The sequence below is a fragment of the Adiantum capillus-veneris genome, chromosome 23 (assembly GCF_014529385.1).
Source record: "Adiantum capillus-veneris isolate H3 chromosome 23, ASM1452938v2, whole genome shotgun sequence".
Lineage (NCBI taxonomy): Eukaryota > Viridiplantae > Streptophyta > Polypodiopsida > Polypodiales > Pteridaceae > Adiantum > Adiantum capillus-veneris.
Window position 1 is genome coordinate 73,068,118 of NC_140953.1, and position 72,089 is coordinate 73,140,206.

The window sequence follows — 72,089 nt, forward strand, 5'->3', positions numbered from 1 at the left end:
GAGAGCAAGAGATAAAACTTCTCTTTGTGATGGAGGCTCCCTTGCCATGGGCTCTTCACAAGGACCCGGATCCTTTCTCCCTCCACATCTACTAGCCCTCTTTGAGGGGTCTTCATCCCCATTTTCTCTTCTGCGTTTTTCTTCAACAAGTGCCTTGTTTTCTCGACACTTTGCAATGTAGGCATGCACTGAAAAGGCATCTACAAATTCATTCTACCCAGTCTCAAGACGGATACAGTCTCCTGCTTCATGTAAGACTTCTTTAGTCAACTTTCCCTTCATAGCTAACTCCATCGCAGGTGGCCAGACATCTTCACCATCTTCACTCACGTCTTCAATAGATTTTGACCCTTTGAGCATGACTTGACTAGCCTTTAAGACAAATGCTACTGGTTTAACCTCAACCAGCTTTTTCATCCCTCCTTTGCCAAAGTTGGTCGCCAAGGGCTTCCCTGTTTCACTAAGATGTATCTTCCCTTCTTTGAAGAAGACAAGATCTTTACCCAAGGCATCTTTGAAGCTTTCACAGTCCCTTCTTGAATGGTCTGGGCTGTCACACCATATGCACCTATTTACAAATCCCTCTCTGTTTTGAGGTCTTTGACTTCATGCATGTCCAGATGTTTGCCCCTTTTCTTCAAGCCTTGCTAGCTTTAATTTCAGCTAGCGTATGTCCTTCACAAGTTCTTCAAGCATAGATCCATCATCCTTAGAAGCTACAATAACAGGTTTTGACTGCTTCTTAGTAATAATAGAAACTAGAGCACCATTGTTCATCACCATCTTGTCTCTTTTGCATTGTCTTTTTGCCATTAGGGAGACTGCATCTTGTACATCATTCCACCTTGTCTTCAAACCTTGCTCTGTATCTTTGTCTTCCAAGAGAAGCTCTAACTTTTCTTCGATTTCTTTGCCCGCTGCTTGTAGGAAAAGTTCTACCTTCTCTCTATCCAAGGAAGCTTGTTCAGTTTGTGATAGTTGAGCATAGCATCGCTCAAACTCTCTGAGAAGCTCTGTAGCAGAAATCTCTTCTTTAGGCTTTCCAACCCAACCTAAGAAAGTTCTTTTGGTCACCCTCTCAGAGTCCTCCATAAAGTAGTCTTCTTTTAGAGCAAGCTTGAATTCCTCCCAGTTTCTTCCATGAGCATTTTGAATTGCCCTAATACGGTCTCTGATCTCTGGGACACAAACTAGCTCAAAACTTCGAACCATGTCTTCCTCACACACTCGGTTCAACTCCATTTCCTTCATCCAATCTTGTAGATACTTTGTGATTTCCTTGACATCAAACTAATCAATTCTCTTCACAATGGATTGTAGTGCTTTTGTGGTTGAAATCTGGCTTATTTTCGCTGCTTGTTGTTGCTGCATGTACATGGCAAATGCTTGAAACATCTGCATGATTGCGGGATCAAAGTGCATCCCATGTGTCTCTTGATTTTCATCCATGGCTAACAAAGTGTCTAGATCAATTCACAAACTCCCACCCCAACAACTTCGCATAGGGTTCACCAGAAATGTCGGAAAGTGTGCGGTCTAGCTGGGAAGGTGCAAATCCTCTGTCTGTGAGAATTCGTGATGAGAGTCACAAACACTTTGTGAAAAGATTTTGTGGAGAATCACCAACTCTCTTTCTAAGGGTGACTGAAAGTCTAAGAGCATTCCTAACAGCAAAGTCAAACCCTTTTTCCTATCGTGCTTGAAAATTGCTTGTTTTTGTAGTTGAGATTATGATGAGAGGATTACCAAACCACATTAAATTTCATTTAAAAACACTAAAGTTTCAGCCATGAAATCTTGATGCTCATACAAGCACAAATCTCAATCAAAACCCAAACCTCTTTCATGGTATCATGTAGCCTCACCCGCAATTACATAGTCGTAACATCAAACAATCGAAAGGAATACACGAGCTTCCACCTTCATGGTGACCATTTTATGAATTTGCAGAGATTAGGTGCTACAAAGGCCGAGGATCCTTCTCCTCCTTTGGCAATTGTGCTGGCTTGCAATTACTTGTTTGTTGGAGGGGTCTAGCTTATCCTTTTCCTTGAATTCCATGTGCAACCATTTCACAAGCTACATTTGTTTACACATGTTGAAAAGTGTGTGAATTGTAGGGTCTTGTCAGTTGTCAAAGGATACCATGATCTGTTCGATTGTCAAACCACTTTATGCATCTTCAATTTGTAAGAAGGCAGCTTTGGAACTAGGTGGGTCCATACGCCGACTACAAATGTGTGAAGGAATACTACATGAAGTCATTGATTAGACGAGTGAAGGTAAGTGGTGCAACATGGTCAAGATGATGTTGAACATCATTCTCATGCATTTGATGAAGATATCAAACATAGCATCCCCCTACACATTTGCAATGAATGCATGAGATCTTTGTCTCTGCCATCACTAGAAAAACACAACCATAGTAATCAAAGCCATACTTAAAACACAATACACGTTGTATGGAAAACACCTCTATAACACCATCAAGAAGGACATGAGAAAAGATAGAAATAGGGAGATTGGGAGTGAGTGACAAACATGCAGACTTGAGAGTGAGAAACATGCAGACAAATCAAAAGAGAGAGAGAGAGAGAGAGAGAGAGAGAGAGAGAGAGAGAGAGAGAGAGAGAGAGAGAGAGAGAGAGAGAGAGAGAGAGAGATGTACGAATGTGTGCAGTCCACCACTTGAAAGGGTTGATGATAGCTATGGAGGATGCTTGCAAGCAGGAGCCATGGCATGAGGACGTGAAGCTACATAGAAGGAGCAAGAAGAAGAAAATGAGTTATTGATTGCATAGGCACTAGAAGTATTGGAAGAACTGATGAGGGATATTGTAGGGGATATTGTATATGCACTAGGAATAATGGGAGAATTTTTTCGGGATACCCTTTTTTCTTCTTCCTGCAATGAATTGATGATATCATCCAAGGAGGGCAACGAATCTTTCTCTTTTCAAACAGTGACAATCTGATGGAATCCATCAGACAAACTTTTTAACAAAATGGTTATGAGATCTTCTTTTGGCACTGGGGCTTCGACATGGACAAGTTGAGCTTTAATACTCTTTTATCTGTTAGCTAAAGATGTAATGTTTTCGTCGCCACACATAGCGAGAGAGTACAACTCCATCTTTAGGCTCATCATTGAATACTTAGCTTTAGCACCAAAAACCTTCTCTAGCTCTATCCATGTAGCACTAGAAGATTGCACGTCATCCAAATAATGAATAAAGTCATCTTTGAGAGATGTTAGAATAATACCTAATGCTTGCTCATCTTTGCGTTGTTGCTCGGCAGACAACGCTCTCGTAACTGAAGCCAATATGCCTCCTTAGTTGGTTGATAGGGGCTTCACGACACTCCATAAGTTTTTCTGCATAAGATAACCTTTTACCTTTATTTGCCAAGTATGGAAGCCCGTTCCATTGAATTATCCACCTTTGATGCCATGCTCGATATGCTTTGCAAATTGAAGAGGGGTGTTTTAATCTTTGCAGACAAAAGCTTGTAGTAGCTTCCTTTTGATATGCTAGCAAACTTTACCCAATGATAGCTTGTCATTAAGCCTTGCCTGTTACAATAATTTTTGTCTCTGATGCAACCACCTAGCATGGCATTTTGATATGCTGTGTGTGTGGCGTTTTGGCGAGTATCTACGCAACATGTTGAGACGCAGTGAGAAGATCAACCAAATCGGCAGCGTTTCAAAATGCGAACGCAAGGAGGTTGTGCTTGCCGACCACCTCATGCATGGCGTTTCAAGATGCTCAGTGCATAGTGCTTTCTTCACTTGTTGTCAATAGGCACTACGTCTTAGATGTTGTCTTTTGCCTACAATGGAGCTCACCTAGGTCTACGCCTTGCCCGCTTGGGAGCCACTTGAGAGAGAGCATCTTAAAACACCTACGCCCGGGCTCTGCTCACTGCACAACAACTCCCTACCTTTTAGAATGCCATGTTTGGGGAGCCACGAGCATGGAGCTCTGACACCACATGAAAGGGTTGATGATGGCTATGGAGGATGCTTGCGAGCAGGAGTTATGGCATGAGGGCGTGCAACTACAGGGAAGGAACGGGAAGAAGAAAACACGAGAGAGAGAGAGAGAGAGAGAGAGAGAGAGAGAGAGAGAGAGAGAGAGAGAGAGAGAGAGAGAGAGAGAGAGAGAGAGAGAGATCCGACAAGCTCCAAAAGCAAGTTAAAAAAATAATGCTATTGCTAGATTAATCACAAAACACCTTTACATATAAAGAAGCCTTGCCATGCAAACTTGTTAAAAGAAGTGGAGTTCACATGTATGCTCTAAGAGCTATTTCCCACGGGCAAATGGGCTTGAAACCCAACACCCATGTGAGACGGCTGCTCTAACACAGGCCTAGCCACTACCATAGAAGTGATTGATAGGTTCCCCATGGCACTTCTCAAATGTGAGGGCGAGTGTCTAACACAAGACGATAGCTGATTGGTTTTACAAAACTATTCTAGCATTGGGATGTGAATCAATCACAATAGCCAAGATGACCTAAAGACAACACACGTGTGTTTACAACTAATATTCCATGCAGTGACGAGATGTAGAGAAAAGATAATCTTTTTAACTCTACACTCGCATTCCGCCGTTATAGATATGAGATAATACACCTAATATCCCACATAGTGACTCGAAATGCAGAGAGAAGATAAACTTCAACTCTACACTTTGATACCATTGTTTGAGATACTAGATGCTTAAGCCATGTGTCATATCTATAGGCTCTCTATAAGTTATAGATTGGCATGTTGTGCAGACTATAGTGAGATTCTATGTTCCATAAACACTCCTTGGAGCTCCCTATGCCCTCCTCGGAGTGTGACCCTGGGGTCCAACACAACCACGAGACATGAGTTTTTCACTCACCCTCATAAACCCTCCTTGGCGAGTGACCATGGGGTCTAACACAACCACAAGAAAGGGTACTAAGTCCTCTACCGTTCCTAGAAGGTGACCAATAATCTAATACAACGACAAAACACCCTACGCACCTGCAAACTAACATGAAGGGCGAGGCAAGCCTTTGCTCAACACATGCTAGCACAAAACCAAAAGATATGTTAGAAAAAACAATTTGGAGGGTTGAGTAATCAGCTAGAAGGAGGAATAGAAGCAGAATGTTGGGGTATAAAGCCCAATGTGGTCGCCCAGGTAAGTGGGCGGGCCGCCAGGTATGTACACATATTCTTTTGTAAAAACCTAATAAGAACTCACTATGCTCTACACATTACAGTAGAGAGAGTTCACCATATCGTCGTGCTCTTCTTCTCGCACTCTCTCTCGCGTCACACTTCCGCTCGTACTCCTTCAACTGGTATCAGAGCTCAGATCGAGGCTCGGGGCAGCACTGCAAGAGGCTAGAGTCACCAGCTCAGATTGGAGTGAAATTCGATAGGCGAAGACACGGCCCCAAATCTCATGGGCAAAGCCCGAAGGCCTTGGTGTTGTCAGAATTTCATTCTGAGGTCATCTCGGCCACCGTTCGGCTTCAACAAAGGTCAGCGCAGGCCATTTTCGACTACGTGGTCTCGACGGGTGCGGATCCGACTCTGCAAATTTGGGGTTTTCAGCCTACGACTGCAGGTGCTGAGGATATCGACACTCCCAGAGTGTTGATTTGTGGCTGTCTACACATCGAAGGACGGCTCACAGTTCTTGGAGGCGTGTCACATACGACACAGGCGCATCTACACATAGACTGTAGGCGACATCCACTAGTTCATCAGGTAGCTTGTGTTTGCTGCTTGATATTCCAGATTTCATCATGACATTGCAGGTACTTCCACATGGGATGTATTGTCAGAGATGATGTATGTCTGTTGAGGGTTTGCTGGCTGTGAGTCACGCAGCAAACAACCGCCGCAGCGGTTACAGCATACAGTGGGAAATTTGTGGATGTATGACTTTGTGGGAAGTCTATGTACTGTCAGATTTACTGCAGCCTTTGTTGAGGGTCGAGTGAGGTTTTATTGAGCTGGGGGATTCTCGAATGTTGAGATCCTTTCGGTGATACAGGTCTTGGAGCGATCCCTCGAGCACCCTTAGATAGGCAGCTAGGATGTATTGACTATGAGTTAGACAATTGGGATTGCATCTTTGCTTTACTATCGTTGAGGCATTGTCGCAGTCTATGCTTACAGGACAGTGAGAGGACAGTGAGAGACAGTACAGATGCAGGACAGGTTTACCCGCAGCTTACAGTGTTAGAGAGACAGTGTTTTTTGAGCTGTTTTTAGTACACCACAGCCATTTTACAAAGGAGACTCTGCCAAAATTTCTGCAGAATCTGAAGCTTTCTTGGTTCATTTGACAGGTTGATATTGGTTCAGAGGTCAGTTTACAGGGGAAACTCTGCCGAATTTTTCTCAGAAAAGTAAACTACTGTGAAGCGTAGCTATGGCTGGATCACAGGACGCTGCTCTTTACAATATCAAGAAGCTGGATGGAACCAATTTCCCATTGTGGAAGAAGCAGATTTGCCACGTGTTGGTACAAAAGAAGCAGATAAAACCTATAAAGCTCAAGGGGATAAAACCAGAAGATATGGACGAAGATGAATGGAGCGAAATGGATGAATTGGCACTTTCTACCATTATGCTGACTTTGGCAGAAAGCGTTTACTTCAATGTAGCAGACGAGATGTCGGCTTATCAAGCATGGTTAAAGCTGAGTGATCTTTATGAGAAGCAGAGTGCAGCTTCACAGGTATACTGGCTTAAGAAGCTTGTTGACTTGAAGATGAAAGAAGGGACACCTATGTCCAATCATCTGAATGAATTCAACACAATCTATAGTCAGTTGTCAGCTCAAGGTGTCAAGTTTGATGAACCTGTTAGAGCTATGTTCCTGTTGATCACATTGCCGGAAAGTTGGGACACTTTTCGCACAGCTTTGAGTAATTCTGCACCTCCAGATGGTTTGAACATAGAAGGTGTAGAAGGAAGTCTGCTTACTGAAGAAACCAATAGAAAGACAATGGACAAAGGCAAAGGAACAACCTTAGTTGTCAGGGGAAGAACCAAAGAAAAGTACAAAGGTGGAAAGAGGAATCAGTCTCGTAGCAAGTCCCGCAGTGCTAAAGGCAAGAGTGACATAGAATGCTACCATTGTGGCAAGAAGGGTCACATGAAAAGAGACTGCAGAGAATGGAAAGCAGAAAAAGTCAAAGAGAAAGCTGAAGACCATGGTGAGAAGAACAAGTCCTCAGTGAAGATTCAAGAAATAAATGTGACAAACATTGTTGCAGAGGATGACAGTCTAGTGTCAGCAGACATCTACTTCTTGAAGAATACAATGGACTCAGCTCTTCTTACAGCATCTGATGGAAATGCACTGAGTGACTGGATTATAGACTCAGGGGCATCACTTCATGTGTCTCCAAACAAGGAGTGGTTTACTTCTTATGTGACCACTAAAGATCATGTTCGGCTAGGCAATGGGCAGACATGTGAGATCTTAGGTGTTGGAGATGTTCAATTGAAGTTTCAGAATGGCTCTTCTTTCACACTGAAGAATGTGAGACATGTTCCCGCAATTACAAAGAGCTTGATCAGCACAGGTTTACTTGATGATGCTAGCTACGTCACCACTTTTGGACAGAACATGTGGAAGATATCCAAGGGTTCTATGACAGTAGCACATGGAGTAAAGTCTGGAGGACTTTACATGATTTATGTATCAAATGTCTCTAAAAATGTAATCAATGTAACCGAGCAGCCGAACGTTTCTTTGTGGCATAGCCGGTTAGGACATATGTCCAAGAAGGGAATGGAAATCTTGTATCGTTCTGGTTATTTGCATGGCTTTTCATTTAATGATTTTGAATTCTGTGAACATTGTCTGTATGGTAAGCAAACACAGCAGCCACATAAGCATAGAAGCAGTAGAAGAGATACACAGTTGGCACTTGTTCATAGTGATTTGTGTGGACCTATGCCTAACCTATCTCTAGGGGGAGCTTCTTACTTTATGACATTTATAGATGATTACTCGAGGAAAGTATGGGTTTACTTTCTCAAGCACAAGGATGAAGCGTTTAGTGTTTTCAAAATGTTTGTGACACTTGTGGAGAATCAGAGTGGCAAGAAGCTTAAATGCTTACGCACTGACAATGGTGGAGAGTATGTTTCAAAGGCCTTTCAGGACTTTTGTGAGTCAAAAGGTATAAAACGTGAACTTACTACTCCTTACAATCCTCCTCAAAATGGTGTTGTTGAGAGGATGAATAGGACCATACAAGAGAAGGTCAGAAGTATGTTGTCTAATGCACAGCTGCCAAATGGGTTTTGGGCTGAAGCTGTATCAACAGTTGTTCATCTTGTAAATAGATCTCCTAGCAAGTTTTGCAGAAGGATTCAGTGCCAGAGATGGTATGGTCAGGCAAAATGCCCTCATACAAGCATCTCAGAGTCTTTGGCTGTGAGGCATATACTCACGTTCCAAAGGAATTTAGGAACAAACTTGAGCCAAAGAGTAGAAAGTGCATCTTTCTAGGCTATGGTAATTCTGGTGAGATGGGGTACAGACTTTGGGATCCCGAATCCAGAAAGGTTGTCCGCAGCAATGATGTTCACTTTAATGAATCCAAATATCATTATAAACCAGAGAGGGTTGAGGAGATTAGAAGAGTTGTCTTCCAAGAAGATGGACCTGCACGTGCAAGACAAAATGTCAGGGCTCAAGAGGAGCAAGGACAGGATAGAGTGGAACCACAGGTTGTGGCTGAGCCTGAGCCACCTATTATGCGTAGATCTGGACGTGTCACGCGACCTCCTGATAGGTTTGTTCCATCTATGAACTATGTCATGTTGACTGATTGCAATGAGCCTTCATGTTACAAGGAAGCAGTGCAAATGAAGGACTCCGGGAATTGGCAATTGGCCATGCAGTCAGAGATGACAGCTCTGCATAAAAACAAGACATGGAAGCTAGACGTTTCACTATGGAGAAGGGAAAGGCATTGAGTGTTCCATTGCCACCATATGTGAAACTTAGCAAACAAGATTGTCCTGTGTCTGAGGAAGAACAGGCTGAAATGGATAAGATTCCATATGCGTCTGCAGTGGGTAGTTTGATGTATGCAATGATTGCTACTCGCCCAGACATTGCATTTGCAGTGGGAGTAGTAAGTCGATACATGTCAAACCCAGGCAAGAAACATTGGGAGGCAGTGAAAGGAATATTGAGATACCTGAAAGCTACAAAGAGTATGCGTATATGCTATGGGAGTCAGGAGCTAAGTGTAAAGGGTTTTACAAGTATAAGATAACCACTCATGATAGTCAGCCAAAGTACAAAGCAAGGCTTGTTGCCAAGGGCTTTAAGCAAGAACAAGGCATTGACTTTGATGAAGTCTTCTCTCCGGTGGTCAAGATGACTACATTGAGATGCTTTCTTGCATTGGTTGCCATATTAGATTTGGTGTTGCACCAAATGGATGTCAAGACAGCGTTCTTGCATGGTGATTTAGATGTGGAAATTTACATGCAGCAGCCAGAAGGGTTTGTTGAGAAAGGCAAGGAAGATTGGGTATGCCAGTTGTTAAAGAGTCTTTATGGCTTAAAACAATCACCGAGGGCATGGTACCATAAATTCCACAAGTTTATGCTTTCTCAAGGCTACAAACGTAGTGAGTTCGATCGCTGTCTATATACAAAGAAGGCTAAGGATGGCAGTTGGCTGATCCTTATGTTGTATGTGGATGACATGTTGATTGCTGGCAAGCACTTGGAAGAAATTTCAGCTTTGAAGTCAAAGATGGCAAAATCGTTTGACATGAAAGACATGGGTGAGGCAAGTCATATACTTGGTATGCGCATTGAGAGAGACAGATCAAAGAAGTTGATTTGGTTATCTCAAACAGAGTATATTGACAAGGTTTTGCAACGTTTCACTATGGAGAAGGGAAAGGCATTGAGTGTTCCATTGCCACCATATGTGAAACTTAGCAAACAAGATTGTCCTGTGTCTGAGGAAGAACAGGCTGAAATGGATAAGATTCCATATGCGTCTGTAGTGGGTAGTTTGATGTATGCAATGATTGCTACTCGCCCAGACATTGCATTTGCAGTGGGAGTAGTAAGTCGATACATGTCAAACCCATGCAAGAAACATTGGGAGGCAGTGAAAGGAATATTGAGATACCTGAAAGCTACAAAGAGTATGCGTATATGCTATGGGAGTCAGGAGCTAAGTGTAAAGGGTTTTACAGACTCAGATTATGCAGGTGACTTAGACAACCGAAGGTATACGTCAGGGTATGTCTTTACATTGGCTGGTGGAGCAGTATCATGGCGTTCTAGATTACAAGATTGTGTTACTCAGTCTACTACAGAGGCTGAATATGTTGCAACATCAGAGGCATGCAAAGAATCAATTTGGCTTAATCGACTAGTAACAGATTTGGGAATCAAAGAAGAGATGCCTGTGTTATATTGTGATAGTCAAAGTGCTATACAATTGGCTTGCAATCCAGTTTATCACTCAAAGACAAAGCATGTGGATGTGAAGTATCATTTCATCAGGGAAATGCTCGAGGATAAGCAACTTCAGCTTGTCAAAGTTCACACCACAGAAAATCCTGCTGATCTACTTACAAAAGGACTTCCCTTAGAGAGCTTTGCGCATTTTCGTAAGCAGTTAGGTGTAGGGTAGTATATCACTTCTCTACATCTCTTGTATATTAGCTTGTATAGTAGCTTCTCTCACACTTAAAGTACCACATTGGACTTTAAGTGGGAGGTTGTTGGGGTATAAAGCCCAATGTGGTCGCCCAGGTAAGTGGGCGGGCCGCCAGGTATGTACACATATTCTTTTGTAAAAACCTAATAAGAACTCACTATGCTCTACACATTACAGTAGAGCGAGTTCACCATATCGTCGTGCTCTTCTTCTCGCACTCTCTCTCGCGTCGCACTTCCGCTCGTACTCCTTCACAGAAGAAGTTCCAAAGGTGTCTCCAAAGGTTTTTGATAAAAAATCTCTCCAATAAAAAAACTTTGGGGTTTATGCTTGTTTGTGTATTATTTGGGAATACGAAATTTTCACTATATGGGCATTTAAATGCAGCCTAGATCCATTCACATTTTGTGGCTAAGGAGCCAAACTGTGGTTTTGGTACTAAAGGGAAGCTAGGAGCCGCAGAGTGCTTACTAATTCTCTTATTTAAGAAGTTTTGAGTGTTTCTTAGCGGTTTTTGCGTGGAAATTATGTGCTTTTGAATTCTCATTACGAGTCTGTAGTAGCTGGTTGAATTTTTACTTTGTTTCAAATTTTCTAATTCTTTCACATCCATACCATTTGGAATATGGTAGATGAATAAACTTGAATGCCCTCGACCTTTAGGACACCAATCAAGCACCTTACCGATTGAGCCATTGTCCGATGATCGCTTTTGCATAGTTGCCTTGGCCATTGGACGGTCGACGATGGCAAGACGAGGTGGGGTGGGTGGTGAGGATGTGAGAATGCATGCTTTGAGCCAATGAATTGAGGATGAGTCAATCATCCATGTGGCGATGAGCAATGGGGTCTAGTCAAAGGTGAATAGCCTAATATGTGAAACATAAAAAGATGGGTGGAAAAAGGAGGGGGGGTTGGTGGAGTGGACAAGAGGAGCTCTCTCTCTCACACGTTGGAATTTTTTGGCCGAGCTTTTGCATGGAAGAGGTGGGTCTCACCCACCTTTAAATTATAGCTTGCCAACTTCCCTCTATATTGCAATTTGCTGCTAAATATTATTATAGTCTTTTTCGACCATTTTCTATTTTCTTTCAGTTTGTGCTGGTTTTTTTGCTTTGTGTGTCAAAAGGACAAAAGCAAAAAAGCAAAAATTCTATATACCTTTTCCTCCATTTCGTAATTTTCTTCTAATTTGTCAGACTTTTAGATAATTTTGGAGGCACTTTTTGGTGTCAAAAAAGCAGAAAGCAAGGAACACGGTATATACTTTAAAAAATCAGAAAATGTAAATTTAACTGCTTTTAGAAAATACAAAATAGGAAAATTGAGATCTCATCATTCATGGTCGCAGTTTTACCTTATTTTTTCACAAATTTTGAAGAAAATTACGCTTATTTATCCGTATTTTTCTTTTTTATAATATTCGCGGCTTTGGATACCGCCTCGGATTGAGGGGGCCCATCGGAGCCGTCGATTGGTACGTAGGTTGTGCATGCAGAGATCGGACGGCCGAGAACGCGAGATGCCCCTCATTACGATGACGATGATGATGGACCTCCTAAGTCCTTCCTATCTTTTTCAATCTCTTCAAATTTCTCTCTGTAGACCCATATAATTTCCTATTTATATATCTTTTCCTCCTCTTTTCAGCGCCCCCCTCATTAAGTGCAACTTACCTTTTGTCTTGCAGTCGCTTGTGAGCGCCATTACTGCACCTCTCTCACACACATACTTTCTCTCTGTGTGAATCTCTCTCTCTCTCTCTCTCTCTCTCTCTCTCACACACACACGGATACGCACCGTAGTGAATTTCACTCTCGCACACACAGCAGTACATCTCATAGGAAGAGTAGAGAGAGAAGCACAAGCAACTTGAAGCAAGTGGATTGTGAGTGTGCATATTTCACCATCCCTCTGAGCTCCTCTTGTCAAACAAGGAGACTCTCTCTCTCTCTCTCTCTCTCTCTCACACACACACACACACACACACACACACACACACACACACACACACAAAGAGGAGCAACTGCCTTGTAAGCCCACACCACAATAGGTGACCAGACCCACCCCACACACAAGCACATGAGGGCTTCTTCACGTTACGCTTGACAGGAAGCGATTGGGAATCTAGGTGCATAGAGAAACCTCATAGTTCGATACACACAACACACACAATTGGCAAGAGAGGAAGTAGTTTGCCTGGGCTACATTTGACTGCTCCATTCTCAAGGCGTGCATGCACAATCCTGGTTATTAACCCTAATCTCTCTCACACACACAAAAACACACTCTCTCTCTCTCTCTAAATCTAGGGCTTCACAGACACCCACCAAAATATACACAACACTCATCAGTCTCACACCCACACACTACAGTCCTTTGCACACACAAGATCACTTCTCCCTTGTTAACAAGAAAACTCACTCTCTCTCTCTCTCTCTCTCACTCACACACACACACTCTCTTTCGCTCTTGACAATATCACTAACACACATACACTCTCAGTCTCTCTCTAGTAAAGCCCTAGATTTCTCTCTGCCATTAATGAGCGTCCCATGGTTCTGTGCACTTCCAACTCCCCAACTCCCAAGTACTCCTTTTCTTTTGGCCTTTTTGAAGCATTAAGGGAGTGACGCAGAGAGTGTGCAGGACACTTGTTCAGTTCTCTTGCTTTCTAGCTACTGACCAACTAGGACATCTTCATGAGACACACTCTCTCTCTCTCTCTCTCTCTCTCTCTCTCTCTCTCTCTCTCTCTCTCCCCCCCCCCCGCGCCTGTGCAGACACTTGGAAGCTTTAATGACTGCTGGCCTTTTGTGAATAGCACACAAACTCATTACAAATGTGAGACCCTCTCTTTACACATGCAACATTTGGGCTTGTCTCTTTGAAACCCACATCAAGCCCCTCCCCATTAATGCATTTTGTATACAACTCAATGCATTGGTATGCAAATTTGGCTCTGTTTGAGAGCAATATTGAGTGGATAAATCTGAAACAAATGACAAAAAAATAGAGCTTTTCTCTTTTCAGCAACTCAGATTCAGCCCATAACATTGCAGCTTCTGCAAACACAGAACATTCTCTCATGTTTAAGTGTCACATCTCAATGGTTGCTTGCAGAGTCAGATTGATCCCGATGGACCTGATGATCTAGTTGGAATTGCAGCGATTGCTCTACTATGAAGGCCGGAGGGGAGACTGTGACCCTCTCTACGAACAGCAGCTTTGGATTAGCAGGGGAAGGGTATGGTGGATTTGGTAGCAATATGCTATCAGGGACCATGGTGTCATCTCTGACGGCACAATTACAGGGCCGAAACACGCTCAGTACGCCAGGCTTGTCGCTTGGGCCGGTAAGACCACACTTCATTTCGAACTCTTTGATTCGACCTATGATCATTGGCCATTTGCATAATACAGTTTTGTCAAAGCAATGAAAGCAATCTTATGTACCAGGGTGTGCAAAGTTAAGTTGCCACTACATACATAGGGTAGCCTGATTAAGTAAATGGTTAATAGAAGCTGAGGTATAACTGATAATTTTTTTGGCCTACAAAATGCCTTAGTAAAGCATTGAACTCTTGGTGGCAATCGTGGAGCGTTGGATAAAGCTTGTCCAGTAGTGCCACATGGCAAGCTAAGATGGCAAAGTTTTTTCCTTAATCTTATTTCTTGTAAGAGAGGCAGAACCTAAGCCTTGTATTTTGTAGATGAAGGCCACTGTGAGAGATAGTTGACATTTTGTTTCCCTATTTCTATGTAGAGGGGCATTGAGTAGTGGGTTAAACACACTCTTTCTGATCCTCTTATGTAGGCCATTGTGACTTTTCTCCTTGTTTATAGAAGCCCTTGTTTTGGTGATAGGATGATAAGCTTCATGGTACAGCATATACCCTACAATCAGCTTTTGAGTGAGGTTTTCAAAAGTGCTGAGAAAGGGTTGGACACTCGAAGTTAGCTAAAAAAGAATGCAGGATTAAGTTGGTATCACTTAAGTGTACAATAGGGGAGCTTTGTAAGGCAAACAAGGTAGATTTTACAGAGGGTGGTCCCGTATATGGGCGGGTAAATAAGGCAATTTTGGTGCATGCAGGTAACGTCTCCCTTTACTACTAGTGAATCCCCCAAAGTAGGTAATAGGAGTGAATGTATATCATAGTGGGTGCAAGTGGACAATGAACTCAGGCTGATGTTTTATATTGTGAACTTTCTGTGCATGAGAAACTAGCTTCTAATTGTTATGTTTAATGGAGCTGAGCCTTTGCAGTGTTGTTTTTTTTGTTGAATGCAGCCAGCCAGTTCTGAGGGAGGGATGCTTGCAACAATGGTAGAGAGTGATTATGGGACCAAGCAGAAAGAAAATGAATCTGACAGTAAGTCTAGCAGTGAGAACATGGAGGGAGCATCTGGCGAAGAGCATGAGGTCGCTGCCGATCCAAGGCCTACAAAAAAGCGATACCACAGACACACCCTTCATCAGATACAGGAGATGGAGAGGTTGATCTGCTCTTTGCTTTACTGCATTATGGCTGATTTGTGTAGTGCACACAGCTCATGTGCTTAACATATTCCTATGTATGATTCAATTTATCATCATGTACTTGCAGGGGGAGGGGTCACTTGAAACTATGTAAACATAGCACGTGAAGTTCAACATGAGGGAATATTTAGAGCCCCACTTTCTATAAATTATTAACATACAGAAGGGTACCACTCAAAGATTGAACTAGAAAAGAGGATGTGTTATATTCATGAAAAATCTACAGATATAGGGTTATTAGGACTTGAACGCATGTGATATGGAGGGTTTACATATAGTGAACCTCGTGAGTCCCTCGTATAAACGAGGGTAGGACGACAATGTAGTGTGTTCTGTCGTTAACATCATAGCTCTTGCTTATGCATTCCACACATCATGCTTCCAACCCCAGCGCCATTATCTTGAGTATCTAGTTCAAAGTAACTAGTTCATTTAAACGGTTAGCTGGTTCAAGGTTGATGATGATCAGAGTGTGATTGACAAGTAGAAAGCTAACCGTTTAACTAGTTCATTTAAACGGTTAGCTGGTTCAAGGTTGATGATGATCAGAGTGTGATTGACAAGTAGAAAGATTCTTGCCTCACCACCTATTGTAGATCTTCCTGCAGGCAAGACACGCAAGGCACATCTTCAGAGTCGTCTAGGGGTTATCGATCCTTGCAGTGTAGTGATTGTCGCTTCTCTTGTGGGGATGTTTTTAAGCCAATATTCATACTGGTTCAGATACAAAGTTCATTAATGGAAATTAGTTTAACCTGAGTTACCATGCATGGTATAAGCATGTGTGCCCTCATCAATATTTACATGATATCGTTCTCATCTACAGGGTTTTCAAAGAATGCCCTCATCCAGATGAGAAGCAGAGGCAACTGCTTAGTAAAGAGCTCAACCTTTCCACCAGGCAGATCAAGTTTTGGTTTCAAAACAAAAGGACCCAGATGAAGGTGAAAAAAGAAAGCTAATGCTGCACATGTTTTTTTTTCAAAAGTATGCATGCACGTAAAAACATAATTCAACAAGTATTTGCATATTTATTGGTCTTATAATGGAATGAAAGCAGCACTCTTCTTTTTAAGACTTCTCCATCATGATTTATTATCAGGCACACCATGAGCGCCAAGACAACAGCGTCTTAAGGAAAGAGAACGAGAAGCTCAAAGCAGAGAACTTTGCTCTTAGAGACGCAGTGCGCAATGTGTCATGCCCAAGTTGCGGGGGCCCAGCGAACTTAGCTGAAATGTCATTTGAGGAGCAGCAATTGAGGATTGAAAATGTGAGACTTCGAGAAGAGGTGGGTCTTTAGTCCTCATGTTCACCTGAGGATTACTGAGCTTACCTGTTTTATATGTAAGAAAGTAGCTATAATATGATTGAGGGTAGTGCGCCACGTTCTTTAGAATTTTTGGCTTCGCTATGTGCGAGGGAAGCGTTTTTAGTCTGGCTGTGCACAATGTTATGATTCATTAATTCATGTATATGCTTCAACCCAGCCATCTTATGGAGCGGTACACGGTAATAATTGTCACATGATGCTTACATATACACATGTGATTTAGGCTTGTAACACATACTGAGACTTGAGTTTGTAAGCTCAGGACTGTCCTGTTTCATTGTGTCTGTGTGTGCGTGCGCGCATGTGTTTTCCTCTTCTTGGGGTTTCCCACCAGTAAAGCATTACCAAAATAATGTGTGTGTGTGATATGTTTATCTTCAACTGCCTCCTTCAATATAGCCTGCAATATAGTTGTACAAGACTGATCACAGGGTTTGTATTCTTGGGCATCAAAATTAATGCATACACTGAGAAAGATATAACAATATGATTGATAGGGAGACTAGTCATCTCTCTAGAGAACGTTTCTGATGAGTTTGTGTATGTATGATGCTGGCAGATAGAGCGCATCACAGCTATGGCAGCCAAGTACATTGGTGGCGGTGGGCGACAAGTACCATTGCCACCATTTTCTGCCTCTTCACCAACAGGGTCAGGAAGCCCACTAGATGCAGCATTGCAGGTCCCACTCCCCACAATGGGAGGAGGGGCTCCATCGGCCGAGCCAACAGTTGCAGAAATAGCGGCACGGCCTTTTGGATTGACAGAAGCCGAAAAGCCCTTGGTAGTAGAGTTGGCAGTGGCATCTATGGAAGAGCTTTTACAGGTGGCTCAAGCTGGGGAACCCTTGTGGGTAGCTGGTGGTAGTCAAAAGCCTGGTGCTGTCCAGGTGATGGAACAAGAGGTATACCTTCAGAGATTCCCAAGAGGGATTGGGCCCACACCTCCGGGCCTCACTTCCGAGACTTCCCGACACACAGGATTGGTCATCATGAATTTTACTTCTCTGGTGGAGTCTTTTATGGATGCGGTATGTTTCATATTCAGGTGCATGCATGGTTTCATAAGGTTGGCACACTTTCTATAAGTGTAGAATGCATATGGCTAGGTTGATACTAGGTTGGATATGGCTTGATTAGGAATTGAAGAGTTTTGGTCATATTTCTGCCCTACTTATTTGATTTGATGGCACCACATTGGTGTTAGCCTCAGTTGATCCCATGGCTGGAATCTTGTTTGATATAGCCTAACCATTTCTCGTTTCCAGAATCGTTGGGCTGCAATGTTCTCTTCGATCGTCTCAAGGGTGAGAATAGTGGAGGTCCTTTCAACGGGGGTTGCTGGAACTTATGATGGGGCTATTCAACTGGTAAGTGAACTTGTAAAGAGATTTGAGTATGTATCTGCTATTATGTAATGTCAAGAACTTCTTCTAGGGCAGCCTATGTCGAGTCTTTCGATAACCCAGTGTGGTTGGTACTGTCTAGAATCTTCTCTTGTACAAATAGGTACTTGGTATGGTGGACTGGTTCATTGAAACACCGGATTTCAACCACTAATAAGCAGAATGAAACTCTATAGTCTATCTATGTAGACATCCAAGCTCTATTAGCAAATGACAAAGCTCAACTTTCTTGCTTGTAGTTGAAGTTTGAACATACAGAGAATATTTTGCTTCAGGGGAGGATAGCACCCTTGTAGGATGCTTCCTGCTACTTGTGGGATAGCTTTTTTCCGTCCTCTCAATGTATGTCGTCCTCGTCGTCCTCTGCAGCTGGTTGTTCGTCCCCGTCAGCCCCATAGAACAACATGCAATCCAGAGGCAGTGTGTATCTTGAGATCCTTACAATCATACTCGTCAACCACTTTTGCTTGGGCGGAGTCACATTCTCTGCAAGAAGGCCTATCCCGGTGTCAAACAAATACATAAAACGATCCACGAGCTTGGGGTTTTGAGAAGCATTCACCAACTCCTTCTCATCCCATCAGCCACCATTGTTTTGTGACAGATTTGCTTTGGCACATTTCTCCGAGCTCACTGGCACCATTGCAAGCTTGTTTTAGGTTCCGATTCTTTGAGAGTTTTTCATCTCCTATCTGTTCAAAAGTTTCTACTCTGTTATCTCCCATGAGCCTCTCTAGGGAGAGAGGGCCAAGCCAGATGATTGAAAGAAGGAACAAAAAGCTGCAAGAAAGCAATCCAATGTCATGATGGAGCTTAGTGGCCCATCTGCCTCGAGATTCCCATGGGGGGTCAACAACCGTTGATCCCATTGCCTTTAAGACCCTGTGTTACTTAGTGCAGGAGGGACTCATTACTCCCCACGTATTCCGCATGTGCATGAGATAAAGCATGTCACATTAGTTCTCTTTGTCGATTACCCCTTTCGTGTGTAAAGGGTACCTAAGAGTTTCACCTTGTGTCCGCTGGTGGCTCCAATATCTCCTAGGATTCAATTAGAGAGTGAGGGCTGTTTTGTGGCTATGCCTGGCTGTACTTGAGGTAGACGTACCTTTTCCCGCGGTACTGCCCATGGATTGCCCAACCATAGGTTGAAATGAGATAGGACCCAATTGTTAGGTCATTTGCGGCTAGAGTCTTAGTTCATATTTTTATTTATGACTGAGGTGACATTTTTTTCTCAAGGAGCTTATTTTTGTGTCGTGGGGTTTTTAGTGGGCAATTAGACAATGGTTGTGCTTCCCATATCCCAAGATGTATTTGTTCATTCACATGTAGCTGTTGCGAGCGTTTTGGGTCATCTATGATCTCTCTCTCTCTCTCTCTCTCTCTCTCTCTCTCTCCATTGAGAGTGCACATGAGGATGGATTCTAGTAGTAGTAGTATTTTCATTCTAGCTCTTTTGTACCCAGACATGATATCAGACTCACTATTTTGTAACAGATTGGTCTCATAGGTCATTTTGGCCTTTTGAAGACGTTAATATAACATTTCATTTTCATCTCTCTCTCTCTCTCTCTCTCTCTCTCTCTCTCTCTCTCTCTCTCTCTCGGGAAGAGGGGAGACATCTAACTTGAGATGCTTGGATCTCCCTTCTCCGAGCTCAATTTTCATCGGTGGGCAGGTCATCAAAAGGGCCTTGCCAAGGGCATTAAGAGGAATATATATATCTTTTGACCAAGGCCGGGAACCAAGAGTTACTATGAAAATTGAGATGTTTGGATCTCCCTTCTCTTAGCTCAATTTTCATCGATGGGTACCTCATCAGAAGGGCTTGCCAAGGGCATCTAGAGGAATATATATATCTTTTGGCCAAGGTCGGGAATCGAGAGTTAAGGCGTCATTTTCGTAATCCTACTTATTGCCCGTCAGAAGGGCCTTGCCAAGGGCATTTAGAGGAATATATATATCTTTTCACCAAGCACGGGAACCGAGAGTTATTTAGAGGATCATTTATATAAGGCCGGAACGAAAGAGGGTCTTAAAGAGATATGCACCCTAGGCGAAATGAGGAACCTCCGCGTTGTCAAAAAGACACTACCGTACGCCAAATGAGGGATGGTGCAAATATTATTGGCGCAAAATTGTACTACAGCGTCCTTGCTTTGGGCCCGTCCAATTGCAAATCCAGATCGGATCTATTTTGCGATCTTACTATCTCTTCAACGTTACCGCTGTGTTGCCACTACTCCGATAAGAAGGGTTTCCTACCTACTTGTTTGGAAGAATTTCATCATTGTAGATTGGAGGTTCGGTGGCTGCCCTTGATCGAGAGGATCTTTGCTCGCTGTTAGAGGCTTGGATCATGCTCGAATCACTTTTTGCGTTGCACCTTTGACTTGGTATTAGAGCCACGGTGTGCTCTTGGAGTGGGTTTGGTGCTGTTATGGATTGATTAGGAGGACCCTCTTTATCGAAAACTTTCCTAGCCAATTCACAGCCCAAGTATTCTTCAGCTATGGAGACGGGTGAAGGTTTATATAAGAATATTATTTTTGATGGAGAAGTACACGACGAGGTTTTTTTAGACGATGGAGCAAAGAGCGACGAGAGTGGGCCTTGGGGAGATTGGTTGCAATCCTACTTCAAATGGCAATGAATGGCGAGAACTATGCCATTTGGAGAGTGACGATGATTGCCCTCTTTGGCTCATACGAGCTTGGAGGCTTTGTTAGTAGCGACTTAGGAGGCCAAAGGATCTAATAGGGGTGAAGCTGTGTGGGGATGTGTCAATGCTCAGATTCGGTCTTTCATTATCCTCGACAATACACCATCAATTATTAGTCATACATGACTAATGAAGGATACGAAGATGATTTGCGATCAACTTGCTTCTCCATATGATCGAGTGTCTCCGATGAAGCGGATTGCTTTAGAAGTGCAGTTGATGCAAAGCAAGCAACCATGAGAGATCATATCAACAAGATGCAAGAGCTTCAACAAGAGATACTCCATACGGGCAAGAAGATCAGTCGTGAGGACATGGCTGTTCAGCTTTTTGGCTCAATTCCCCAATGCCTCCCCATTACTCCAACTTCTATTCTTTGCCGATTACAAGTGAACGGTTGGAAACTAGTACTTGGGAGGAGATAGTTTCAATACTATTGGACTAGATAGAGTGATTCATTGCAGGGAGAAGTCGGGCTTTGAAGCCTTGGTAGATCCTTTCTTCTTCGTCGGTTACATGCCCTCCTATAGGTGATCTATGAAATTATTGGTTCGGCCATTTGAATATTGATACTCTTTGTTGTGCGTGTCGTTATTAGATCATTGATGGGTTACCAGATGTTGAGAGTAAGCAAGGACAATACACTTTGTGCATTAGTGGAAGCAGCATAAGAGGTTGTTCCAAAGCTCTCCACATATCGAGCTATTGCAGTTTTGGTATCTCCAAAGAGCATATTAGAGAGTGAAGCTTGTTTTTTTTTTTCGAAAAAAGATCCTTCTATTAGTTAATGAAAACTGCCCATAGGGCTACAACCACCTCTGCAAGAAAAGGCTACAACAAAACATGATGGAGAGACTCTCCCAATGAAAGAACAACATATATACAATGAGGCTAAATCAAGAGATGGGAGGAAGGAAGAGCCACACAGGTGGACGGTAGTGCCATCTTAGCACACCTTGGACAATGGTGTAGAAAGGCCCAAGGCGCCTGAGTCGAAGGAAAGCCTCGCGGCGCTCCCGCATGCGGTCGGAGCTGCCCTGTAGTCCCTCAAGCTGTCCTCTGAGAGTATGGATCAGCTCTAGCCAAAAGTCACGAACAGTCTTTGCTGGTGGCACAGAGCGAGCCTCAGAAATGCGGAAACAGCGGGCCCGCCAGATGAACCAAAGTGTCAGGCCATTGATGAGCTCCCAACACTCCTCTCTCTCACTGCACCACTTCTGTGGAGTAAGCTCTTCAAGCAGGTTGGAGTGTGGGTCGGCCCCCCTGTATCACTATCATCCTGCTGGTGGAAGATAGCTCAAACTGAAGTACCCGGCCCGTAAGAGTGGACCAAGCCGCTGCCCCCCAAGTGTACTGTCTAGCCGTGGAGAGAGTAGGCATCAGCCGAAGAACTCGTAGCCACACCTGCTGGGCCGAGGGACAGTCCCAAAGACAGTGACGCTCACTCTCCATCAATTGGTCACAGGCTGCACATGTGGCCGAGAGACCACTATGCACAAGCCAGCTCCCTATTGTTGTAGCTCTGTGTGCAACCAGCCACTGAAACAAAGTGACGCGCCTCGGCTGTCTGGAGTCCCACAGCCTCTGCCAAAATGTTGCCAAGAACTCGATTGTGAGGCCCTCCTCCTGCCAATGACGTGCTGCAGAGCGGGGCGGGCCTCTCTCTGTGCTGCAAGTATATGACGTCCAAGCCGAACAGTGTACTGAAAGAAGGGGACTCCTGGGTGGTCTGCAGAAGAGAAGGGGTCCCTCCATAGCCACTCACCAGGATCCCATTGTACTCGTGCCAGTGGACAACACTCCCAAGCCCATAGCCTCCAGTGTCTAGTCTCAAGAGCTGCTGGGTCAGGGTCTATGACGCAAGTCCTCCCACAGATGCCCACAACTCGGATCCTCTGGAAGCACCACTCTGCTACCTGCGGGGCCTCTACTGCAACTCGCTGTAATCGTCCCCAACCCTGAATCTCGAAGAACAAGGCTGGGATAGTCTCTGAGCAGGGCCTTACTGAAATGAGAACCTCTAGTCGTGTGAAGGCTCCCATCCACCGGAGTGCTACTGGCTCGAGAGGCGTGAGCCACTCAGCTGGAACTGACTCTGAGATGTCCTCACACATGCTCTACACCCCTCTCATGCCCTGTAGCTGGAAACCCTGCATCTCCTCTGACAAACCTGTGAACTCTAGCCAGTCACCTAGAGAGTGCGTTGGACCTGCTGCCATGGGACCCCAGGAAACATGAGGCCGACTATCAACCAAGTGGCCTCTTTGAGTGCTAACCATGGGGTTCCAGATGAGGGGCTGCCGTAGGCGTTCCTCCGTGCACGTCGGCTGTCTCTGCTCCAGGCCACGCCGTAAGAGCTCCCAAGATCGAAGCAAACTCACAGCAAAGCGGTCCTCGAGTCTTCTGCTGAAACCAACTTGGCACAACTCTGTAAAGATCCATCGGGTTGAAGGTTGCTAAGGGCCTCCTGGCTGAGACACCCTGGCACGAAGCCTGTGCAGCAAGAACTTCTTCCAGGGCTCCTCACTTGGAAGAAGTCCTCTGACTACGAACTTCCCAAGAAGGGCTCTGCTGTGCTGTGCTGGATCAATGATCCCAAGCCCTGCCTGAAAACAAGGAAGCGTGATGACCGACCAAGCCATCTTGGCTCGGGCTATCTGAGTGTCACGTCCTGACCAAAGGAAGTTCCTGATCAGCCTCTCTACCTGGCTGATACAAGAACTCGAGAAGATCTAGCAGGAAGTGATGTACCACATAGTCGCCAACAACACCTGGTTGGCAACTACTACTCTACCAGCTAGCGAAAGTCGTGCTGAGCCCAATGTAACAGCTTTCTCCTGATGGACAGGAGAAGAGGAGCAATCTGCCGCTCGGGAGACAAGTCCAAACCAACCTGACAACCCAAGTACCGAACTGCAGTCCCTGGGGGAATCCACTTGAAACCCTCTCCTGGCATCCAATCTGGCACAGGAGCACTACCAACCGAGAAAGCCACTGTCTTTCTCCAGTTGATCAGTGCGCCCAATGCACAACAGAAGGTCTCCAAAGCATGCTCATATATAGCACTCTGACTGTCAGTGAAAATGGTAGTGGGTGCCTGTTGACACTCACAAAGATCTGCCAATAACCTGCGTATCCATACACAATTAACTGTTGCCGTGAAAGCTGCCATGTACTCAGCTTCACAAGTTGATGTACCCACTGTGGGTTGCTTCTTGCTTAGCCAAGATATACATGCATTTCCCAAGAAAAAACAATTGCCACTTGTGGAATGTCGTGTGTCAAAATCACCAGCCCAATCTGAATCGCTGTAACCAAGAAGCTGCATAGAACTGTGCTTTCCATACATATCCCCCCTTGGAAAGAACATGGCAAGATTAGGGGTACCTGAAAGGTAACGAAGTATGCGCTTCACAGCCTGCCAATGATGCATACCTGGGCTGTGCATAAGTCTGCTTGCTTGTGAAACCCCAAATTGAATGTCTGGACGAGTGTTGCGTGCCAAATATATCAAGCAACCAATGGCTGCTGCATAAGTATGTACATCAAAAGGTTCTCCAGCATCATGCATGCTCAACTTTGATCCAGTTTCTACGGGTGTAGAGATTGGCTTACAATTTTGCATACCAAACTTGTCCAAAATTTTATGCAAATATTTTGCCTGCAACATGTATATGCCATCCTCTGATTGCACAAACTGAATACCCAAGTAATAATGTAGCAAACCAAGATCAGACATCTCAAAGGTTTTTCTCAAAGCATCTTTAAACGCTTCAATTTCATCTGCAGTATTACCTGTAAGAAGCATATCATCCACATAAAGTGTTAGCATAATGAGAACTCCATCTCTCTTTTTGACATACAAAGTACTTTCTGTTGGACTATTCTGAAATCCCTGGCCAATCAAATAAGTATGTATCTTCTCATACCATGCTCTTGGAGCCTGTTTGAGACCATACAAAGCTTTACGCAATCTACATACCTTTTGCTCTTGACCTTTTATAACAAAACCACTTGGTTGAATTACATAAACTTCTTCCTGCAAATCACCATTCAAAAAAGCAGTTTTGATATCCAACTGATGCACTTTCCAACCATGATGAGCAGCAATTGCAACTAGTGATCTAACTGTGGACGCACAAGAAGTAGGAGCAAAGGTTTCATCATAATCTATGCCTTTCTGTTGCGCATAGCCTTTTGCCACAAGCCTTGCTTTGTACCTGTCAACAGTACCATCTTGTTTCCTTTTTACCTTAAAAACCCACTTTGTACCAATAGGCTTTTTTCCTGTAGGCAAGTCCACTAGATCCCATGTATGATTCTTATGAATAGAATCAATTTCTTGCTGCATAGCATCTTTCCACTGAACACACTCTAAAGCTTGTTCAAATGAATCAGGCTCATCTGCATCACAAAGAGTGCTAAAGCAAGCCAAATCTACTTGCTCTCTGCCAAAAGTAGTACCAACACGTGTTTTTCGTGGCAACGGTGCATCCAACTTGCTATCCTGCAAAGTTTTTTGAACCCATTTAGGCAAGGTTCTTTCTTCCTTGAGAACTTCTTGCTCTTCACGCACAATTTCCTCTACATCATGAGGTGTCACATGCTGATCAAAAGATTGATCAAGATTATCAACCTGTTGTGATTCTTGATTCTCCACAAAAGAAGGAAGCAAATCTTCAAATACATCATGTGTCTGCATATGCGGTACATCAAAAGCAACCATAGGTTGAGCAGTAGTTTCTGCAAAAATTACATCACGACTTTCAAAAATCTTGTTTGTAGCAGGATTGTAAAGTCTATAACCTTTACTTCCACTACTGTACCCCACAAATATACATTTGATTGCCTTATCATCAAGCTTCCCACGTAACTGCTGAGGGATGTGAGCATAAGCAAGACAACCAAAAACACGAAGATAACTGACTGAAGGTTTTCTGTCATACCAAGCTTCATATGGAGTAATGGTCTTCAAGGCACGAGTAGGACACCTGTTCAAAACATGTGCTGCACAAGCAACTGCATCCATCCATAGCTTATGAGGCAAACTCTTAGCCTTGAGCATACATCTAGCCATCTCCATTAAAGACTTGTTCTTCCTTTCTGCAACACCATTCTGTTGTGGTGTGTATGGCATAGTGCATTGGTGTTTAATGCCTTTCTTTCCCAAAAAATCCTTAAATGCACCTGACATGTATTCACCTCCTCGATCGGTACGAAGAGTCTGTACTTTGCAACCTGTTTCATTTTCAACCATGGCGACATAATGTTGAAAAACTGCAAACACATCTGACTTTGCTTTGAGTGGATATACCCAACAAAACCTGAAAAAGTCATCAATGAAGGTCACAAAATAAAGGTTGTTTCCCAAAGATGGCGTCCTTATAGGACCACATACATCACTGTGTACAAGCTGCAACTTTCGTGTCGCTCTAACTGAACCATCCTGCGAAAATGCAAATCTGTGCATCTTCCCAAGAACGCAACCTTCACATACATGTCTTGGTGGCATCTCCAATAAAGACAAATCATGCACCATATTATGACGTTGTAAAGTCATCAAACTGCCATAACCAACATGCCCAAATCTAGCATGCCACAACTCAGCATCCTGCATGGCCTGAGTCTTTGTTTCTGCAATACATACCTGAATCTGTTTTTCATAACGATCCAGCACAAATAGTCCATTTTTCAGCGTACCTGTAGTGATAAGAGAATAACCATTCTCTCGATCTCGTACAACACATCTGTCATCCTCAAAAATGACATGAAGACCATTTTTTGCAAGAGAGGATACAGACAACAAATTCTTCTTGATCCCTGGAACATATAAGACATCTGGCAAGCATAAATCTGAACCATCTGAAATGGTAATCAAAATCTTACCAACGCCTTTGATTGGATAAGAAGCATTATTTGCACATGTCACCTTCTTTCCTGCTGGAGCTGCATCCAATGAACAAAACAAATCCTTCCTTGAAGTTATATGCCTGGATGCACCACTATCAAAGTACCAAATCATTTGTGTCTTGTCAACACTGTAAGCAGAAAAATCTGAACATACTACAAAAGCATAAGAATCCTGCACAAAGTTTGCAGACTCTTCTTTAGCTGTAGAAGAATCACCAGAAGCTGAAACAACCAAACTTGACTCCTTCTTTTCTTTAGCAATTCGCTTTTTACACTCACTAATGTAGTGACCAGGTTTCTTGCAGTAGTGACATTTACCTTTCTTCTTGGACTTGTCGGAATCACCTTTAGACTTCTCTGAAGATTGTCCTGCACTAGACTTGGAGTAATGAGCACTCTCTTTACCCTTGTTTTTGTTCTGTACAACAAGAGCATGATCCATACCATCCACCTGTAAAGACTTGTTCTTACGTGATTGATCCTCCTGCAATAGCAAAGCCACTAACTCTTCAAAATGAAGAGGCTCATGATTAGCTCGCAAAGACAGAGTCAAAGAAGTCTGAAAAGTCAAATAGGATGGTGGTAGTGAATTGAGTGTTTTGGAAACCAAGTCCTTCTCTGGAATCACTTCATCAATGCTAAGCAATTGCTCTTTAAGATCCCTGATTTTTGTAAGATGCTCGACGATATTGTCACCTTCGTCTATCTGTATGTTGTCAAGTTGTTTCTTCAAAAACTCTATTCTGGCAGCGTTTCTTCCTCCAAATATAGCTTGCAGAGTGTTCCAAGCATCCTCAGAAGTTCTGCAAGATCTGATATGTGGTGTGATTGTCCTCTTTATGGTTAAGGCAATCACAGCCATAGTTTGTGTATCTTTAGTATCCCATCTCTTTTGCTCTGGAGTGACTTGTGAGGGTCCTGCACCAACAGCTGCACCACGACCAGGCGTGGCAGGTGCAATGCTACCTGGACGAACTTCATCTCCAGATACATAATCCCACAATCCTTTACCAACCAAAACATTTTTGGCCATAAAAGACCAAAGAGAATAGTTGGTACCATCCAATTTGTCTTCGGATGTAAACGCACCAAAAATCTCTTTCTCCGTAGATTGAGCCATACTGTGGATGCACACAAGAGAGCAAAAGAACTTCCAAGAGATTCACAAATCTCCTCTCCAATGCAAGCAAAACTCTACACAAAATCTCAGCACAAAGCTAAGACAAGCTGCTTCCCAAAAGAACTGTTTACCTGAAGAAAATTTGTCAAAAAGCACATCCTCTTGATCTAAACGCCTCCGAAAAGTAACTTCTGCTACGTTGCTCAGAACAAAATTCTAAGGGCTCGAACGGCTTCGAAAGGGGGAAAAACCCAGAGGGAGAAAAGTGCCCCTGGTGAAGCTCGTATACACACTAACACTACTACATGTCTACAAATCCCCCCTGTAGTGATAGTGTGAATCCGTACAAGGTAGCAGATCATCTCAACGTCTAGTAGCTCATCTCCCCGAATAGGGAGTGCTAAGCCCCGTAGACCAACCTGCTGTGACACCAAAAGTTTGCTCATCCGCATAGAACAGAAAGAGAAAGGGGGCAAGAGGACAACCCTGTCTGACCGAGCGTGTGAGTATGAAGCGCTCACCTCTACCTCTTGCCAAAAGCACCTGACTATGAGTCTGTCTGTACAAAGCTGACACCCCTCTGATCCAAGCATATGAGAAGCCCATCCTACGTAGAGTGTCCTCTAGAAAGTCCCAGTCAACTCTGTCGTATGCCTTCTCAAAATCGAGAAGAAGAATCACAAGGTCCTCACCTCGCAGCCGTGCCAAGGCAAAAGCCTCCCAGAAAGTAAAGATGTTGTCAAGGATGCTGCGTTCCTTGACAAAACCTGTCTGAGTCCCATGCATAAGGCTCTCCAAAAGTGGTTGAATCCTCAAACTCAAAGCCTCGGCAAGAATTTTGTAGGCTGAGTCGAGGATGGTGATGGGGCGCCACTGTCGAATCTCATCCAAGGAGCCACCCTCCTTGGGAATGAAGTAGATTAAGCCCTCACTCATGCTGTCAGGCATCACCCCTATGTGCAAAATGTACTGAAAAGCACTACAAAGATCTGGGCCAAGCAGGTCCAGTACTCCAAGAAAAAGCTGGGAGTCAACCCATCCTCACCTGGACAACTATCACGAGGGAGGGCCCTAAGAGCCGTGTGCAGCTCCTCAAGCTGAAGTGGCATCTCTAGCCTCTCACGCATCTCCTCTGTCACAAGACGAGGCATCTGTGCCCAAACTTGCTCCCTGCATGCATCCTTCCACTCTGGCTGAGGCTCAGCCGACAGTAACTCACGGTGAAAGTGAGTAGCAAGTGCACACATATCCTCGGGCTCACAAGCAACTGACCCATCGGGCCTCCTCAACTGATTGACCTTGGCATGCGAGTGCTGAGGTCCTGCTGTCTCAAAAAAACCACCAGTCACTCTGTCACCCACTTGAGTCCACTGAGATGACTGTTTGTGGAAGGCAAACTCATGACGCCTCTCCTCTGTGCTAGCAAGCTCCTGTCGAGCCTGCTGTAACTGCTTCTCCAACCATGGACTGTCTGGATGCTGCTCCTGCATCCTCTGTAGTGAAGCAATGCCTTGTCTGAGACGCTGCTGCTCCTCTCTCACTGCAGCCCGGCGAGCCAGAGACTCCTGAAGAAAAAAGTGGCTAAGCTAAGCTAGACCTGAGGCCACTTTGTTTGCAGGTGGAACGTGGCTGTCGATGCCCTCTGTCCAGATAGCCTCTACCCTTGCTCCGAGTGCTGAGTCCAACAAGACCCTCTCTGGGATGCGAAGCATTGTGCTCCCACTCCTCTGCCTGTTTGCCACTGTAAGGATCACTGGTGCATGGTCCGAGGACAAAGGCGCTGCCAGGATGTCCATTGATCCCCCCAAGTCACTGAAGTGGTCACTAGTGTAGAAGCGATCTATCTACGATAGATTCACTCCCCCCACTCTGCGGCCCGATCTAGAGAAGTTAAGACTGTTTGGGGGTCTCACAAAACCAGAGTGCTGCCATATATCCGAGACCCTCAAAGTCATACACAACCTCTCCCAAGCTGCCAACTGGACTCCATGCACAGTAGCATGGCTACCACCAATCCTGTCAGAAGGGTCCTCCAACATGGTGAAATCCCCTCCTATACACCAATGATCGGCCTGCGGCAAAGACTCAACAATCTGTGACGAAAACTCTGCACGAGCACTCGCCACATTGGGCGCATAGATGTTCAGGAAGCCCACAAGGACACCCTGAATCTGCATAGTAATCCACTGAGCCCTGCTTGGCACAATAATCCCTTTGCCCACAATGGCCTGTTGTAATGAGTCTGCAATAGTCATACATACCCCACCTTGGATGCGTCCTGGTCCAAAAGCAGTTGACCAAAAGATATCATATCGTCCACGCAAAACCTGACCACTTCGCCGAATGCGGCTCTCACACAGATGGTGCTCCTGAAGCATAAGGAGATCAATCTCTCATCCCACAAGGCAAGGTACTTCTAGGAGTCATCTCTCACAGACAGTCATGGATTGCTTCTCGGCGTTTGATGCGACGAAAAAAGAGGGCGTTTTTAGCTTGATTAGAGTAGGATTTGTACCAGCGACATTCTCTCCCACCAGTCATCGCTTCTACGGAGGTATGGGGTCAATATACATCATGTCTCTACACAATGTCGGGGCAGCGACCTCTTCAGGATCCGCCAAAGCCATGCCCACACGCATGTGCTTTCTTTACTGCCGAGATGGTAAAGGTCATTGATAGGATGAGGACTAGGAGGGCATATGATCATGATGGCCTAGTAGCAGAGCATTTTATACATGCTAGAGATCTGCTTGCAAAGCTTTTAGTAGTGATGTTCAACCGTGCCATGTGCGAGAGCCTACATGATACTTGTCTACTATCGTACCTATCTTCAAGTCAGGGCACCCTATGGAGCCTGGGAACTACCACACTATGGAGCCTCGGAACTACCATACTATCATGATTGGAGACACATTGGCATGATTGTACACATCCAACAATTGAGTAGACGGGCAGAGAGAAATGGTGTACGAGCAGTAGGACAGACGGGTCTCAGGAGAGGTTTCTCTACTCTTGATCATATTTTGACACTCAAAGCCATTATTGAGGAGGGGAGATCACGTGGGAGACGGCTCTATTGTTGCTTTGTGGATTTCCGCAAAGCTTTCGATACAATGCCCAGAGCTAGATTCATGCGCAAACTGCAGGAGATGGGGGTACCCACGGAGTTGATTTGGGGGATCATGGCTCTATACCAGAGTTACCGGGGAACGTCCCCTAGCCGGCGTTCCGGGGGCAGTCCCCTTTCAGAATGTCCCGGAACGTCTGGACGTTTCGGGTGGCCAGTGCAAACCGGAACTGCCGTTCCGGAACGTTCCAGAACGCCCCCGGAACGTTCCGGAGTGCCCGTGGAACGGCCAACGGCTACAAACAAATTTGGCAAAAATTGCAAAAATTGAAGTAAATGTTTGGGCTTCTTTTTCAAGTGTGCAAGGCCTCAAGGACTCATAAAATGCACCCCCCTCCCCCTTTCTCTCCACAAGCTAATCCTCAAGGCTCAAGCTCTCTCCCTCTCACACTCTCAAGATCTCTCCCTCTCAAGACTCACTCTCTCAAGTCTCAAGGCTTCAAGACGTCAAGCTCTCTTCCTCTCCCTCCCACTCACTCAAATCTCTCCCTCTCCCTCTCACTCTCTCTTAGTCTCTCCCTCTCACTCTCTCTTAGTCTCTCCCTCTCTCTCTCTCTCTCTCTCTCTCTCTCTCTCTCTCTCATCATCTAGTCATAGCAAGGTTGAATGGTCTTCGAAACGAGTTTTTTGTGAGTATTAGAGTCAAAGGACTCTAATACTCCTTGTATTTAAACACAAGGAGCTAAAAAATGCAGTATTTGGGTGTTTTTTATACCTCCCGTTCCGTGCCATTCCCATTCCGGACCCCTAGCCGTTCCCCCGTTCCGCGGGGATCTTGTCGCCATTTTCCGTTCCGCGTTCCGGGTAACTATGCTCTATACAGGTCAGTAGTGGGGCATGTAGAGGGGATTTCTGATTTGGTTCAATCCACTATTGGGGTGAAACAGGGCTGCCCGATATCTCCTACACTATGGGAGCATGGTTGGGAGGGACATGGATCCCACTATTGTTACATGTTGATGATAGTGTTGATTTCTGACTCCTCGGAGAAGATGCAGCATCATTTAGATGCTTTGTACACATTTGCCCACGATAGTGGATTGTCTGTGTTAACGTGGGGAAAACCAAACTTATGGTGTTTAACACCACACCAGAGTGGTGAGCACCCACATTTACATATGGCCAGGAGACACTGGAGTTTACAGATGCATATACCTATCTTGGGATAGTCTTCAGTGGACCGGTGTTTTCATTGAGGAGAACAACAGATACTAGATCGACGAGAGCTTATGAAGCCTTGGGAGGTTTGGAGAAAATGTGTGTGCAGGTTCAATTTCAGGAACCTTGAACAAAGCTCTAGATTTTTGACACTCTAGTGGCTTCAGCTATGCTTTACTGAGTTCAGATTTGGGGACCCTCGATGGACCACCATGGCAGATCTGGTAGCATTGTTGGATGGAGATGTATGGAGAGACCTTTAGTCTCTATTATCTCTCTGATGATTCGGGCTAAGCCCTTGATGCCACATGAGATTATTCGAGCTGAGCTAGCTGCCCCCACCCCTCGTGGTCGAGGCACTTACTAGATCAATATCCTTCATGCGTGATTTATGGGACCTTGCGAGAGATAGATATGCTCGACTAGACCTTGAGTCATCTCAACAGCTAGCGCTTCAGGGAGATACAACATGCTGGTATGGGCAAATGACATCATGGTTTCAGTCACATGGTTTCAGCATGGATAGGCTGCCCTCGTTCTAGTACTCCTTGGATGCACCCCCCCTATTTCTCACACGGACAAAGATCAATAGACTGAAACGTCAGGATTTGATTCAGCTTGATACCAGTAGCACATGGATACAACCGGACACAGGGGCTGGACACGAAGATGTCTTTCTATAGAGATTATCTTCTCCAACTAACAGAGGATGGATATGTGATCCGACAGGCCTATGTGGACACTCATTTATCCTATGGGATACGATGAGCTATTGGTCAGATGTGCACATCATCGCATCAGCTAGAGACAGAGGCCAGGATATACCTGTTGTGTCATATAGAGCCAGAGACAGAATTACATCACATTTGTCATTGTCTATCTAGAGAGGGCTTTGGACCGTTCGCTAGAGTCATTAGATATCAGGATTATAGATACCTCGGGTTTTGTTTGCTAGAGCTGCGCAGACACAGGGAGACTCTTTAGGTATTGTGAGACATTCACAGAGGGAGATCACTGACTTCTTCAGAGCAGAGACTCGGCAACGAGATGAGCATGCTTCACAACAGATTTCAAAGCCCACCTATACCAGAGGTATATTAGTTGACAGAGCCATTGAGCTTGAGAGAGCTAGATGTCCACATTACGAGGGCGACCACGACATGGACGGAGGGTCCATCAAAGGATCAGGACTATTCTAGCACGACATGGGAGACGTCTAATACGACTATTTACAGAGGCGGACATTGACGAAGCTCTTCAGCGACCGATGCAATACTTTCTCGGAGAATGCCCGATGTCGGGCATCCTCGGGCATTAATGATGATGATGATTTTAATTTTTCACTTTACTTCATTTTTATTTTTATTTTTGTACCGAGACGTTGGATTAGATCCACCAAGCTTGTATCAGTTTGGTCTCATAGGTCATTTTGGCCTTTAATATAACATTTCATTTCATTATGTGTGTGTGTTGTGGTGTGCCAGTATGACTATTTACAAAGGCGGACATTGACGAAGATCTTCAGCGACCGATGCAATACTTTCTCGGACAACGCCAGATGCCGGGCATCCTTGGGCATGGATGATGATGATGATGATTTTCCGGCTGACGATTTTAGTCTTTTAGTTTTAGTCTTTCCATTGGATTAGATCCACAAGGATTGTATCAGTTTGGTCTCATAGGTCATTTGAGCCATTTGAAGACGTTTAATATAACATTTCATTTCATTTCATTTGTGTGTGTGTGTGTGTGTCAGTTTCTACCTTATGAAATAGAGTGAAGTTTAATCATGTGATTGCTAGAAACTGTATTTGTGGTTGTTATGTTGGAAATAATTACTTTGTTGATCCTATTGATGGTGTCTTTCCAGATGTATGCAGAGTTCCAGGTGCCTACACCCCTCGTGCCGACACGGGAAAATTACTTTCTAAGGTACTCCAAGCGTGTGGACCATGTATGGGTGGTTGTGGATGTATCCATTGATAGCCTGCGTGGCAACCCTCCAGCAGCTCTTTTGCGTTGCCGAAGGCGTCCCTCTGGCTGTGTGATTGAGGAAATGCCAAGTGGCTACTCTAAGGTACCTATGTAAAGTTGTGAAACCATGATTTGGCTTTAGTGTTTTCTGTTATGCTCTTGTGAGGATAGAAGGGCGCATTTTGTGAAACTTGATAGTTTTTAGTCACTACCCACATCTGAGCTTCAGAGAAAGTATAAGTGAATTTGTTTCTGCGTGTGCATGTGCATGCAAACATATATCGAAACCTAGTTTTGAGTCACTACCCACATCTGAGCTTCAGAAAAAGTATATGTTCGCATGTGCATGCGAACATATATCGAAACCTAGTTATATGCCCACTATTGGGTGGCCACTGCTGACAACGGTTAGTCGGGATGTCGTACAATCTTGTGGATACCATGCATGATGGCCTGATGGTTATATTGCCTTATGAGGTTGACAACCATGGTCTTGAACCTGCAGTTTTCTTGAATGCCGAGTCTGGGGTTTTCTTGGATTCTCTTAGGATATACATCTAAATTGTATGGTGCATTTATTCAACCTTTACAGATCACTCTATTGATGCATCTTTATGTCAGATCAATGCTCTCATGAATACAAATTGCTCCTAAACTAAAACCTGATCTTTGCCAGCCAAATGAAGTAGTTTCTACATGCTCATTGATACCAATGTCACCTAAGTTAAAACCGAAGTACCTTCGGGATACATGTTCCTTGATCCAAGGAGCTTACATTCCAGAACCTTCTAAAGATGGAGGCATTGTGTTTATCGATGACACTAGCAATAGGCTTGATTTGGAGCAATATATTTCTGACTTTCAAGTTTTGGACAGGAAGATACATGACGCGTGTGCCTTCAGTGTGTAGCATGAGGAATGTGCTTTATGTCTCTAGCATGAAGATTGTGGTTTGACTTGGCTACATGAAGCTTTGTAGGCATTTTAAGATCTTTTGTAGCAAGCCATCATCCACTAAGTTGAGTGTGGTATTAGGAGGCGGTGCAGGACCAGAGATAAAAAGAGAGAAAACTATCTTATCAGAACATAGTGATTGAACCTTTAGAAGTTCCTTTTTTGTTGCATTAATTCTTTCTATCTAAGCTTTTTTCTAGTGCTAGGCTTCATCGTGGCTGAGTCTGCCCTTATCTCCGGAGTCATGCCAGAGACTCAGTACATTGAACTTTGTGTTGATGTATGTTCATCATGTGTGTCCGCGCATGGTGTGTGGTGTTAGGAGCGTATTTTACTACCTAGGTCTACAGCCAGTGTTGGGCACTGATGACGTTAGTGGGGATGTTGTAGTATTTAGTCATTACTATGCATGATGACGTTGATCATTATATTGTCTTATGGTTGGGTGACCACCATGTAGCTGCACCTTCCTTTATAGGTGAATTTGGGCGCTTGGTGGATTCATGTAGGTCTATATAAGGGGGGCTACTTGTCCTCATTAACGTAGGATCACAAAAACCACCTTGTTGTCCTCATAATGGATTTGACAGTCTAGCTCCCTCCTTTGTCTTTTCTAGTTCTACAGGAGTTATCTTTTTACCACCTTGTTGAGAGAGTCTGGCCCATGAACCACAAGGCGTGTCAATTTTCATCTTATTTCGTGCCTGGCCATGTGCTTTCAACAATTTCCATCTGCTGCTCAGTGATGTCAAGCAAATTGTGCTTGTGCTTTGTTCTGTCTGTTGGGTGGTAGTGAGGTGGAGTGTGCAAGGTTGGTTGCTCAATAAAGGGGAGTCAGAGATAGCTGTGTACATTATAGGTGTTTTCCAATAGCATGCATGTGTAGAAATTTGAGCATCCCAACTTCAAAGTCAAGATTAGTTTCCACATACTAACATATTTCAGGCTTACCTCAAAGCATTTTCTCAGGTTTGGTACATATACTTGCCCATATAATGTAGTTGTCCCATCATAGGGTACACACGTAATGAAATCTGTAAAGCAAGTTATCAAAAATCTACAAGATTGTGAAATTGCCTTGAATTCTCACAATGTGCTTCAAGGGCATTTTTATGGCACACCTATTGAGCTTGTTTCGGGTGGTAGCATACAATACATGATGTATGCTGGTATTGGTGCTTTCTCTGTGGTTATCGCATCATGTAGTCATTGTGGAAGAGGGAAAATGGAAAATAGTGGTGGAAGGAGTAGCGGCACCAAGGGGAAAAAGACCAGAGCAACATGCATTTTTCCCCCTTTTTTCTGCTTCTTGGGGCGGGGGGAGTGTTGTAATGGCTGTTTGGGCATCAGCAGAGGGAAAATAGTGGTTGGACCAAGTGAAGGAATGGTGGTACCGAGGGGCAGAAGACAAGAGAAAGGGTGTGGGGGTGACGAAGACATGCATGCATGTGTAAGAGAGATTATAGCAGCGAGGGCTGTGCAAAGAAGTACTGCATTGCATTACAAAAAGAGAGTAAGAGTGTGAAATGCAGAGTTGGACAATGCTATTAACTTTTTGGAAAAAGGAAACAGGGTGTGAGCTTTCCACTTGGTGCTTTCTAAATGTTTTCCAATTTCTTTGTTAAGGTTGAGGTTTGAATCAATGTGCTTTTTGGTGCTAGTTTGATAGTCTTTTTGTTGACATCTTCTCCCTCTTAAATGCGAGGTTCTGAGCACCAGATTTCTCATTTCAATTCATATACATATTCAAATTTGAGATGTGTGATGGCTGTCACTGCTAGGTTACATGGGTGGAGCATGTGGAAGCCGATACCAAAAGCGTACACAAGCTCTATTCACCTTTTGTGGACTCTGGAATGGCTTTCGGAGCCGTACGTTGGTTGTGCACCTTGCAGAGACAATGTGAGAGGATTGCCAGTGTACTCGCCAACAACATCCCTACTCGAGATTTGAGCGGTAAGAATATTTTCTGTTCAGCAGCAAGAAACATGTCCTAGATGGTCCTTCTTAGCTACTTAAGGATGTGTCTATGAGCTCTTGCTTTGCTTGAATCCATGCTTCTGTGAGGCGTTCGACGGCGGACCATCGACCACTGACTTTTGCATGGCTTATAAATATGATTGCACCAGTAGAGTATGTGTGAGTGGGTGTGTGCGCGTGCATGTGAGGATGCACATGTGTTGTGCCCATGACTGAGTACATGCATAGGCATATTGTATTAGGCATATTGTTCAGAACTCCATCTCAAAGGTCCTGTGCCACATCATAGGCATATGGCAACGGAACTTTTCAGGTGCAGGGAAAAGTGGCAAGATAAAGAACCAAAGCTATAACATTGGCCCTAGCATGCTTTGATACAAGCATCCATTCCCACTATTGTCACACATACAAGAGTGCCTGTTATTTTCAGAGCTACATGGGAAAATTGATCTGGTTTGAGATAGAAGGAATTTTGAAAGAAGGAATTTGGTTAATTTCAGTGATACCAAACCCTGAGGGAAGGCGGAGTATGTTAAAGCTAGCAGAGAGGATGACAAACAATTTCTGCGGGGGCGTCAGCGCCTCAACTGCACAGACATGGGTAACTTTAGCTGGAAGTGGAGCAGATGATGTTCGTGTCGTTATTCGGAAGAGTGTAGATGACCCCGGAAGGCCTCCTGGAATAGTTCTGAGTGCGGCGACCTCCCTTCGTCTTCCTCTTCCCCCCTCCCGGATCTTTCAGTTTCTTCGGGATGAACGCTTTCGTACTGAGGTACAAGTGATTCTCTTAGTTTCTTATACTGAGCCTGCAGTTTTGATGAGATTTGTGGAATCTTTAGTGCTTGTCTCGATTTGCTATCTTAGAATGTGGCTTACTATCTTCTTTGCAGTGGGATATCCTCTCAAATACTGGTTCAGTCGAGGAGATGTTTTATGTGGCTAATGGACAAGACCCTGGCAATTGTGTCTCTCTTCTCAGAGTCAATGTGAGTATATTTCTACGTTAACACTTGTAGCCTTTGAGCTTTTAAAGATATACATCAAACTACTGCTTCTGAATGGAAAAGGTTATTAATAATGAGTGTTTTGTCAATGCAGCCCACAAATTCAAATCAGAGCAATATGCTCATCTTGCAAGAATGTTGCACAGATGAATCATGCTCATTGGTCGTGTATGCACCAGTCGACATCGCCGCAATGAGCGCGGTTTTGAATGGAGGCGATCCTGATACCGTCATGCTCCTGCCTTCTGGCTTTGCCATACTTCCCGATGGGCCACAAAGCCGCACTTCAGCTCTCAATAATTCCATGTCAACGACCAGTTCGGCTCCACCACTAGCCTCTTCCCAAGGCAGCTCTTTACTTACAGTTGCTTTCCAGATTCTAGTAGACCATGTGCCGACTGCAAGGTTGTCGCTAGGCTCAGTTGCAACCGTTAACAAGCTTATCTCCAACACCGTCGTTCGTATCAAGAGCGCTCTTTCTTGCGAGGGTGCATGAAGTTTTGGCGTTAAGCTTTTTATAGGTGCTGTAGCTCTGCATGACCTCTCAAATGCAGCTCATGTTATACCATACACAAAAGTCCTCCTCATCAAGCTGTGTAGATATAGGCAGATTGGTCTTGTTTAATTCCTTTCTGAGGGGAAATCAACACCTTTTTAGCAAAAGCTTAGTATTATCAAGGGTGTTGATTTTTCCCTCAAAAACAATGAGGGAGTGCCTCATGTACAAGCTACCGGGTATGGTTTTAGGCGATTGGGAAGGAAAAGAGTCAAGAACGCACCACGAATTACCCTTGCTAAGTGGTCTTTTAGAGTGTTATCCATGCAAAAGAGATCAAATCACAGTCAATGGGGGTATGCGAAGGCGATGATTGGGATGATTTAGGGTCTGGCTTCGCAGATGGAGTTGAAATTTGACACAGATGCCAACGCACCATGATTTGCACAGAGAACTCTTTTACTAAGGAGTTCTATTTTGCAAGTTTTTATGTGATATTTTTCAAGTCTGCTCTGTAGAATCACCCCAAAAACCTGCCAGACGCAATGCACAGACAGTGCAAGCAAATGTTTGGTCTCTGTATCGTGGCAATTCGACCTTCAAGCAAGAAATGTGGTTCGGGCATTGACTTCGACATTCCTCACCCGCCCCCCTTAGTGTCCATATGTATGCAGAAACATTTTTATGTAATAGCAATCTGAATGTGTTGATGGGGATTATTATGCTGAATCCATCCTCCTGTCTCTCATCTTTTGCTTCCCAGATTGAGAAGTCTCTCAGCACCTGAGTGTATCATGGCTTTATCTTTGTACTTATTTCACACATCTTACTATTAGAGTTGTCCTCCAGTTTTTGTAGAGGGTCATTTTATTATAGGAGCTTTTTTGTCCATCTAGTACTTTCAACCAATTGTTCCTGATGTTTGCAAAGAAGCTTTGTTTGAACCTTATATTATTAAGGTTCAATTTGAAGCATGGTCACTAGTGTCCCCCCCCCCCCCCCCCCCCCCCCCCCCCCCCGCGGCAACCGTGCGCTAGATACTCGTAGGCTCAATCTTTGCGCTCTCCTGGGATTGTTTCTAATGGATTTGTTGGCACTGCTTGCAGGGAAGTGATATAGGCATGGTGCCTATGAAATGTTGTACACAATTTTTAGGCTTTTTGAAGTTATTTGAAAATGCTGCTTTTCAGAGTTACATGCTTCTGGAAAAAATATTGTCATCAGAAGCTTGATGGTGCCAAGCCTGGAGAAGCGTGCTTGTAGACTGGGAAAGAAGGGAAGTGATGAGAGAGAAAGTTTCAAGGAAAGAGCACTCATTATAGGTTTCCCTAGGTTGGAAGCTAAGAATGAATTCTTGAAGAAGAGACAACACGAGCAAATTGGGATATCTTTGGGTGACCTCACTCTTAACACAGAGATCAAGGTAGCAAGGGAGAAAGAGAAAATTGCTTTCTATAGAGCAAGGAGAGTAGTGGTTTCGGAAAGGCGCATGCATGACGGTGCGAGACCTATTGGACCAACCTTAAAATGGCAGTATGGATTAATGAAACTAGATGTAGACGCATTCAAGGATAGCTTCAAGGGAAGAAACATTATTTTTTACTCGGGAGACGCATGAGACTCCTAGTGGCACAATACGTAGAGTGAGAGGATGCCATTGGGAGACTACTTGTAGACATGATAACACATAGAGGACGTCGGTTAGGAGGTGCCACTGTCTCATTCAGGGAGGAGCTTAGGATATGCCGCTTATGCCAGTTAGAGCCAGAGACAAAGCTACATTACATATGTCATTACACAGTGTACTATGAGATACGGGGCCGTTTCCACTGCTTATTCAGAGAGGGTTTCGGTCCTTCCTCTAGGGTCATGAGTTATGAGGATCAGAGATGTCTTGGGCTATATCTACTTGAGTTACACAGATATAGAGACATTTTACTGGGGAGAGATAGAGAGAGACAGTCCTAGAGACAGATTACAGATTTCTTTTCACTAGATATGGGACAGCTAGAGGAGTAGTCATCATTGCAGAGCTCGGCCCACACTCATTGGGCCACTACCGGCACTCTCATCGACCGAGCATTGGAGCTACGAAGATCTATACGGCCACGATTGAGAGGAGGGGCTACACAGCGTCGACGGAGACTACAGTAGAGGATTCGAGCCATACTCTCTCGATATCCAGAGTGCAAATGAGGATGGATTCTAGTAGTAGTATCTAGTTCTTTTGTAGCCAGACATGGTATTAGATTCACCATTTTGTAACAGATTGGTCTCATAGGTCATTTTGGCCTTTTGAGGACATTAATATAACATTTCATTTCATTTCATTTCTCTGTGTGTGTGCGCGCGGCCAAAACATCAACACCATAAAGACAATGGTTGATTTCAATTCGCTTGCTGCATTTGCTCATTGATTTCACTAAGGTAAAGGTCCAACTGCATAACAATTGGAAACAATATCGCATCCCTGTTGCTTTCTCAATCTTCTCGATAAAGCACTCATCAACAGGGTTTTGCAATCTCTTAAAAAGACACGGCGACTTGGCTGAGGAAGAAAGTGTTTTTCTACCTATCAAAAGGCCATTGGTGGGATCTACAACCGGGAAATGGGCACACAATTCTCGAGGTGAAGGGAGGGTCCACAAAATGTACTTATCGGAGATTTGAACTCATGACACGTGGTTGGGGGGCTATTGAGCTAACCACGTAGATGCATGTGGTTTATTGGAGCTATGAGTGCCCTTGGTGATAAAGTGAGTAACCCCCCCCCCCCCCCCCCCCCCCCTCTCTCGAGATGCCCTTCCCAGATATGTAGTCATTGATTGATGCCCTCCTATCCTCAGCACTATCTAACACGGGTCCAAGTGGTGGGATCTATGATCGAGAAGTGGGCACACGAATCTCGAGGTGAAGGGAGGGTCCACAGAAGGTCAACACACGAAGAAGGGTTGGAAATTTGAACCCACGACCTCGCGGTTGGGAGGCTAATGAGCTAACCACGTAGGTGCGTGTGGTTTGTTGAAATCACTATGAGCGCCCTTGGTTATAAAGTGAGTTTACAACCCCCCCCCCCCCCCCCTCCTCCCACACACACACACACACACACACACACACACAAGTCCTTGTTTACTTTTTAGCAATTGACGTCTGTGCGCCTCTTTTCCTTTCGGGCCCACACTTTTCGGCTGTAGAACCCACTGCTTGGGGGTCATTAAGACCTCATGTTAGATAGTGCTGAGGCCCTCCTATACCTGTATACGTATTCTTTTAGAATTCGGTATGATGCCCTTTATATTATTTCTTGTGTGCTCATATACCCTTCAAGCACAAGTTGGCATTGCTAATTTAGGGTACACCTTTGACTTGTTTACCTTTGATTGCTTCTTGAAAAGGTGTTTCTTCGATGTGGGGGGTGGTTGAAGCACCGGATGAGAAAGTAAAGCTCCACAACCCTTTTGGAACCTAAGGAGTTTACGAAGCACACCTTATTTTTCTGGAGGGTCCCATAAAAGTACTGTTATAGAGTCTCTAGGAGAGCCCTCTAACGCTTTATACCAAAAAGCAAAGTGTGTTTTGAGTGTACTTGTATACGTATCCTTTTGAGTGCAACTAACAACTTGCTAGCCGAGTACTAAGTTTCCTAAAGTCTATAGGAGGTACTCTTGACTTTCAAAGTGAAGGATTTCCCATCAAAATATAAGCTGAAAAGTAACTTGAAGTTGGGCATGCAAATTGAAAGGCCGAGGGGAGACTAAATACTGGATCCTCCTCCCAACCAACCTTCTATAGGCGGGCCCATGGCCCTTTGCTCTAAATGGATCCCCTGTCTACACCTTCAGTCCGATCCTTGGCTTAGGTCCTTGACCCCCCTAAGTCGGGCATGCCCTCTAGCCCTTGGCCTGACATTACTCCCCCCTTGAGAAGTATTTTCGTCCGCGAAAACAAAAGTGGAAGATCTTCATAAGAACACTAATGTTTTCTACAGTGGCATCCCTCAAGGAGCCAGCTATTTGTGTGACCGAACCACGGTTCAGTAGGAGGTCCAATGAAATCAAGAATAATCATCTCAATCGTGCACATTGTTATCCATTTGCAACCCTCTTGTGTTATCGGTTCCAATCCAATCATAATGTGTAGACTCCATTTAGAATGCACATGAGCATGCTAAACGAGTTATCACAACAAAGATATACCCGAAAGAGTACCACTTTCCATGAAAGTAACTTGTTGACATAACTCATCAACCAAGTTTAAGTCCTTGATTTGTTCTCAAATTTCATCCGTAAACAACCCCACCATAACTAGCGTTCAAGGTTGAGAACCGGACTTAAACATGAAGAGACTAAAACTAGTGGCGAACATGCTTTAACTGATGGTAAGCAAACTCCAAGTAGAGTAGGGTGGAGACTAGCACACGTATTACCACCGCCCTTTCACTGGTATCTGAGCTATTTTTAAGAGAAGGGAAAAAGCGGGTTGCATGTGCATGCGATGCGCTGCTTCTCTCCCACATTCCGCATACAGCGACGTCTCCGTTGTACAACAAAAAGAAGAACGACTGTCTCACTGACGCCCTCCAAGTTGAGAGACCAAGGCAAACTTGAACGACAACTTTACGACATAGAGGCTCCGAAGGGTTCCATTGGCGCCATTGGTTGCGCGCGTAGGAAGGCCCACTTAATCCTTGCATGAAGGAGGGTTGAACCCACTCCATGAGGGCAAGAGGTCAATACTTTACCATCAAACTATTGACCCTTGTTGTGTATATCAAAGAAAGATAGTATACTTGTGTTGAAAGGAAAACTAGAAGGAAAGGGAAAACTTAAAACTTCAAGGAAGGAGTTTCACTCTTCCTTTCCACTTCCAAAAATTATTTTTTCCTCAAAGAGGTAGCTTCAAAGTGAATAAAAGCCTTCACAAAAACAATGAGTTTTTGTGAAGAATAAACAAAAGTGTTCTTACGATGAACGACACGTGAAGTGCTACAATTCCTGCAAGGCGAGGTTCGCATGCAACACAAATCGCAGAGCATACAAAACACAAAGACTTCAATTTCACAAGGTACAAGTTGATGGTTTCTCTCTCTCTCTCTCTCTCTCTCTCTCTCTCTCTCTCTTTACATTAGTGTGTGTTTACCATGGCCAGTGAGGATAGCCCACCTACACACACGTTTAATTTTGAACACGTAGATCAAAATCAGGACACCACGGGTGCAACTGACACTAATATGCATGATGACGATGATATAGGAGATCATGGCCTTGTATATATGGCTGCTTTCAAGACTTTGGAAAATTGCCAAAGCGTACTTGAACGCAATCTCTCTGCACTCAATGCAAATGTTACCAATCTTACGAAGTTACTTGTGAAATTTATGAATTCACAAATAGCTCAAGGAGCCACAAGTGGCACGGTTCAAGGGAACCAAGCTCGCACAACTCAAGGAGTCTAAGAGACAAGGGCTTCAGAAGATGCATAAGGTAGCAATGCATTACTTAAGAATATCACAATTCTTGAATTTCATGGGGAAGAGCGTGATCACAACAAGGATGTGGTCAATACGTTCTTACACAAATGGAGTGATATTCATAGATTGAGACACACCCCGGATATAAAGACGGCTGTGGAAACAAGTCTATCTCTTAAGGCAATGCCTATAAGTGGTGGATGACATTTCCAATAGATGTTCATCCTCCGTCTTGGGCTGCGTTTCAAGCTTCTTTCTCCAAAGAGTTTTTGGACTCCAATGAAGAAGATAAGAATTGGTTAGCATGGGATGCATGCCGCATGTCTGGCCTCTCTCTCACACAATACCTTTCAATGTATCGGGAAATCATATTAAAACTAGAAGGTCTAGATGAATTTTAAAAGATACGGGGTTTTAATAGGGGTCTTGACAAAGACTACCGTCTTCATGTCAAGACCCAATATCCAAAAACTTTGGAAGAAGCCATCAATCATGCCCAAAGATGATGACCAAGAGAGGAAAGGAAATGTTCCCTACTCTAAGAATAATTTTGCTAAGAGCAATGTGGCTAAGAGCCAATGGCGAGGTATATCTGCCACATGTTCCAAGAGGAATAAGAGACAATTTACCTCTCCACGTCCACAAGAGACTAAGAAGCCTAAGAAATCACGAGATACTCCACGTGGGTCTCTCAGTGCTGCTGATTTTGAGCGTGAGAAGAAACACAATTTATGTTTTAAATGTCTTTCGGACCAACATAACAAGAAATATTGTCCTCTTTTTTGCAAGGCAAAGAAAAGGCCATGCATATGGTAACGCCTCACATTAGATTCACCTCCTAAATATTGTGCTATAGAAGTTCTTGATAAAGAAGAAAAGCACAAGTGTTGTATGCTTGCTTCAATGTGGCAGTCCACCTTTGGACCCCATGATTTGATTCACATGCATGACACTATTAACGGACAATGTGTTCGTATTTAATGGATGATGGTGCAACTCATACCTTCTTGAACTATAAGCTAATCAAGAAATTGAAGCTTACACAGAGTCCCTGCTCTCACAAGTATGTGGTTGAGCAGATGTCTAGGAATGATAAAGAAGTATGGGACACGGTAGTTCAAGGGGTTGAGCTTATTGCTCAAGATAATACGATGACCCTTGAATTTCAAGTTATGAACAAGGACCGTGCTGATGTAGTTTTAGGACGGGAGTGGCTGCATGGTTTAGGAAACACATCGCACACTAGTAATGAACACAACTCCTTATCCTTTATGGCCAATGAATGGTAAACATGTGCTTTTGCTTGGTGAGGAAAATATACCATATGCACCTCTTATATGTATAGTCGAGCTTTCAATTTTGAAGAAAGCAGATTTAATAGATGAAATCTTTTTGTGTTACTGCTTGTCTTTAAGTCTTGTGAATTCTGAAGAGCAAAGTGCGGTGAATTCTAGTAATGGTATGCAAAATGCAATGAATTTTAATGATAAGCAAGGTGTTAACAAATCTAACGAGAAAAGTGCTCTCAATTTCAATTCTATAGAGCAATTTGCAACTGTTGTAAAACAAACATTACACGAATTACAAGATTCTCAATCCTAGCATAACTTTAGTTTACCTTCTAAACTTTTGCACGGCAAAAGCTGACTCACTTACTCACGGAGTATAATGATGTGTTCTCAAGTGATTTACCACCCCTACACGTGATGTGCAACATGGCATAGATGTCTTGCCAAGCACTAAACCGGTGAGTAAACCACCTTATCGTATGAGTGCTAAAGAAGCCAAGGAGATTGAGAGTCATTTGGCTGACTACCTCGCCCGTGGTTTCATTAGACCTAGCACTTTGCCTTGGGCATCACCAATTCTATTGGTAAAAAATAAAGATGGTACTATGCGCATGCGCGTAGATTATCACCGACTAAACGCCATAACCATCAAGAACAAGTATCCTTTGTCAATAATAGATGAGTAGTTTGATCAAATCCATGGAGCAAGATATTATACAAAGATAGATCTTCATTCAGGATACCACCAGGTGCGTATCCTTTTGCAAGATATCTCCAAAATTGCCTTTAAAACATGGTTTGGGCATTTTGAATTTTTGGTTATGTCTTTTGGTCTAACCAATGCTTCAACTACGTTTATGACACTCATGGATAGTGTCTTACGTCCCTATCTTGGAAAATTTGTTGTGTTTTTCCTTGATGACATTTTCATTTACAGTAAGACTGAAGATGAACACATAGAACACTTACGATTAGTGTTTGAACAGCTACGAGCTCACTCGTTGTATGCTAAGTAAAGCAAGTGCGATTTCTTTATTAAAACAGAGATACATTACCTCAGTCATGAAATCTCTTATTTTGGCATCAAGATGGAGACTGACAAGGTTGCAACCATTCTTCGATGGCCATATCCCAACATGGTTAAGGAGCTTCAAATATTTTTAGGCATGGCTGGATTTTATCGACATTATAACCGTGACTATGCCAAAATTGTTGTTCCTATGACGGATCAACTTAAAGCAAAAGGTAAGACCTTTTCTTGGGAAGAAGCCTAAAAACGAAGTTTCGAACAGCTCAAGGTAGCTATAGCCACTGCTCCTATCCTAGCAATCGTTGACCCACTTAAGCCATTTGTGGTAGAGAATGATGCTAGTGATTAAGCAATTGGTGCGGTACTTCTCCACGAGGGAATACCTATAGCCTTTGAAAGTAAAAAGTTAGATAGATCTCAATAGAATTATTTTGTCTATGAGAGAGAGCTCTATGCCATAATTCACGCTTTACAAAAGTGGCGACACTATTTATATGGTGCCGAGTTTGAAGTAGTTTTTGACCATGAGAGTATCAAATGATTTACTACTCAAATAGACTTGAAGGGCCATAAAGCTAGATGGGCAGAAATCCTTCAAGATTATGATTATAAGCTACGATATTGCAAGGTGCGATATAATGTAGTAGCGGATGTACTAAGTCGGATGCCTTAGATTAATTCACTTGCGCTCACGGAACTAAAGAGTGGATTTTTGGATTCATGATGTGGCAAGTGTGCACAAGATCAATCATATGCTAAAGTGTGGAGTGCAGTTTTAAAAAGGGATCCCTCACACTCACATGTCTCTGAACAGCCAAATCAACATATCTCTGCACGCGCAGATAAAAACTCCAACACACAGAGCTCCACCCCTACTCAGAAAGAGCTTAAGCTATGGAAGAATTTCTCTATTGATGATGGCTACTTACTCCACAAGGGTAGAGTATGTGTGCCAAAGGACTCAAACACTAGGTGCCAAATCTTATTTGAGTGTCACGATAGTCCAAGTGTTGGTCATCCAGGTATTCGTAAGACCTATGCCTTAGTTCGACGGCAATTTTATTGGCCGGGCTTACATCATGATGTTCAAGTGTACGTACTAAATTGCCAACAATGCCAAGTTAATAAGACAGAGCGCCTCAAGGTAGGTGGCCTTTTACATCCTTTAGAGATTCCACAAGGTAAGTGGAAAAGTATCGTTATGGATTATCTACTACAAATCGTGGCCATGATGCCATTTGGGTAATTGTAGACCGTCTCACAAAGATGGGTCGATTCATTCCCATTAAGAGTACGGTTAAGACACCGAAATTAGCACGGCTATTTGTGGAGCATATATATAAAATCTACGGTCTTCCAACTAGTATCATTAGTGATAGAGATCGAAAGTTCGATAATTGTAGACATGTAGTAGTGTTAGTGTGTATACGCGCTTCACCAGGGGTACTTTTCTCCCACTGGGTTTTCCCCCCTAGACATCCGGTGTGAAAGGACACCTTATCTCTTAGGGTTTCATATAAGCTTTGTAGCTCTGAGTTTGTATACTCTATTATTCCAATACAGAGAGAGACTACAGAGATCTCGTACACGAGCTCTGTGTCTTCTCCTTCTCCATCTTCTTCCTACTCTGAATTGCTGTCTTTCTTCTGTTTCCTGTTTCATCATCTTCAACAATTGGTATCAGAGCGAGGTGATTTCCAGAGCCTCTACTTGCGTTTTCGCATCTGCGCCCGCAATCGCAGTTTTCAGGCAGTTTTTGGAAAATTTGCTCGTGGGAGCATCCTCGACGTTCCGGGAGTATTCTGAAAAGGTGACCTGGGGTTTTACCCCCCTTTCGAAGCCGTTCGAGCCCTCAGATTTTTGTCCTGAGCAGCGTAGCAGAAGTTACTTTTCGGAGGCGTTTAGATCAAGAGGGTGTGCTTTTTGACAGATTTTCTTCAGGTAAACAGTTCTTTTGGGAAGCAACTCGTCTTAGCTTTGTGCTGAGATTTTGTGTAGAGTTTTGCTTGCATTGGAGAGGAGATTTGTGAATCTCTTGGAGGTTCTTTTTCTCTCTTGTGTGCATCCACAGTATGGCTCAATCTACGGAGAAAAAGATTTTTGGTGCGTTTACATCCGAAGACAAATTGGATGGTACCAACTATTCTCTTTGGTCTTTTATGGCCAAAAATGTTTTGGTTGGTAAAGGATTGTGGGATTATGTATCTGGAAATGAAGTTCATCCAATTAGCATTGCACCTGCCACGCCTGGTCGTGGTGCAGCTGTTGGTGCAGGACCCTCACAAGTCACTCCAGATCAAAAGAGATGGGATACTAAAGATGCACAAGCTATGGCCGTGATTGCCTTAACCATAAAGAGGAAAATCACACCACATATCAGATCTTGCAGAACTTCTGAGGATGCTTGGAACACTTTGCAAGCTATGTTTGGAGGAAGAAATGCTGCCAGAATAGAGTTTTTGAAGAAACAACTTGACAAAATACAGATGGACGAAGGTGACGATATCGTCGAGCATCTTACAAAAATCAGGGATCTTAAAGAGCAATTGCTTAGCATTGATGAAGTGATTCCAGAGAAGGACTTGGTTTCCAAAACACTCAATTCACTACCACCATCTTATTTGACTTTTCAGACTTCTTTGACTCTGTTTTTGCGAGCTAATCCTGAGCCTCTTCATTTTGAAGAGTTAGTGGCTTTGCTATTGCAGGAGGATCAATCACGTAAGAACAAGTCTTTACAGGTGGATGGTATGGATCATGCTCTTGTTGTACATAACAAAAACAAGGGTAAAGAGAGTGCTCATCACTCCAAGTCTAGTGCAGGACAATCTTCAGAGAAGTCTAAAGGTGATTCCGACAAGTCCAAGAAGAAAGGTAAATGTCACTACTGCAAGAAACCTGGTCACTACATTAGTGAGTGTAAAAAGCGAATTGCTAAAGAAAAGAAGAAAGAGTCAAGTTTGGTTGTTTCAGCTTTTGGTGATTCTTCTACAGCTAAAGAAGAGTCTGCAAACTTTGTGCAGGATTCTTATGCTTTTGTAGTATGTTCAGATTTTTCTGCTTACAGTGTTGACAAGACACAAATGATTTGGTACTTTGATAGTGGTGCATCCAGGCATATAACTTCAAGGAAGGATTTGTTTTGTTCATTGGATGCAGCTCCAGCAGGAAAGAAGGTGACATGTGCAAATAATGCTTCTTATCCAATTAAAGGCGTTGGTAATATTTTGATTACCATTTCAGATGGTTCAGATTTATGCTTGCCAGATGTCTTATATGTTCCAGGGATTAAGAAGAATTTGTTGTCTGTATCCTCTCTTGCAAAAAATGGTCTTCGGGTCATTTTTGAGGATGACAGATGTGTTGTACGAGATCGAGAGAATGGTTATTCTCTTATCACTACAGGTACGCTAGAAAATGGACTATTTGTGCTAGATAATTACGAAAAGCAGATTCAGGTATGTATTGCAGAAACAAAGACTCAGGCCATGCAGGATGCTGAGTTGTGGCATGCTAGATTTGGGCATGTTAGTTATGGCAGTTTGATGACTTTACAACGTCATAATATGGTGCATGATTTGTCTTTATTGGAGATGCCACCAAGACATGTATGCGAAGGTTGCGTTGTTAGAAAGATGCACAGATTTGCATTTTCGCAGGATGCTTCAGTTAGATTGACACGAAAGTTGCGGCTTGTACACAGTGATGTATGTGGTTCTATGAGGACGCCGTCTATAGGAAACAGCCTTTATTTTGTGACCTTCATTGATGACTTTTCCAGGTTTTGTTGGGTGTATCCACTCAAAGCAAAGTCAGACGTGTTTGCAGTTTTTCAACATTATGTCGCCATGGTTGAAAATGAAACAGGTTGCAAAGTATAGACTCTTCGTACCGATCGAGGAGGTGAATACATGTCATGTGCATTTAAGGATTTTTAGGGAAAGAAAGGCATTAAACACCAATGCACTATGCCATACACACCACAACAGAATGGTGTTGCAGAAAGGAAGAACAGGTCTTTAATGGAGACGGCTAGATGTATGCTCAAGGCTAAGAGTTTGCCTCATAAGCTATGGATGGAGGCAATTGCTTGTGCAACACATGTTTTGAACAGGTGTCCTACTCGTGCCTTGAAGACCATTACTCCATTTGAAGGTTGGTATGACAGAAAACCTTCAGTCAGTTATCTTCGTGTTTTTGGTTGTCTTGCTTATGCTCACATCCCTCAGCAGTTACGTGGGAAGCTTGATGATAAGGCAATCAAATGTATATTTGTGGGGTACAGTAGTGGAAGTAAAGGTTATAGACTTTACAATCCTACTACAAACAAGATTTTTGAAAGTCGTGATGTAATTTTTGCAGAAACTACTGCTCAACCTATGGTTGCTTTTGATGTACCTCATATGCAGACACATGATGTATTTGAAGGTTTGCTTCCTTCTTTTGTGGAGAATCAAGAATCACAACAGGTTGATAATCTTGATCAATCTTTTGATCAACATGTGACACCTCATGATGTAGAGGAAGTTGTGCGTGAAGAGCAAGAAGTTCTCAGGGAAGAAAGAACCTTGCCTAAATGGGTTCAGAAAACTTTGCAGGATAGCAAGTTGGATGCACCGTTGCCACGAAAAACACGTGCTGGTACTACTTTTGGCAGAGACAAAGTAGATTTGGCTTTCTTTAGCACTCTTTGTGATGCAGATGAGCCTGATTCGTTTGAACAAGCTTTAGAGTGTGTTCAGTGGAAAGATGCTATGCAGCAAGAAATTGATTCTATTCATAAGAATCATACATGGGATCTAGTGGACTTGCCTACAGGTAAAAAGCCTATTGGTACAAAGTGGGTTTTTAAGGTAAAAAGGAAACAAGATGGTATTGTTGACAGGTACAAAGCAAGGCTTGTGGCAGAAGGCTATGCGCAACAGAAAGGCATAGATTATGATGAAACCTTTGCTCCTACTTCTCGTGCGTCCACAGTAAGATCACTAGTTGCAATTGCTGCTTATCATGGTTGGAAAGTGCATCAGTTGGATATCAAAACTGTTTTTTTGAATGGTGATTTGCAGGAAGAAGTTTATGTAAGTCAACCAAGTGGTTTTGTTGTAAAAGGTCAAGAGCAAAAAGTATGTAGATTGCGTAAAGCTTTGTATGGTCTCAAACAGGCTCCAAGAGCATGGTATGAGAAGATACATACTTATTTGATTGGCCAGGGATTTCAGAATAGTCCAACAGAAAGTACTTTGTATGTCAAAAAGAGAGATGGAGTTCTCATTATGCTAACACTTTATGTGGATGATATGCTTCTTACAACATAGAGGTTCACTACCACTATGTCAAGGAAAGGCTACATGCAGGGGAGATCATACTAACTTACTGTCCTACACAGGATAACATTGCAGATCTATTTACGAAGGCGTTATCACAAGAAAAGTTTGAAACTTTCCGAAAAGCTTTGGGCTTACTCTCATACACATGATGATCTGCTACCTTGTACGGATTCACACTATCACTACAGGGGGGATTTGTAGACATGTAGTAGTGTTAGTGTGTATACGCGCTTCACCAGGGGCACTTTTCTCCCAATGGGTTTTTCCCCTTGGACATCCGGTGTGAAAGGACACCTTATCTCTTAGGGTTTCATATAAGCTTTGTAGCTCTGAGTTTGTATACTCTATTATTCCAATACAGAGAGAGACTACAGAGATCTCGTACACAAGCTCTGTGTCTTCTCCTTCTCCATCTTCTTCCTACTCTGAGTTGCTGTCTTCCTTCTGTTTCCTGTTTCATCATCTTCAACAATAATCACTTCTAGAGAGATGTGTTCCAAAAGTTAAAAACTAAACTTAATGTAAGTACGACTGATCATCTAGAAACGGATGGTCAAACCGAAAGAGTTAATCACGTGCTAGAGGATATGCTACGAGCGTACATTATCAAGAAGAAAACCAATTGGGAATACTACTTACCTATACTGGAATTTTCTTATAATAGTTCAAAGCATGTGACTACAGGGTTTAGTCCATTTACGCTTTTGTATGGATTTCAACCTAGATCACCCGTTACGGTGGGGTTGGCTAAGGAGAAGATACAACAAGCAAAGGATTTTCTCCAAGACCATTTTGACATGCTCTGAGTTTCTCGACAGAAAGTTAAGCAAGCTCAAGATCGATATAAGAAGTACACAGATGAACATCGTCGTCTTGCTACTTTCGAAAAAGGAGACAAGGTTATCCTCAAAGTTCCAAAGCATTCAAAAATTCTGAAGACGGAAAAAGTTGTTAAACTTTCACCACGCTATTGTGGACCGTTTACCATTCTCAAACCTATAGGTCAAGTGGCCTATAAGTTAGCTCTTCCAGAGCACTCACGAGTTCATCCTGTTTTTCATGTTAGCCGTTTACAAAAACAGCTAGGACAGAATGATAATGTCATTGACACAGGTGTGTTAGTTGGCCTTATCAAACTGCCAAGCATCCCTCATGAGCCCAAAAAGAATTTGGATTCTTATGAGCTTCGCACCAGACATCATGTCAGACGATAGGCGTTGGTAAAATGGTTAGATAGACCTGAAGAAGGTTCTACATGGGAGAATGTCTCCGCACTCAAGAAACGTTTTCCTACGTTCATTTTTGAGGAAGAAAAATATTCTCCAAGGGGGGGGTAATGTAAGGACATGGGTCCTATGGGCAAGGCTACCAACATGGCTGGACATTGTGTACGCTGGGGAGAGGCTATAAGATAGCACGGTTGGGTGGAGACTAGCACATGCATTACCACCGCCCTTTCAAGGAAACAATAATCACTTCTAGGTACAAACAATTAAATCTTTTCATTAACAACTCATAGCCTTGCTATATGCATAAACAACCATCTGTAATGCTGTTTATCTGCACTCGTACCTTAACAAGTCATTCTAAGTATCCAACAATTTCTGGCCACCGAAATTGCTCCTGATACATCGTGCTGAAAATGGTCTAGAAAACAGATTTGATCATCACCCAGGGACTTCATCGCGACACAAAATTGAAGTAGTGGTACCAGTGTCTGTCCCAGAGACTCATATTCTCCACATGTGGAATATGTCTCAAGTAAGGATGTCTAAAAAATTGTTCTTCAAGTACGAGATGTACTTGGGTGTGGAGGTAACTGTAAACACGCATGCAACGTGTGTGAGAGAGAACCTCATTATCCATGCTCCACACTGGCTAAACCAAACTCCTTGAGTCCCTAGACCATGTTGTATCCCATGTGATAACATGTGCCAAATAAACCCTATAAGTGGGTCTATAACTGCATAACACAAAAAAAGTATTTTGGGACACAATGGCCCAAAATTCTTGGCTCGTACATGACCTTGTCATTTCTCAAAAGAGAAAATATAGTGTATGCATCCTACATAGAAAAGCAAACCAAAAGAAAAAAAACCAAAACAGATGCGTACTTGTAGGTTAAACCTAGTGTTCACATATCAGGAGTGAAGAGCACCTGCTCAAATTTCCCGCCTGCAAAGGCTTAGGAACACGAAGTGAAATGAAAGTAATATTGCACAGGTAGTCTTGGGTGTTGCTTTTGCAATCCAAACCCCGTGGTTACTTTGTAGGAAAACTGCTCCACTAGTAGCCGACCCTTGGTCTATGTCTATGACCCCCCTTGGGTTGGCCCGTGGTAGTACATTTTGTTAGAAGTTGAAACTTTTTCACTACCCCTTGGAAGTCTGTGGAATTTTTTCCTTGAAAATGTAAGGGTGAAGGGGCCAACAATTGACCATCAACTCTGCTAAGTGAATTAGTAATCACGAGCTGGGTCTTACCCCCAAATTGTACTCAAATAGTCACTCTTAGTGATTTAAAATTGGGGTCTTAAGCACAATGAGATCTTTTTCACACCCACAAATATATTACCTGGGGTGTTTTTGAGTAGTCGTGCGGTCTGAAATGCTGGCTTCATCCATACACCTTGGTAGAGATAAGCCCTTACGAGTTGTAAGACGTTCAAAAAATGCATTGTGAATGTCACATGTAAAATACGATGTGCCCAAAAACTCACTAATGGCAAGACCCTTGCTTGTCCACTAAGCCTTTGGGAAGATGGCTTGTAGCCATTTCAAAATAAGTGGCAATAGAGGACTCTTAACCCTTATGGTTATTGTTGAGCCTATCCTGTTACCTTTGACATAGAGAGAGAGAGAGAGAGAGAGAGAGAGAGAGAGAGAGAGAGAGAGAGAGAGAGAGAGAGAGAGAGTGCTGGGTTGAGGAAAACCCCTTATTGGGTTGGGTTGTTTGCCCCTTGCATAGGATCCCGTGCAGACCTTGTCTATATGGTTCTAAACGAGTACCACGCCCTCGTAGAGAGAGGTACCATAAACCAAATCTTGACCAACTGGCATTGTATGAGATCATGACTGTATCAAGGGAACTTTAAACATGGCACTTTGCCTGTGAAAAACATAAACACAAAATGTTTGAAAACATCAATAACTGAGCTCGTCCTTAGTAGAGTAGCTAGTGTTAGAGCGGAAGCATATGTAATGATGGGTGTTGTACAACCATCGTACTAGTATGCCATGCATACATATCAAAAAAATGAAAGGATAAGCCTTTGGATGCAGTAATAATATCAACCATGTGAGTCGCTGTATACGGGCATGGATACATCACAGTGCGTCCTTACGTACTATGAGATTATATCCACATAGTACCAAAGATGTGTGCCATTATCATTGATCTCAAATCAATAGATAATAACGTGGTACAGAGAGAAGCCATGCTTCCTTTGCTTTATATAGTAGCTTCTGATGTAGTCTGCCCAAGCACTTTGCTTTTCACAGCAGAGTGATCTTTTCTAAAATGAAAAGTAAAACATAGACAATAACAAACATAAATTGAAAATTGAATAACCTTGTCGCCCACTTGTGGCTAGGTTTCTGAGAGTTCGCGCGAATCCGGCTTATAGCCATATAGGCGAATAACTTGAGAGTTGTGGGATGTCCTGCAAATGTTGTCTTGACTTGGTTTGGTGTGATCTCTATTAAGAAAACTTAAGACTCCCGAATTTGTATAATGATAGCATATTCCAAACTCAGAAACTGCTACGCAGTATGTCTCACAGTGAAGCCTTGCTTCCTAGAAGTCTATCAATAAGATGAGATAGAATTGATACCGAATTCTCATAGCAAACATGTACGCTTGCTGACACACATGTTAGAATCGACCGTGTCAAAATTTCATAGAGAATCGGTCATGCCAAAGCGTGTGCTTTATTGAGAATCATGATATTGTCCAATAGTGATAGAGATAGCATCTACAACTTAGCTATCAAGTGTCAACTATTACCAAATACTCCTTGATCAAAGCAACAAGGTAACATACCTATTGACTGCCCTTGGCAGTGAAAGTCATAGCATCTTATAGTATGGTTGTTGACTTGGGATTTAACTCATAGCTATGGACTTTGCCTGTCCTCTGTAGGCTATAGATTCTTGGGCGTGATCATGCACTCAAGACATATATAGATTGGAATTTAGTCCATGGTAGTCTTGGTGTACGGAGCCTTGCTCCCTGGGTAAACATGATTGAGGTCGACCTTGTCGACATGGCATGTGTTACTTGTATTGCTAGGCAACCTTGCCTTGTTGGAGCACCATAAAGCCATTGTATGGGTTAGCTTTGTTGGAGCCTTGCTCCTTAGTCCGAAATGTGGTAACAACCATCTTAATCGGATGGAATGAACTGACCATGGTCATATTTGACCCGTAGAGAGTCTCTTAGGGCACCATGGCCAAGATTAAAATAAGTACATGCTCCCTGCAATACAATCATATACATAAAGTGATGAAAAATACAAGAAGGTGAATCTCAAACCTTATAATCCATCCGTGCTGGAATATTTGACAAAGGCCGTGCATGCGATGCCCTTACTGACAACACTTTGCATGGCTTCTTAGTGGTGTCCTGATCTCTTCAAATAGCCTTTAACATGTAATGAATTTTGTCAAACATCCTTGAAACTTATGAACTTATCCTGCCTACTAGCCTTCCCATCGTACGAAACAAATAAGGTGCAATCAAGAATCATCATGGGGTTCCATAAAAGTGCCACTTCCTGCTAGCGAGGGCCTTGCCCAGAATGCAACCATAGGATCCTACCATGTTGGTTTGGAGATTCTTAGCCTGGCCATGGTGATTCTTAGCCTGGGCAGCTCGCCGCCCCGGCTCTCTCACATGGGGTTTGCCTCTTAGCAGGGGAGGGCGCCCAAAATTGGGCGTCCCTTGATGGTTTTTATTCACCCAATATGAAAAATAGCGATAGCGATGGTGGATAGCTCGTATACATTGTAGTAGAGGGAAATGAAGCTCGCACTGCCTTATGGGGATGTCCACAGTCGCCACTACAGGGACGAGTTGCGTTCTCCATGTCGAGGCGCCTCTATTTGGTACCATCCGTGCTCCGTTTGGCACAGGTTCAGCCTCGGCTTTCATGTGAGCAAGGGGTGTATCCTGTGGCCCTCACCAATCGGCAACAACTCCACCCTCATGCAAGGTGCTAATCTCACGCCCCACCTCCAACGCCATGCAATTTTTCATTCTCATGCCCCTTCCTAGGTTTCTTGGCTTGCCCAATCGTGCTTTCCACCTCCATCTCCATGGAGAGAGAGAGAGAGAGAGAGAGAGAGAGAGAGAGAGAGAGAGAGAGAGAGAGAGAGAGAGAGAGAGAGAGAGAGAGAGAGAGAGAGAGAGAGAGAGAGAGAGAGATCATGCACTTGCCATGCAAAAACATGCAAGCCTTCTCCTTCCCCCATCCATCCCTGAGGTCTGATACTCGTGTTGCATACATAAATGAGGCGTCCAACAACAGTTTGATAAAGAGTGACATCAGCAAGATCACCAGCGTCATGAAGACTCAATTTCAAACGTGTTTCCATGGGAGTGGCAAGAGGTTTGCAATCCTCAAGTCCAAACATACATAGCAATGTCTCTATGTAACTTTTTTGACACAAGGCAATACCACCATTACACTTCTTAAACTGTATACCCAAGTAATGATGCAACAGTCCCAAATCTTTCATCTTGAAAGTAGCATTCAAATCAGCCTTAAATTCAGCTATATGTCTTTCATTTGGTCCAGGGTTCAGCAAATCATCTATATAAAGAACCACAATGAGAAGTACATCACCCTCACGCTTTACATACAATGTGCTTTCTGTTGGACGGTTACAAAAGCCTTGTTTGACAAAATGAGTGTTAGCTTTCTCATACCAAGCACGAGCTTCAACCCATACAAAGCCTTCTCACATGTGTGTGCACACTTTGTCCTCTTGTCCTTTCTTGACAAAACCGCGAGACCATGTTACATAAACTTCCTTAGATATGTCATCATTCAAGAAAGTAGTAACAATGTCTGATTGATGTATATCTCAACCAAAATGAGTTGCCAATACACATAGAAAACTCACAGTAGTCATACGACCAGTGGGAGCAAAAGTCTCTTCATAATCTATGCCTTTTTCCTATGCATAACCCTTTGCAACAAGTCGAGCCTTATGGCGATCGATTTCACCCTCCGGCTTGCGTTTCAACTTGGAAACCCACTTTATACCAATAGCCTTTTTGCCAGGAGGAAAATCACATAAAGTCCATGTGTCATTTTCTATAAGTGTATCATATTCTGATTGCATGGCAGCCATCCAATTTTTTGAATTCTGTGCTTCATCAAAAGACAGAGGTTCCTCAACATCATGTAAGCTAGACACAGCCAAAGCATAACAATCTGATGCATAAGATGCATGGCAAGAGCCTAAACAAGTACGACTAGACAAAGGTGCATCCAATTTACTAACATGCAATGTATGGAGTAGCCATTTTGGCATACCTCTAGCTTGCTCATTTTCATCCCTTTCCTCATCAAGTACATCATGTACATCTGCGTCAGTAATGGGCTGATCTGTAACATTTTCAGAAACCTCCATAGGCTATACATTTGCCTCATTGGAAATTACATTGATAATTACACCACTGAAAAGAGGCAACAAGGTGTCATAAATGTCCTGTGAGCTTACATTAATGTCTCTAGTACATGACATCAACGGCTGAACAGAATCTTCCACAAACACTACATCCCGTGAAACCAGAATACACTTTGTTTGTGGATGATACAACCTGTAACCTTTGCTATCAGCACTATAACCAACAAAAGTACATTTAACAGCCTTATCATCCAATTTTTTGTGCTGTGTTTGTGGCACCAAAGCATATGCCAAACAACCAAAAACATGCATGTGCTCAATAAAAGGCCTTCTATCATGCCATGCTTCATATGGAGTAAAAGACTACAAAGCTTTAGTAGGACACCTGTTTAATACATAAGTGGCACACATGATGGCCTCAAGCCAAAAAGAATGCGACAAAGCTTGACTTTTGACCATACATTGTGCCATTTTCATAAGTGACCTATTTTTCCTCTCAGCAATACCATTTTGCTGAGGTGTTTTATCCCACGACTAGCCAAAAATGCATTAAATTCATGAGACATATACTCCACCCCTCGATCGAAACTGAGGGTGTCGATAGTATATTTCGAGACATTTTAAGCCATAGCCATAAATTGTTTGAAGCAGATAAAAACTTTGGACTTTGCTTTAAGCGGAAATACCCATGCATGCCTGGAGTAATAATCAATGAAAGTCACGAAGTATAGGTAATTGCCCAAGGACGGAGTTTGCATGGGCCCACAAACGTCAATATGCACAAGCTGCAACCTTTATGTGGCCCTAACTGAACCATCCTTTGGAAACTTAGAACACTGTATTTTACCCAAAGTACAGCCTTCACAAACATGTTTGACAGGTGCTTCAAGAGGGGGCAAAGAAGCAACCATATCAGATTTATGCAAACACAGCAAATTGGCAAAATTCAAATGACCAAAACGTGCATGCCAAAGTTTTGCATCTAAAATAGCCCTTGAATCTGCAACTGCATTTGCAAAATTTTGTCCACATTTGTCATACAAAGTGAGATTATACAGCCCACAACACAAAGCCCAGATGCAACAATTTCATCTGTGCGCATCATTAGAGCTAAGGAAGTCCTAGAATTTCCAATGCAATTTGCAGGATTTGAACTTACTCTCAAGGAGGATACTGGCACCTAGTTCGATTCAGTAGAATGTAGGGATTCTGAGTCGATTAAGGAGGTGTTTGACAAATTTATCAAGGAATTCTCAAAGAGGAATAGCTCACAACAGCGTCTTGCAAATCCACAAATTCAAGGAGTAAGAAGGTGAATCTGTACAAAAAGTAGCCTTAAGGATGAAAAGATACGTGAAGTTCTGTCCAGTAGAAGAATTACTAACCCAGTCAAGGTTAATGCTCATTTTTATCCAAGGACTGAGGAACGCAGATCTCCAAAAATATATACACATGAAAAAGAGCCCCACATTGAATGCGTTGAAGAAAGAGGCTCTCTACTTGGTAGATAATGGTGCTCTCTACAAGGAAGGGGAATACAAGGATTTAGATGACGATTCCTCGTCACAGCATAGTGGATCCAATTCTACCAAGTTAGTACAAAAACTGCTCCACAACAAATAAATTGCACGTTTCAATCGAAAACTTGAACAAGCTGAGAATAAACAAGTATGCGCAGAAATGAGATTCAAAACACCGTAGGTATTAATGTGGACAAAATCCATGTCAGTTACAAGCTTTTACAAAAATACATCACAGAAACGGAACGTTCTTACACAGAAAGCTCTTCTCTTTCCTGGAGTGAACAATCTTTTCATTGATTACAAAGAGATATTGCTTGGGCAAGGTATATCTGAGATTAAGATACTCGTGAAGGTGACTAAGATGCCAGTCATTGCTCATTGTAATGTGGTGCACTGCATCATTGTGGAGATGTATTTGCAGGTCAACCGATTCTCTAGCAGCAACCTCAGAGTCTAGTGCCTCCCATTCTCCCATCGTCAGCTTCCACCTTCTATAGGGAAAGACCATCGACAAGCTTTGCTTCGCAATATGGTATATGAGCACCACATTGTCAGCAACTACAGAGCACTTGATTCTATCTCCCTAGTGATTGACCACCTTAGTTTTTCATCCAGCCGTAAGAAACTCGTTGATCGCACTTCCCCCGTTGCAAGTCCACATTGTTGGTGTCATGTGAACACTCTGAAGTTGAAACATAGACACAAACAAAAACACATGAAGAGAAATAAACCATGTTACCATGGCTTTATGGGAACCATAGGTGCACTTTATTGCTACTTGCACATCCACCTCGATTCTCCTTTTGGTTGTTGCAATCAAGGCACTGTCTGGCTTAGGCCATTCCAAACTCTCCAAGATTAATGAGTGAACTAGAGATAGGTTACCATATCCATTTTGCCTAGGTGTGACATAAGTATGATCATAAAAAAAAAAATGTCACGTGAGGCAAGCTCAGAGGACTGGCAACTAGCATAGAGCAACTTGCCAAGCTCAGTGTGGATGGCCTCAAAAGTTCCTGTGAAGGACTTTATTGGCTCCCACTCTACAAAATTGGATGGAAAAACATATGTAAACATGAACAAAAAGAAATGGAAATCTTACAGTCATCAAAAGCAACACACAAGGCAAAAATACTAAATAAATAACCGAAATCTCGATGGAGCCACTGCTGTCTCTGGCTTCAGTTGTGAAGCAACATACACATGTTGCACCTTTGCAAGCCTCTTGCCATCTTGTGTTTGCTTGAACTCCATGATTCTTCCCTTCCAATGGTGTGCTCAAGAAGCCATGTGTCTCCTTGAGACCTTGTGTGCACCTCTGGAGTTGGGTTGCATTGTCACCCACATCATTTGTTTTAACTCCATCGTCACCCAATATCCATTGTCGTCTTGTACATTACTGCATGAAATGGAGTCAATGACACTCCTAGGGCGTCGAGTACCTCATGATGCCATGGGAAATAGTGGAACAACCTGCACACAAACACTTGTGATTAGACCTTGCACATCCATGTTCTCGTCTGTATAAAGAGCAATAATTTTGATGGTACACAAAGGTGAAGGATGCCACTTACTTCTATACTTCTCCACCTGCTTGTTGGCTTCATGTGGAAGATAATGTTGCAAATCTTGAGAGGGAAGTAGATCCTTCTAGAGAGCTTAATGGAGAAGGAGCAAGAAACCTGTTGAGGAAAGAAAGAGGGATAATGTAACAGAAGAATAGGCTGTAGATTTCAGCTTTAGCTAGAGGTGTTTAGTGAAGCCCATGGAATAATGGAGAACTTCAGCTTTAGGAGAATGCAGCCCTCAAGAATGCAGTAAGCTTGAGGAGGGAAAGGAGGTTCAAACTTCTGCTGCCGCAGAGCTCTTGGGAGGGAAAACTGAAAGGAAGGAAAGAGAAACAAGGTGAATCGAAGTGAAGAGAAGTGAGAGATGGTACAGTAGAGAGAGAGGGAGGGAATGATCATCACGTTTTTGGAGGGACCCCCTTTAAAGAGAGAGGAGGGGAGAAACTGGTAGCTAGTAGAGAGAGAAAGGATTGGTTTTTACTCAACTATTTAGAGAAAAGTTCATTTTTTTGAATTTGTAAGAGATTTTCTCTTTGTATTTTATAAAAGAGTACAAGTTTGACCACTTACTTTTAGGCCCTGCCATACCCACCATTTCAGTCCACATGGCATCCACCCATTTGCCCCTTCCATAATCTCCTTTTTAATCTCATGGCAAATAAAGAGGCCCCCTTAGACCCCATTCCCTTCCTAATGGATACGTCATCCACCTTTGTTCTTGTATTTGATTATTTTTGAGCCATGTATCATAGGCTTTAAGGAGGGTGTCTAATGGTTCGTTAACCCTCTCTACCAAAGTTGATCCTCTTGAACTAGCGCTCTTGGGTTTCTCAACTATGCCTGGCTGTAGTACTTCCTTAGGGGTTTTCTCTTCTCTGTTTGTTCTTCTTCAAGTTTCCTCAGTCTTTGTTTTGCTTGTTTCAGTTCTTTAGCTAAGGAATTTTGTTCATGTTCCTTCCTAGCTTTCATCCTAGCCTTCCTAGATTTCCATGTGTTTTGCTGGATTTTATGTTCAATGCTAGGCGTGTATGTTTTTGGCTCATCTAAGATAGATTTGTTTATCATTTTCTGAGATTGAGCTCTTGTGATCACCTAGATTTCTATCACATTTTTGTTTTCTAGTCCACTACTAGATGGCATTGCCTCTAGTATATTCAATGTTTCTTTTTCTCCTTGGTTGGGGTTCTTTGGGCATTCAAAATCCAAATGAGTGATCCCACAATCAAGAATTAAATATGAATTCACTCTTGTGATCTCCATATGAGGACAATCTTTCATCAAGTGGTCACCACCACACTTATAACAAGGTCCTTTATGTTGTTGAGGTGCTCCTTGAGCAACTCTCTATGGATAAGGACGCCTTGATCCCGCTAATCCTCCATTAGATAAAATAGCGATGTGAATTCATCCAAACTGTAAGGCTACCTTCTCCAAAAGCGTGTGCAACAATTGCTGGTCCAACCAATCTAATCATGCTTCATGGTTATGGTGCTTTTTGGTTCTTCAGATGGGTAATATCCCATACTGGTCATATATCTCATAGGCTCCTTGTAATATATAGGGATTCGCACAAGTGTCTACTCCATTTTCTCTTCCACAACTGGTACATATCTAACTCCTACAGGTCTCATTCTTGGTAGTGGGGATTGTTGTTCTAAGACTGGTTGTGGTCTTTCAACTCCTACTGGCTCTACAAGAATTCTTATTGTGTATCTTGGCACTAGTGGAGCTTGTACTTGTGCTACTTGGGCTTGTAAGGCATATTGGCAATCATTTATGAACCCCTTGTTGTAATAGCACTCCTCAATTGCGTGATTTGTCCATTTTTGCTCTATCCCACACCATTTAGGTTGCTTAAGCTGCAACTTGGAAAATGGAATAATTCTCTTGAGAAACTCTTCAATGATTTGTTCTTGATTTAGCGGAGATTCATTGGTGCTTTTCAATGCTTTGTCGCGTGATTTTGTTTAGAATTAAAGTTTTAAGTTATTTTGACGTTAATTTAAGTGCTTTTTTAAAAGTGACTTTGGGTATATAAGTGACTTTCTAGTTTTTAAACTTCATTTCTCACATTCACAAAACTCTAACTCCAAGCTCTCTTCGCATCTTCTTCACGAATGAACCCATGGCAACATCTACTGATGCACTTCTCACACAATTAGAAAAGGTAGGACTTGCAGATCGAACACATGAACTACTCGGTGTGTTTGAGGGGACAATTGACATGCAGGCCACTGCCAAACTTCATACAGAGGCATTCATAAGCTTTTTGGACTACATGGCGTAGCACATGGAGGAATATGCCATAATGTTTGTGGGATCTGACACGACGTGGTTGACAATGTATTTCTTGAAGCATGTCTATAGGGCTGGAAAAAACTTCCGGTTTTGCTTGTTGAGGTTTATTGAAGGCCTCATGGAACGCGACTTCAAGATAGAGAATGAGGATGATCTCATGGATTTGGGCCTGGGGTGCATAGGTACCCAATTTATTTCATGGGACATGGTTCTGGAATTACTTGTGCATGAGGGCATGGACAAGGGAAAATCAAAGGAAAAGGTCAACTAATGACCTCCTGTGACCATTGTGGAGGAATCAAATGAAGTTATCAAAGAGATAGATGAGCAGGCCGAAGCATCTATGGCACTCGTACTCTTGCAAGATCCCAGCGCCACTGAAGAGGAAGATCAAATGATAGAGGGAGATGAGGTGCTCGAAGAGGTCTCGGACCTCAAAATTCTCACTTTGCATCCAGTGGTGGTGGATGATCGTTAGTTTCCGTTCCTTGACAACATTGCCAAAAGGTTAGGACTCAGAGAAGATGAGTTGCTTGCAGTGCTTGCTATCTATGCGGGCATGAAGGATCCCAGTGGGAAGGAAGAGAAAGTCAATTTTCAAATTGAATTTGAAGACCAAGATCTCCCAGCAAGCCTCTCTTTCCTCCTCACTAAAAATGAACAATAGTTGCTGCAAACAATAGCAAGTACACTAGTGGAAATAAAATGATGTGACTCTTTCTACGAAAGCATACCGGAGAGCGCATTTCATCCACACAAACCACTAATTGCAATTGGTAGAGATGATCGATCTAGCATTGATCTTACAAAGAAAAATCTTGAAGAGAGGGATGAAGAAACTGAGGTAAATAAATCTTAACATGGTAGAAGTTCTAGTATGCCTTACTACAAGTGTTAATATCGATTAAAATGCTTTGCAGACGGATTATCATGTTGATAAGTTCGCAATGCGTATTGGAGGTTCGTGCAACGTCTCCATGGGTAGGGATAGCTCTCTTTGGCACTACCTGAGCCATCTGGGGCCATCGATTCTTAGAGTTTCTCACACAGAGTTCTCCAAGAATGGTTCTGCAGAGCTGCTAAAGTGTAAAGCACTAAGTGGTATACTCGCCGAAGATTCTCTCACCTTAAATGCTCACAAATGTATATTGATGGACCGAGAGGCAGCATTGTATGACTTTACAAGAGGCAAACACCCAAGCTTGGTCCTCTCCCACTGCGCCTTGAGCCTAGGTCAAGGGTTGACAAACCCAGAGGAAATTGTAAAATCCCTTGGCCTCAAGTCAGCCATTCACCCAATACCCAAAGATGTAATTCGTAGAAAAACCAATCGACCATGATGTAATATTCGAATCAATAAAGAATAAATGTTTTTGTCAATGATTTTTGTCACCATTCAATACTTGTTTTTTTATTCATATTGTTCAATAATTTCCATTTTTGCCCGCCGAGGCACACATGTGCACAGAACCTCAAACATGCAGCCACCAAAAAGCCGGGTGGAGCGTCTCGGAGATAATTTTGCAAAACGGGGCGACAGGGGGGCGTACGGGGTCAAAAAGGGTATGTGACGCATCGATAGAGGGCAGGGTCGAACTGACAAAATTGCTCCATGCGTGCCGTGGCACACACGGGCTTTTTTTGCCACATTCGACCACGCCCGCCGCCGCCGATGCGTCACATACCCTTCTTGACTCCATACACAGTGACAGAATTGCTCCCTGTGCACCGTGGCGCATAGGGGCTTTTTTTGCCCCGTTCGATCCCGCCCGGCACCACCAATGCGTCACATACCCTTCTTGACCCCGTTCGCCCCCCCCATTGCCCCGTTTCACAAAATTATCTAGGAGACGCTCCCCCTGACTGCCCAGTGCATGTTCGAGGTTCTATGCATGTGTGTGCCTCGACGAGCGAAAATGGAGCCATGGTGGTGAACTTGAACTTAACATATCCAACAATTCAAATACTTAGAAAAAAAAATGTACAAATTAAAAGTGAACAATTGCACGAAATGGTAGAAATTTGCCATTTAATATTATAGAAAAAGATTACAAATCTCATGAAGAGAGAGTACATGGGATAAACTACATCTTATGAAGGCATCCTTCATTTTTTAAATTTATTGCTAAGGCTAAATCCTATTTTTAAAATTTACATGCTTTTCATGCGCCATACAGGAGACGCCATCTTGAAAAAATTGCACCAAGATGTCTTCGGTGGCATCCTGTAGGGCTAGTAAAGCTGCACGTTGTATTCTTATAACGGAGTCACTATATTCATCGATCTTCTCTCTCACCACCCGAGAGAAGGCCGCTTTGGGTATGATTGGCTCAATGCTCTTTTGATATTTCCTGATCTCACGCAGAGCCACTGTGCCTGGCCTCCATCTCCACTCTTTTTGTGTTGTTGGTGGTGCTGGAGGAACTGCCTGCCTAGCCCATTGAGGAGGATCGTCTTTGTATTTTTCCTCCTCTCCTCTTGGGTTTGCTACTCTTCTGGTGTCACCTTGTCCCTTTTTATTTTTGCACATTGCTTGGCTCTCTGAGTGATTTTTGAAGGCTTTGAGCTCCCAGCCTTTGCTTGTTGGGTGGCTTGAGCTCTATCTTGTGCCACCTTCTTCTCTGCCTCTACTCGTGCTTGTAAGTTGGCTAGATGAGCTCTCTCGGCCTCAGGTCTTTGCTTTTCCTCTTGCTCTGTGTGTGTGTGTGTTGTAGATGAAAATAATTGTCTAGACAACGCTCTGGCTCCATTTTTTGATGCTCTGTCTTTTTAATAAGCTTTGACATCTCGTCACTTAGCTGCTTCATCTTCTCATTGGCTTCCTCTCCTACTTGTTGAATGTATTTCACTTACTTATCTTGCAATGATGAATAGGCAGCACAGAGATGTTTTCTGGCTTCCCTTGCATTGAAAAAACTTGAATGTAATCTCTAGCAGTAGCCAAACAGTCTGTCTCTTCCATCTCCAATAAAACGGAGTAGCTCAGTGACATTACAAAAAGGCGGTGATGCATTGGTCATTGGATCGCTAGGGTAAATATGGCTATCAACCCATAAGTTGACATCAACCCATAAGTTGATTTCCTTTCACCCATGGTTCCATAGTTGGTCTCTAGCATTGGGATTAGATGTTCCAAGTCGCACAACTGCATACTCTTGCTCTAGATCAACGTTTAATCGATATTGTTTTGATTTGTTAGTAATGTCTTGCAGTGGTAGGGGATTGATGACATTTGTGTTAGTTAATCCAGCAAATTAGTGAGAATGTGTAATGGTGACTGCTACAAGCAGATGAAGGTGGCTATGGAGGAAAGAAGTTTTTAAATCTCAGCATAGGCCTGTTTGCCCTCTCTTTTAGGCTTGGTCAAACTTGGGTTAAGCTTTAAGAATTCCATTAAACTGCCAAATAAAGAGGCCCTCCTATACCCCAGTCACTTCCTATTGCATATGCAAAATTAGAAAAGAAAAGGCTTGAAATGTGCCAAAGGATGATTCAAACAACCTAAGCTTAACTAGAATCTCCAATGGGGAGACCAAAAGATGTAATAATTGTCCCACCAATGATCCAATGCCAATAATACCACCAAACCAGGAGCAAATAAAGCCCGATTCTAGTCACAAGCATGAGCCAAAGCTCAAGGACCCAACAAAATAACCAAGGATAGTATTGAATACCGGATAATTCTTATGAGGGATTCCACCTAGGTATGCTAGAAGAGTGTAAAGAAATAGATTGTCTTGATGAACTTGATGAACTTTGGAAACAAGTCAGAGAGGCCAACAAAGCCAGTGAGCTAAGCAAACACGTAAACCAGACCAATGATGGAAGAGGGGTGTTTCTTCAACCAATAGAGGAATTTGAGACTGGATCTCAAATAAATATAAAAGTGCAACTGTATTGGGGGGACCAAGGATCTGTAAAATAATAAATACTAAAATCTATAGATAGCTAACCCCATTCGCTAAGGACACCGTCTTAAACGAGAGAGCACGGAGCCAAATCAAATGTGCTCGTTATCCCATTTTAGAGACTCTCTTTCAAGAAATCCACTAACTCTAAAGGACTAATAGACATTTTGTCAATGCTAGTGACATGCTCAATAATGTTAGCTAAGCTGTTATGAATATGACCAAATATGTGGAATCTTGAAAAGCCTCACCTAAACACCACGACTATACCATTAAACAAAACAGGAGAATATTATGATGGAGAATATGGAAATACGACTCTTCTTGTGGAATTTCAAGGTGTTACCACCATGGAAATTTTTGACAGTGGGGTTGGGGTAGCCATTGCTACAAAAGAAACATGGAAAAAAAGGGAAAAACCTACTTTAAGAGAAAGAAGAATGAAACTACAATCTATAAATGGTTATATGGAGAAACCCCTAGGACTTCTAGAGAAAATAGTTATCACCTCTTGTAGAATTGAAAATGAGCATACATTTTCCATTGTCTATTTTGGCAAGAAGAACAATTATGACATCATACTTGGAAGACCATTCAAAAGATAGTTAAAAATGGTCCAAGATTGGGGATACAACCACATTTACCTAAGAAATAGGGAGACCACAACCATAATAAACTTAAAAAACCATAATTACAAGGATGTGATACAAACTCCTATTGAAGAGTTTGATTCAGCTACATTAGCTAGATCTACGCTCCCAACATGGCTAAGTAAGTCCAAACAACTATGGATGTGCAAAGCTTCAAATTGTGGGGGGCTCTCCCTTTACTTCAAAAAAGTTGACCCCAATGGGTGCGTGTGAACTGCTCCCAACAGCGGGCACACTACCACAACATCAACGTATGCACGACCGTCGCCTAGTGGGCACCACAAACTACTGTCGCCGCCGCCTTGACCAACCAAAACAATAGTGCCGCGCACCCCTACAGGGTCATGAGCACCGCCAACAAATCCAACAACATGTCACCATAGCCCACGGGGTGAGGGAGCTCCCCTCTCCCTTGTGTTTACATGAGGGCACACGCCCTTGGTCAAATACATCGACCCCCTCACCATGCACACCATGTGAGACCATAGCGGTGCCACGTGGCGACCTCCAAAGCATTCACCTCCAAGCCTTTAAAAAATTCAAGCTTTTTTTCTACAAAACCCCCAAGCATTGCAACTCTTTAGCTCCTTTTGACTTGATGAATCTCCATGCTCCCATGCTCAATAGCTGAACCCCGAGGCCTGTCCAAAACCCCTTGCTCCGGCTTCAAGATGCATAACCCCCTCCTTATCTGGAATTTGGGATGACCTTGAACCAAGGCTGCAAAAACATGAGAAAACCAGTTGTAGCCAAACTTGAGCAACTGCACCCAATCTTTGATTGGCCATAACTTGCAGTCTGTAACTCTGTTTGATGATCAGTCTATTGCTCTTAGCTCCATACACTGCATAGAATGCATATTGTCCCTGGAAAAGCTCCAAAATCATTAGATGGCACGTCCACCCATGTGACCAACCCGACATAAACCAGGCCCTGACAAAACTTTGACTGCTAATAACTTGACATACGAGACTCAGAGTGCTGATCTGAAAAGACCAACAGGCTCCATAAATCAAGTACTACACACCCACAATTCCAAACGGTCTTGAACCACGTGGCTCCACCTGCCCTATCCATCTCAGATGTGCAATGCACTACACCCTCTTCTAACTTAAATATCTTGGACTTCGTAGCTCCGTTTGATGAGTCGTCTGGACCTTCTCCTTCAGCAACACAAGCTTTACATTTCTAGGCAAAGAGACTACACCTTGAACCTCTTTCATCTGCTACCCAAATTGGCCCCTTTTGGAGGCCTTCTTGGCCTATAAACCGCATCAGCCATACATATCCGCTCCTACCTGTCTGCCTAGGATCTTATAGCTACTCTATCCCTTTGCCATGCTTCTGCTAGCCTGCACATACCTACCCATGCCATCTTCTATGGTCGACCAACTTTGGCTGCACCATCATTGCCCACCCCCTAGTTGAACATTTTTTTTCAACCAAAAAAGAGCTTTATTCCACTTCTAACTGCAAAACCTGGCACACACTATCAGAAAACCAAACGCATATTTACATAGTTTTATTGCAACCTACTGCCAAACCTTCAAGTGGGTTGCCCCACCCCCTGCATCACATAGCTTGCGCTTGGATCAAACTCCTGCCATTGGTGTGTTTCACCCATTTGTAGCAACATCCCAAAGCGCTGCACCCCAACACATAGAGTATCATGTGTGTAGGCTGCCCATAGCCTGCCTTAAATACTCCATGCATCCCTCAAAAAACAAGCATCCACTTCATATCAAGAAGCACCAAGCATACCAACATCCAAAAAATATATACCTAACAACAAACTCTAACACACGTCTGACCCTCCCTCCCAACCAAGTAAAGTGGAGGTCTCAACCATAGACCCCTGCACCTGTTGAACCATCCACACATAGCAACCTCTACCACCATATCCATCAACCAGAGCTCACATACCGTCAATGGAAGCAAAGCCACCGCTTGGGATTTTCCTCTATCCACCATTGGACATTTTTGCTGCATCGGAATCTCCACCGTCTTTGGCCACACAACCTCCTCTTTGGCAATACACTTGATTCCAGCATCATTGAGCCCTCGTGCTACAACCAACTGCTCTTCAAGGTCAATCAAATCCACTCGCTTGTCAGCTTCAATTTCTCGTGCTTCAATCACCTCTTCTATCGTTGCATCATGCGCTGTCAAGGTAGAGAGAAATTCTCTCCACATTGCATCCTCTTGGTCTTCATCCCTGGGTAGGGCCACTTCATCCCTTGTGGCAAGAATCTACACCATCTTCATCTGCATAGCTCCATTTGTGGGCATAGACTCCTCCACTTGGTCTCCATCAAGCACATTGGCTTGCTCTATTCCCTACTCTTCTTGAACATGGGCTACTACCATATGATCAAACGCACAATAAGGAAACTTTACCTTTACTAGCTCAGGTTCATCAAACTCCATTTTTTTGGCATAGGATGTGGACTCATCCGCTCTATCCTCCTCACTTGTCTCCCAAAAATTCGAGCTTGTATCCTCTTCATCACTGGCATCATATATCGACTCCACATTTGCATCTTCATCCGCTTGCTGCTCCACAAAAGCTTGACCATATCCATGACCTTTCTCACTTTCTCCACCCGCTTCTAAACCCTCGCTATCTGCAACCTGATTTCACTTTGCTACCTTTTCATGCAAACTTTCCACAAGAGCAGGCTTTACCTCTTTAATCCACTCTAGAACCTCAAAATTTGCTATCGCTTTTGCACCTTGGTTCACCTCGGCATGGGGCTTCTCCTCGTTGACAAGCTCGTCCACCCCCGGCACATGCACACCACAAACCAAAAACCTCCAAGGAACATAACAAACCATGGGCCCTACCTCCATAGGCTCTGCACTGTGAACAATTGGAACCACTTTTGGTCAGACCAAAGATCACTTTGCTTGCCGCTGCAACATGCGCATAATTTGCAAGCGAGTCAACACGCCAGGCTCTAGCTTTTGCTTTACCTTTCTGCTCTTCATCTTGGCCAGATAGATCATGTCTTCATATGTATCCGCACCGTCTTCGACCTTTTCTCTAATCCTTGGATGCAAGTACTCTAACAACTTTGATAACTTCAAATAGTGATTGCCTTTTACCCCAATAGCAGCATCTAATTTCTTCCCACAAGCTTCAAACTCCTCAAGAAAAATGAAAAAATCCCTACTCACATTATGACGTGCCGCCTTCAGCTTTGAACCAGCTTCTTCCGGCGTAATCACTTCTCAAAACTGCTCCAAAAACCGATTTTGTAGCTCCTTCCATGATCCTCAATCATTGCTCTTTGAATCATCGAACCAAATCTTGGCTCGTCTACACATCAACAACGGCACCGTCTGTAGCTTTTTGGCATCCATCAACATGTGCATTTACAATAGCCATAGCTTGAAATCTGCTAACCCATCCTCAAGATCTTCAATGCCCGTAAATCGGGGGCCAAATTTTGGCTTCACAATCTTTGCCAGCTTCCAACTCGATCACCGAACACTTGGACCCTAAGCCAACCGCTTTGTCGCGGCTACCAACATTGCTTCAGACTTCAAATAGGAGCATCAACCAACTCCTTAGTGGGATCACCAGAAGATGGAGAGGGGGAAAGGGGAAAACACCCAGAACAAAACAAAATGCCTCACTATAGCCCATGGTATACACAGTGTCTCAATCCACTAGAGTTCACCTTCAAAACTGGACACTATCCGCAAGCAAACCACCGCTTGCACACAACTATACGTACACATGCTCTGCAACACATCAAACAGACCCAAGCATTCCACTTTGCCAATTCACAACCTTCCACACGCACACAGCCTCTCTATATCTCTCGTTGCATGATAAACCTTGGGGGGGGGGGGGGGGGGGGGGGGGGGGGGGGGAGGTACACACGTCAACACACGCTAAAAAACGCACGCACACAAGTAGAGAAGAGAAGGGGGAAGGGGAAAAT

The 72,089-nt window shown here is 43.3% G+C and overlaps 1 protein-coding gene across 2 annotated transcripts; it reads left to right on the plus strand.

Annotated features, from left to right (window-relative positions):
• The first annotated feature begins 12,456 nt into the window (after positions 1-12,456).
• Positions 12,457-39,286, plus strand: LOC147427971 (homeobox-leucine zipper protein HDG2-like). Of its 2 annotated transcripts, none has more exons than XM_086496590.1 (12): positions 12,457-13,556; positions 13,836-14,068; positions 15,007-15,212; positions 16,082-16,199; positions 16,358-16,546; positions 17,148-17,618; positions 17,856-17,957; positions 33,904-34,110; positions 36,743-36,917; positions 37,442-37,713; positions 37,832-37,927; positions 38,040-39,286. In XM_086496590.1, exons 2-12 carry the CDS (start codon positions 13,895-13,897, stop codon positions 38,439-38,441), a joined length of 2,412 nt encoding a protein of 803 aa, XP_086352716.1. In that variant the 5' UTR covers positions 12,457-13,556; positions 13,836-13,894; the 3' UTR covers positions 38,442-39,286. The 2 variants fall into 2 exon arrangements, with proteins under 2 accessions (XP_086352716.1, XP_086352717.1); XM_086496591.1 differs by having other exon boundaries at positions 13,882-14,068.
• The last annotated feature ends 32,803 nt before the right edge of the window (positions 39,287-72,089 follow it).

What these genes read in the sequence shown, in the direction of transcription:
- LOC147427971 (XM_086496590.1), top strand. Translation starts at nt 13,895, where the DNA reads ATGAAGGCCGGAGGGGAGACTGTGACCCTCTCTACGAACAGCAGCTTT. An exon ending in CAGATACAGGAGATGGAGAG is followed by an intron (nt 15,213 to 16,081) that starts GTTGATCTGCTC and finishes TCTCATCTACAG; the next exon opens with GGTTTTCAAAGAATGCCCTC. An exon ending in ATGATGGGGCTATTCAACTG is followed by an intron (nt 17,958 to 33,903) that starts GTAAGTGAACTT and finishes GTGTCTTTCCAG; the next exon opens with ATGTATGCAGAGTTCCAGGT.